This window comes from Thrips palmi, unplaced genomic scaffold, assembly GCF_012932325.1.
Source record: "Thrips palmi isolate BJ-2018 unplaced genomic scaffold, TpBJ-2018v1 HiC_scaffold_18, whole genome shotgun sequence".
NCBI lineage: Eukaryota > Metazoa > Arthropoda > Insecta > Thysanoptera > Thripidae > Thrips > Thrips palmi.
In genome coordinates, this window is record NW_023144627.1 from 8,486,033 (window position 1) to 8,553,668 (window position 67,636).

General features: G+C 54.0%; 7 protein-coding genes across 8 annotated transcripts; 5 read left to right on the top strand and 2 right to left on the bottom strand.

Annotated features, from left to right (window-relative positions):
• The first annotated feature begins 25,155 nt into the window (after window positions 1–25,155).
• LOC117644442 (zinc finger protein 665-like) lies at window positions 25,156–28,069 on the top strand. Its single transcript, XM_034383935.1, has 2 exons — window positions 25,156–25,313; window positions 26,307–28,069. Exon 2 carries the CDS (start codon window positions 26,311–26,313, stop codon window positions 27,484–27,486), a length of 1,176 nt encoding a protein of 391 aa, XP_034239826.1. The 5' UTR covers window positions 25,156–25,313; window positions 26,307–26,310; the 3' UTR covers window positions 27,487–28,069.
• LOC117644441 (voltage-dependent calcium channel subunit alpha-2/delta-2-like) lies at window positions 28,060–39,131 on the bottom strand. 2 transcript variants are annotated; one of them, XM_034383933.1, is made up of 22 exons: window positions 38,932–39,131; window positions 38,589–38,670; window positions 38,368–38,481; window positions 38,091–38,289; window positions 34,779–34,814; window positions 33,435–33,573; window positions 33,248–33,352; window positions 33,060–33,159; window positions 32,823–32,984; window positions 32,019–32,276; window positions 31,855–31,947; window positions 31,721–31,777; window positions 31,476–31,643; window positions 31,199–31,398; window positions 30,911–31,113; window positions 30,678–30,828; window positions 30,405–30,592; window positions 30,163–30,308; window positions 29,868–30,082; window positions 29,523–29,791; window positions 29,354–29,430; window positions 28,060–29,257 (listed from the first exon to the last, which is right to left on the bottom strand). In XM_034383933.1, the coding sequence occupies exons 1-22, from the start codon at window positions 39,024–39,026 to the stop codon at window positions 29,144–29,146; spliced, it is 3,171 nt and encodes a 1,056-aa protein (XP_034239824.1). In that variant the 5' UTR covers window positions 39,027–39,131; the 3' UTR covers window positions 28,060–29,143. The 2 variants fall into 2 exon arrangements, with proteins under 2 accessions (XP_034239824.1, XP_034239825.1); XM_034383934.1 differs by lacking the exon at window positions 34,779–34,814.
• A 954-nt stretch (window positions 39,132–40,085) lies between these two features.
• LOC117644679 (glycine-rich cell wall structural protein-like) lies at window positions 40,086–42,104 on the top strand (the record flags this gene model as incomplete). The annotated part of the gene is made up of 5 exons (XM_034384291.1): window positions 40,086–40,134; window positions 40,386–40,445; window positions 40,520–41,597; window positions 41,678–41,826; window positions 41,973–42,104. Coding segments are annotated over exons 1-5 (1,437 nt in total), but the record flags the coding sequence as incomplete, so codon positions are not given.
• LOC117644553 lies at window positions 42,077–43,132 on the top strand. Its single transcript, XM_034384109.1, has 3 exons — window positions 42,077–42,143; window positions 42,296–42,430; window positions 42,511–43,132. The coding sequence occupies exons 1-3, from the start codon at window positions 42,105–42,107 to the stop codon at window positions 43,045–43,047; spliced, it is 711 nt and encodes a 236-aa protein (XP_034240000.1). The 5' UTR covers window positions 42,077–42,104; the 3' UTR covers window positions 43,048–43,132.
• Window positions 43,133–45,925: 2,793 nt separating this feature from the next.
• LOC117644876 (protein ILRUN) lies at window positions 45,926–50,686 on the top strand. Its single transcript, XM_034384547.1, has 6 exons — window positions 45,926–46,296; window positions 46,968–47,087; window positions 47,167–47,268; window positions 47,344–47,471; window positions 47,666–47,823; window positions 47,907–50,686. The coding sequence occupies exons 1-6, from the start codon at window positions 46,127–46,129 to the stop codon at window positions 47,964–47,966; spliced, it is 738 nt and encodes a 245-aa protein (XP_034240438.1). The 5' UTR covers window positions 45,926–46,126; the 3' UTR covers window positions 47,967–50,686.
• A 137-nt stretch (window positions 50,687–50,823) lies between these two features.
• LOC117644508 (alpha- and gamma-adaptin-binding protein p34-like) lies at window positions 50,824–52,598 on the top strand. Its single transcript, XM_034384035.1, has 6 exons — window positions 50,824–51,001; window positions 51,235–51,425; window positions 51,498–51,621; window positions 51,728–51,886; window positions 51,980–52,201; window positions 52,303–52,598. Exons 1-6 carry the CDS (start codon window positions 50,935–50,937, stop codon window positions 52,494–52,496), a joined length of 957 nt encoding a protein of 318 aa, XP_034239926.1. The 5' UTR covers window positions 50,824–50,934; the 3' UTR covers window positions 52,497–52,598.
• Window positions 52,599–52,863: 265 nt separating this feature from the next.
• On the bottom strand, window positions 52,864–57,045 carry LOC117644879 (pro-resilin-like). The gene is made up of 5 exons (XM_034384549.1): window positions 56,962–57,045; window positions 54,653–54,800; window positions 54,100–54,511; window positions 53,708–53,843; window positions 52,864–53,405 (listed from the first exon to the last, which is right to left on the bottom strand). Exons 1-5 carry the CDS (start codon window positions 56,971–56,973, stop codon window positions 53,028–53,030), a joined length of 1,086 nt encoding a protein of 361 aa, XP_034240440.1. The 5' UTR covers window positions 56,974–57,045; the 3' UTR covers window positions 52,864–53,027.
• Window positions 57,046–67,636: the final 10,591 nt, after the last annotated feature.

The following is a 67,636-nucleotide window of genomic DNA, read 5'->3' on the forward strand; positions in this document are numbered from 1 at the left end:
CGCCGCGCCCCGCCGAGCCCCGCCCGGCCAGTACACCAACAAAGGGATACCAACGGAAAAGGACCGGGCCCTCTAGGCCCCTTCGGCCCTGGCCCTTCACAAACCACGCAACGGGCGGCCACGTTCTCACGCAGAAACGCACAGAAACACCGCCTTGCACAGTGGGCCAGAAGACCGGTGGAGGCGGCCGAAACTCCAGACGCGTTTTGAGCTCCAGAGTCGCTAAATGGGACTCGAACCGAACGTGTGACCCCACCAATGGATTGCTCTTCGAACGAGGAATCCATTGGTGGGGTCACACGCTCGGTTCCAGTCCGTACGTACCGGCCCATGCCGCTCAGTGCGAGTGCCCGCGGCATGGAGACTTGGATGCAACTCCTCGACCCAAACGTGTCCGTGTCAGAGTCCTCCGCGCGCCGAGCCTCCGTCGGCCACTGCCACACTGCAAGTCGTGCTCGTGCGCGATGCACTCGACGAAGGCGTCCGATACTCCGATACCGCACGGGGGTGGCGGTTTCTCTCTCTCTCTCTCTCTCCGCCGGCGAGAGCGAGAGAGACGGAGCGAGGCAGAGGGCAAGAGGCTCGCAGTGATAAGAAAACGAAAAGACTGCGACTTTCCGAGTACGGCGCGCGGTGCCGCGCGGTCAGCAAGGCAACTTGTTCGGAACGCGTTTCGCAAGCGAGCGCGTCAGCGGGTGCCAATTTTTACGAGGCTCAGTTGCAGATTCATTTTCACACTTATTCTTTTCCGTTGTTCTTGTTTTTTTGGCGTGCCGACAGTGGCACCCCTGCGCGGCGACAACCCACAGTGGGTCAGAAGACCGGTGGAGGCGGTCAAAATCCCGGACGCGTTTTGAGCTCCAGAATCGCTAAATGGGACTCGAACCGAACGTGAGACCCCACCAATGGATTGCTCTCCGAACGAGGAGTCCATTGGTGGGGTCACACGTTCGGTTCGAGTCCTGTTCAGCGACTCTGGAGCTCAAAACACGTCTAGAGTTTTGGCCGCCTCCACCGGTCTTCTGGCCCACTGTGCGACCCTCGCCATGAATGCCAGAGCGCGCGGCGATTCCGCGGCGTCTCTGTCTGTCTCTCTCGCACTCCCGAGCCACCCCATGAGTGCGACAGAGACAGAGCGACGCGACTGCGGATTCGGCCAGCAGGGGCGCCGAGGGGCTCGGCAGAGGGGATGATTTTGATAGAGTGCTTTAGGGAGGGAGGCCCCGCGGGGGTGGCGGAAGGGAGGGGAGGGGTCGGAATCTGCAAAGTGAAGGCCCGAATGGCGGCAATCACTATAGAGTACAGTGCGCTGCAGGGGGACCAACCCTCCGCCACCCACTGTATGAATTGCTATACACAGTCCTGCCCCGTCCGCGCGCAGCGAAAAACCCGCATCGCTTTCGAAATTACCGTCAAATTTCCAGTCTTGTACACTGGGTTGTCGTCTGTCTGTGACAGCGACAGTGTGGTGTCTCACTCGGAGGAAATTTGAAGCCACGCAGTTGTCCGCGTGATAGAGGGATCGCGAAGGAAGTCCAGAACCGTTTCCAGTGCACTGCCAAGTCGGCGGGCGGAGCGAGGTGGGAATTCAAAATTCATTCATTTGTTTGTGTTGTTGGACCGGCCTGTTTTCGTCTGGCTTTTCCACAGTGTGACAGTGACGGGGTGCGGCTGCGGGGCCATGGCGGGGCGCAGGACGGGCTGTGTGATGTGTGGGGGACGTAGGGTCGTGGGGCGCGGGGCCCCGCTGGGTCGGCAGGGCCGGGGCCGTGTAGGGCAGGGTAGGGTCCCCCTCCCCTCCCCTCCCCCGCCACGGCGTTGCCAGACTGCCCGACAGCGCGCCGAGCTGCTACGCTCCAGCCAGCCGAACGGGCCGAAGAACGTCCATGCAGCCACACCATCGGCCTGCCGCCCGCCCGGCGGCCCGCCTGGAGCCCAGCACCCTGAGGAAAGCCTGCGGAAAGCCTGCGGAAAGCCTCATGAGATCCCGAGGAAAGCCCTACGGAAAGCGTGTGACCCCTCCAGTGGATTCCTCGTTCGGAGAGCAATCCATTGGTGGGGTCACACGTTCGGTTCGAGTCCCATTTAGCGACTCTGGAGCTCAAAACGCGTCTAGAGTTTTGGCCGCCTCCATCGGTCTTCTGGCCCACTGGCGGGGCCTGCTCTGCAGTGCAGTGGCGGGGTGGCGGCCGGGCCTACACTACAATTTCCCCATTTCCTTTCCAACCCGACGTGTCATTACAGAAGGCCTAATTCGATTACTTACCGCCGTTTACCAAACTGGCGGTCATTTCGGGGCGGCCGCGACACGCACGGGTGCCAACGTGACCTCCCTCAAGACAAAAAACGGGGACCCATTAGTACAGGGGTACCACTACTACTTACACTGTATCGGCCAACCCCTCTCGATGGCACTGCAAATGGCTCAATGCAGGGGCCCTCACGGTCTCTGTCTCTCTCGCACTCATGGGGCGTACCGTATACGTGCGAGAGAGACAGAGCGACGACTCTCGGAATCAGCCTGGCGAAATGTCACGTCTGCATGTCGTAGCGGGAGGCTCACCCACACACTCCCACTCACTCACACAGACACTGACCCTTCGGAACTAAAGCGGGAACCAACGTACGGGGCATATTTCCGGTGTAAATTGGTTCACGCCCCTCTCCCCTCCCTCCCCCCGCCACGCCCGTAGTGTGCCAGGATTCCTTCTGCATACCTGCACCGCACCGTACCGGTGCCATTGTGAACCCCCTTCCCCCTTCCCGCCTCACCTGCCTGGAATCGCTCATGACGCCCCCCCCTTCCCTTCCCCTGAGCAGTAATTACTCAAAGATTCCACTCCACTGGAAAGCGCGGCGCACGGGGTGATACTTGTTGCACCTCGTTGCGGCTACACTGACAAATTTCGTTTCGAAAAACGGGGAAAATCGTTCTCAGCTGCGCTTTGATGTGCTGTCCTTCTCGCACTCACGGGGCGACCCGTGTAAGTGCGAGAGAGACAGAGCGACAAAAGCGACTCTCGGAATCGGTCTGCAGAGCACGGCACGGCTCCGCCCACACGTGGGACAGTTTTTTCCTCGTTGCGAAAGAGGACCCGCTGTCCATCAATAGGGCCTCGTTGGGCTGCCGCCTGCTCGGTCTGCCCGGGGCTCATTAGCCTGGCTGACGAGGGCGACACCACCCCGACGCACAGTGGGCCAGAAGACCGGTGGAGGCGGCTGAAACTCTAGACGCGTTTTGAGCTCCAGAGTCGCTAAACGGGACTCGAACCAAACGTGTGACCCCACCAATGGATTCCTCGTTCGGAGAGCAATCCATAGGTGAGGGTCACACGTTCGGTTCGAGTCCTGTTTAGCGACTCTGGAGCTCAAAACGCGTCTAGAGTTTTGGCCGCCTCCACCGGTCTTCTGGTGGCACACTGAGTATCGACAGACCTCTGGACTGTGGCCAGAATCACGTTTGAGATTCTCGTTTGTCGCCTCAGCAAAGCTAAGCCCTCCAGGACCTTCACCAGGACTTCCAGGACCACGCTCCCTCCTCTGCCAGGACAAACCAGCCTCCACACCACGCCGCAGGATTTTACACAGTGTGCCCCGGAAACGCGCGCTCGAAGGTGTCGCACCATGACTTACGAGCATATGGGGCGGGGGCGTCGCTAAGCAGCCTGCTTTGCCTGCTTTGACTGCCGACCGGGGCCCCTCTGCCCTCCTTCCAGTGTTGCCACACAAGAAGGCCAAAATACCCACGACGAACCAGTGTCGAAAGGGTTGCCAACCTCCGCCTGCCCTCCAGGCAACGTCTTGAAACCAAAGCCAAGGTATTGCCAGGGCCAGAAGACCGGGGAAGGCGGCCAAAACTGTGGACGCATTTTGAGCTCCAGAGTCGCTAAACAGGACGTGTGACCCCCACCAATGGATTCCTCGTTCAGAGAGCAATCCATTGGTGGGGTCACACGTTCGGTTCGAGTCCTGCTCAGAGACTCTGGAGCTCAAAACGCTTCCACAGTTTTGGCCGCCACCACCGGTCTTCTGGCCCACTGTGCGTGGTTCGAAAATGGCACGGCAGCGTCCCGCGCTTCCTTGTCCAGCACACTGGACTCGCTGGACTCCGGCGCGGGCAGAGGCAAGGCGCGGGGCAACCCCTGTCCCTGTTCTCCAGGCAGGCCTCCTTCCAGGCCTTCCAGGCCGCGATGGCTGCGGCCGGGTCTGCCAGGCCGGCCGGGCCGCGGCGTTGCCAAGTCTGGCACAACAAGCATGGCTGCACTGAGCCGGGCAGCGCGGCGGCAGCGGCGGCCCGCCCGACAGCCAGCCAAGCCCGGCCGAGCCCCCATACGCCGCCAGCCGGCAGCCAGCCAGCCAGCCAGATCCGATCAGAAAACTCCGGACCACAGATCCAGCATCCCAGGGGCGTTATTCCAGCAGACTCCAGCGAGCCGGTCGTCAGACTCCAGCGAGCCGGTCGTCAGACTCCAGCGAGGCGGTCGTCAGACTCCAGCGAGGCGGTCGTCAGACTCCAGCGAGACGGTCGTCAGACTCCAGCGAGCCGGTCGTCAGACTCCAGCGCGGCGGCCGTCAGACTCGACTCCAGCGAGGCGGTAGTAAACTCCACCAAGGCTGGATACTCAGATTCCAGGAGTCAATGGTCCTGGAGTTTTCCAGCGCAACAAGGCAGAAGCCACACTGGAGGCTGAAGCGACTGAAGCCCGCTGCACCACAAAGACGGGGCCCCCGCCGCGTCGGTGCACTGTCGGCCTGCCAGTGGCGTGGCAGTGGCGTGGCAGTGGCGTGGCAGTGGCGTGGCAAGCTCAAGAAGGGGGCTTCTTTGTGGAGGCTGGGCGGGGCGGGGCGGCGGGGCCGTGGGCCGGCAGCGGCCGGGCGTTGGGAGGATCACACCTGCACCGGCTTTGCAGCCTATTGAATCCCGCGGTCCGTACCGGCTGCACCGGCCACAGACGTTGCCATGTCTCCCTCTCTCTCTTTCTCTCACACACTCACGGTCCACCCAAATCTCGCTCCACATGAAGGGGTCGTGCGTGAGACACGTCCAAACCGCAGTCGTCGTGGAGGAGGCCGGGAAAACACAGCTTAGCCACACCTGTGGTCGCCGAGGCCGCGGCCTCGCTCTGTCTCTCTCGCACTCATTGGCCGTCCCGCAGGCCCCGACGGGGTGCGAGAGAGACGGAGAGAGACGGAGCGGTACGGGGCGAAGGGCGGCCGACGGCGGCACTGTCAGAAAGGGGGCGTTGTTTTCTGTTTTCACAGTCGGCCGTTTTGGATCTATTTCCGTTCCGTTATTCTCGTCCTGCAGGACGTCCTGCCATGCCGCCTCGCCTCGTCGCTCCGTCTCTGTCGCACTCACAGGGCGTCCCGTGGGGGTGCGAGAGAGACGGACGATCCCTCGGGAAGTTCCAGCGTGTGCGGACACTCCGATCAAACGTCCAGAAATAAAGTCACTCTGTCCATCTCCCACGAGATACGGACCGGGCCTGTTGCTGGATAACCACACGTCGGGTGCACCGCGCCCCGCCCCGCCCAGTGCAGGTGCCGCGGTCAGCTGTTCGGCCGGCCCGCCCCGGCCCGCGGTTTCGGCAGGTTTAGCCCGGACTGGCCGAGAGAAAGACAGAGAAAGAGAGAGACACGAACATGGCGGTGAAACTCGCGGGCTGCCCTAGTCCGGCCCGGCCGGTGCAGCTCGTCTAATGCATCCGCCGCCTCGCGAGGAGTCACTCAGTCACTCCGGGAGGCTGCTGCACAGTGGGCCAGAAGACCGGTGGAGGCGGCCAAGACTCCTGACGCGTTTTGAGCTCCAGAGTCGCTAAGCAGGACTCGAACCGAACGTGTGACCCCCCAAAGGATTCCTCGTTCGGAGAGCCCACTGTGAGCCGGTCACTCCCTGGAGTCACTCTCTCCGAGCGCTGCGAGCCTCGCCCTCGCCTGGCCGAGTCACTCTGCCGAGCGATTCATAAGAACGCTTTGTCGCTGCCTCTCTCGCACAGAGAGACTCTCCTGAGTCGCTCGCCAGGACTGCCAGGACACAATGCAGCCTCGCCCAGTGCAGTCACAAGGATCCAAACCCGCTCCGTCTTCGTCGCGCTCACGACGCTCCGCGTGGGTGCGAGAGAGACAGCGGCCGGCTGGAGTCAGTCTGGAGACACCCTGCAGGATATTGCTAAACAGCTTTGCCGCGCCGACACCGCCCCCTTCCCCCCAATATCCGGCGGGGCGGAGGCGTACCGGCGTGGCGGGGCGGGGCGGGGCGGGGCGGGGCTGCGGAGGCCGCCCCTGTTTACCCAATCACACCCTTAGGACCCTAATGAATTGCAAGCAGCCGGATGGGGAAGCGCTGGGACGGCCCCCTAGAGCGACACAGCGGCAGAGCGGCGGCCCGCCCCCGAGGCCACGGAGGACACCTGGCCGTCAATGGAGGGCCGGTCCGCACAGTGCCGCGGGGTGCCCGTCGTGGAGTCGGAAACCACGGTCCAGTTCCTGGAAGGCGGCGACGCCGTCTGTCTCTCTCGCACCCATAGGGCCATAGGGCACGCCGCGCGAGTGCGAGAGAGACAGAGCGACGACAACGACTCTCGGTCCGCAGAGGCACGCAGCGGGCGGCTCGCTTTCCGGGAACAGGCCCCCTCGCGGCCGGCCGCGGGCGCTTGGCGGGCGCGCGTTCGACTCCGGCCGAATCCGCTTTTTTCCTCGGCGTCGTTGCGCCGCGGCGAACGCAGGCGAACGTCGGCGAGGTGTGCGCGCGGCGGCAAGGTCGCTGAGCCGGGCGTGGCGGCGTGGTGGCGCGGCCACTGGAAAACCGGTTCATCTCGGGATTTGCGTTTTGCGTGCACGGCCGCCGCAGGGCACCGCAGGGCCTAGCCCGGGAGCCCTTTTCCACCACTGCTTTCGTCGCTCCGCCTCGCCGCACAGTAGGCCAGAAGACCGGTGGAGGCGGACTCAAATCTAGACGCGTTTTGAGCTCCAGAGTCGCTAAACGGGATTCGAACGGAACGTGTGACCCCACCAATGGATTGCTCTCCGGACGAGGAATCCATTGGTGGGGTCACACGTTCGGTTCGAGTCCCATTTAGCGACTCTGGAGCTCAAAACGCGTCTATAGTTTTTGCCGCCTCCGCCGGTCTTCTGGCCCACTGTGAGACGTCTTTCTCGCACTCATGACAGGCAGACGCAGCCCCGCGAGTGCGAGCGAGACAGAGCGACGAGCTGGAATGGCACACGCCACGCAACGCTACGCTACGCTACGCTGTCGGGGTCGAAGACTGCCTTCTTTGGGCGCGGGGCGTCGCGCGGCGTCGCGCGGTGCGCTCCAGTGTAGGCCCATACATAGCCGCCAACCTGGCGCGTTCACAGCGGACTGATTCCGAGAGTCGTTTTCGTCGCTCTGTCTCTCTCGCACCTGTACGAGACTCCCCATGAGTGCGAGAGAGACAGAGCGACGACTCTCGGGATCAGTCTGCTGGGAAAGCGGCTGGGCCGCCCGGCACCAGGCGAATGGCCAGTGTAGGCAAATTGGTAACGGAAGATGGCAATTGGCGGAGGAAAATGGGCGAGGGGCTTGTTCAGAAAACCTGCTTCGGAGCGTCTCCGCGCGGCTCGGCCTCAAATTGGAGAAAATCGGTGCGCGACGCCGCGGCCACGACGCCGAGGTGCTAAACCCGCCGGTTGGCGCCGGCCTGCGACCGGGCGCACAGTGGGCCAGAAGACCGGTGGAGGCGGAGAACTCTAGACGCATTTTGAGCTCCAGAGTAGCTAAATGGGACTCGAACCGAACGTGTGACCCCACCAATGGATTGCTCTCCGACCGAGGAATCCATTGGTGGGGTCACACGTTTGGTACGAGTCCCATTTAGCGACTCTGGAGCTCAAAACGCGTCTACAGTTTTGTCCGCCTCCACCGGTCTTCTGGCCCACTGGGGCCGCAGCGGCACAGCGGTGCGAGAGAGAGAGAGCCTTCGGGTGAATCAGGAGGTGGCCCTGCACGCCCTGCCGGACCAGGGTTGCCACGCTTTTGGAATTTCGGATTTCCCTGACATTTCCAGGTTTTTCAGAGACAATTTTTGTCATTTTCCCTGACATTTTGGGCAATTTTTCAAGGGAGTTGTCGCGCTTGGAAAGGATATCCCATCCGGCGGATGAGCACTTTTTGACTTTTTGGCTAGAAAGTTGAGATTTTGACCTGTCTTCCACAAATTTCCCTGACATTTCCAGGTTTTCCCGGTTCTCCCTGACATGGTTTCATTTTCCCTGACAATTCCAGGTTTTCCCTGTTTTCCAGGTGCGTGGCAACCCTGCGGACGCGGCGCACCCCTCCGTGTCGCTGTCTCTCTCGCGCACCCATGGGGCGCCCCGCGAGTGCGAGAGAGACAAATAGCACGGGCCGCCGTCCAGAGGCCAGCCAGAGGCCAGCCAGAGGCCAGCCAGCGTCTCAAATAGCCTTTGACTTATCAGCGCCGGTTATCGCTCAAAGAAGGGACACTACACGCGTAGACGCGCCAGCCAGCAGGCGTGCAAGAGTTGCAGACGACATAGACACCTCGCCGTTACAGCGCGCTGTCAGTCTGTCTTCCTGTCCTGTCAGCGCAGGAGCTGAGCGCGAGCTGACAAGTGCAAAGTCCCCTAAAGGTTGCCGGCTGTCTATTTGTGTCGCCGGGGGACGGAGGGACCGAGGCACAGTGGGCCAGAAGACCGGTGGAGGCGGCCAAGACTCTAGGCGCGTTTTGAGCTCCAGAGTCGCTAAATAGGACTCGAACTGAACGTGTGACCCCACCAATGGATTCCTCGTTCGAAGAGCAATCCAGTGGTGGGGTCACACGTTCGGTTCGATTCCTGTTTAGCGACTCTGGAGCTCAAAACGCGTCAGGAATTTTGGCCGCCTGCACCGATCTTCTGGCCCACTGTGCGAGGGCAGGCCGAGGCAGCGGAGCCGCAGGTGACACTACTACCTCGAGACGAGCCGAACACCGAACCAAACGCGCCAAGTCCAGCAGGAAGCAGCAAACCGAACCCGCCGCCACCGCCTTCCGCCCGACGGCGACGCGCCAAAATTCAAATTGGCAAAACGTGGACTGGCGGACGCGCGCCGCTCCGAGGTGCTCGCCGAACACGTCGCCTGGCCGCCCCGAGCCTCCTCTCCTGGCGACAGCTGCTTTGCAGGGAGACAGTCGGACTGGAAGAAAAAACCCGGGCGGCACGGCACGGCGCGCCGAGGCCGCGCTGCGCTGCCCAACTTTGCAAACAACACCAAATACTCACATCTCCTCCCGCGGGCGTCGAGGGCTGCGCCGAATGGTGACAGGAGAGTAATCCACTATGTGTCCTGCGGCTCGCACTCTACATGCTCGCACAGCACTCTCTTTCTCTCTCACACACTGGGTCGGGGCGATTGGGTGGTTCGGTTCGGATCGCGCGGCGCTCGCGGCGACGACACGTCTTGCTCGCTCGAGGGGCCAGGCCGTACTGACGGACGGGACGGGTGCTGCCGGGGGGGGGGGGGGTGGAGGAGTGCGGGGGCGCGGCGGGGCACTGCCAAGGCGGCGTGGAGGGGGGCGCGCATCGACCCAGGACGCGCGCGCCCCCTGGCGGCCGCACGGCCAAGCTAGGCCAAGCTCGCCAACGACGGGCGGGACTCTAGGCGGGCAGCTTCGAAAGCTTTGAAAGAGGAAGCGGTGGGCGTAGCACAGTGGTGCAGAAACCGGTGCGCTCAAAGTCCCGGATGCGTTTTGGGCTTCAGAGTCGCTAAATGGGGCTCGAACCGAACGTGTGACCCCACCAATGGATTGCTCTTCGAACGAGGAATCCATTGGTGGGGTCACAGGTTCGGTTCTAGTCCCATTTAGCGACTCTGGAGCTCAAAACGCGTCCAGGGTTTTGGCCGCCTCCGCCGGTCTTCCGGCCACTGTGCTTGTGGCTTTCAAAATTGGGGCTCGCCCAGTTCCGACGGGGAACGGAGGAATGCTGACGAAGCGTCAAATGCCGCAGCGAGCCGCGTGGACAAAATCGGACACGGAAGAAAAGAAGTTCGCCGAAGTGACTCACTATGAGACCGCGCTCGCGAAGCACGGAGGCGGCTAGGACTCCACGGGCATGGCTCGGCAGCGTCAGCGAGTCTGGCGGACGTCGCGGACGCACAGTGGGCCAGAAGCCGGTGAAGGCGGCCAAAAGTTTAGACGCGTTTTGAGCTCCAGAGTCGCTAAATGGGACTCGAACCGAACGTGTGACCCCACCAATGGATTCTTCATTCGAAGAGCAATCCATTGGTGGGGTCACACATTCGATTCGAGTCCCATTTCGCGACTCTGGCGCTCAAAACGCGTCTTTAGACTTTTGGCCGCCTCCAGGCCCACTGTGCACTGGCGTGATACAGCGCGTTTTGGGCTTATAAATGCAGAGGGACTCGGAGCGGACGCGAGCGAGACGTACGGACAGATCCCTCGTTCGTTTCCATTTTCTTTCCATCTCTTTCTGCATTTAATCTTTAATTCTCTTCTCATTTCTTTCCATCATGAATAAGGCAGGGGGAGGTACTCGAGGTGTGATGGGGGCCGCCGTGGAACGATCGGAGAGGAGGTGTGTGTGTGTGTGTGTGTCGTGTGTGTGAGAGAATAGTGTTGGTGTGTGTGCGCGCTCCGGCCGAACGCCCCACCTTCTCCACCTTTTGCGGTTTCTCTCTCTCTCTCTCTCTCTCTCTCTCTCTCTCTCTCTCTCTCTCTCTCTCTCTCTCTCTCTCTCTCTCTGTCTCTCTCTTTCTCTCTCTCTCTCTCTCTCTCTCTCTCTCTCTTGCTCGGTACGCCGACCGGTTCTGGCCGCCAACGCTTCCACGCCGCACACACTTGCAGGCTGATTCCGAACGGTGCTCTGTCTCTCTCGCACCCACACGCAACGCCCCGCGAGTGCGAGAGAGACAGAGCGACGGACGCGCCGTTCGGAATGCAGGACGCGATCGGAACGTGTTCAAGAAGGTGTCCGTCCGAAGGGCGGAGTGTTGCAGCAGTGCTCTGTCTCTCTCGCACCCGTAAGGGACGCCCCGTGAGTGCGAGAGAGACAGAGCGACGAAAACGGCTCTCAGTCTACAGGGGCTTCACACAACAGGCTGCCACCCGATCTGCCACACTACTACCCCCATAGCCCCACAGCCCCCGACCGACCGAGGTGTGAAACTCCGCGACGCCCTCCCTTTGCGAGCAGCCCTCCGCGACGCCCTCCCTTTGCGAGCAGCTCCGTCTCTCTCCCACCCATAGGGAACGCCCCATGAGTGCGAGAGAGACAGAGCGACGGAAACGACTGTCGAAACCAGTCTGCAGTGTCGTCGACCATTGTCAAACGCATTTCAAAACGCTCCGTCCGAGGGGGCAAAAACTCGCGCAATCATGTGTACACGGCCCCCGAAATCACACGCGAATCATTGAGAATCACGCGAAATCAAGCAATCCGAAATCAGCCAAAATCACTAAAATCGACCGAAATAAGGCAGAATCACACGAAACCAGGCCAAATCAGTCCGAAATCATTTCTTTCCGAACACAATCACACGCAATCACGCTCAACATCACGCTGGTGCGTCGCGAAATAAGGCAAAATCAGCCATGAAATCAATTAAAACCATGCGCAATCATTGCGTTTTCCGAATCATGTGTACACGAAAATCCCGAGTTTTTGCCCCCTCGGCTCCGTCCGCCATTCGAGACCATGCGAGACCCGCGCGCACCTCAAGACCGCCTGTACTTGCAGTGCGGTGTGCCCCAACGCGCGAACAGACAACAACAACAACATCCGAGACGGGCGAGCAGAAGAAGAAGAAGAAGAAGAAGAAGAAAATGATGCTGGGGACTCTATCGAGGCAGGCGATCGCAGGCGACTGCTTGCAGTGTGCTTTGCAGAGGCGGGTTAGTCCGTCCATGCCGAGGCGGACGCGGCGGCCGAGGTCCAGACGGTGCCGGGGTTGTTCTCGGTGCTCGTATTTCAGTTGTTTGTTCGTGTTGTGCAGGGCCTGGACGGCGGCCTGGACAGCCAGCGTGGCCCGCAGATACGGTCTCGTCGTCCGGGGGCGCGGCCGTGCGCTATGGACTGCAGCCGCTGCCTCGGCTGCTGCAGAACACCGAACGTCTAATGAGGTCCCCGAAGTCCCCAGCAGGTCCGCGATGACGCGCCTGAGCCAAGTGCTGTCTCATAAGTAGGGAGATGCACCATGCACCCAGTGTCGAAAGGGTTGCCAACCCCAGCCTGCCTACTAGGCAGGTTGGTAACCCTAGCCTGTGCTTCCTAGATAAGTTGCTTATTAGGCAAGCCGAGGTTGGCAACCCTGAGCTTTGCTTTCGAGATACGTAGGCAAGTAGGCGGGCTGAGGTTGGCAGCCCTGCACTGCTGCGTGGGCATTTGACCCTCGTCAAATGCCGCCAAATCTCCGGAGCGCACTGCACCGAAACAGACGTTGGTTGGCAGCACGTTGGCAGGCCTTGTGGCGAATTCCTTTGGCGGCCATTTAAACTCGAGATGCACGATACGCCCCGACGTGAGTTAGGGACGGCCACGGTCACGGCCTCACGGGCCGGGCCTCGGGCCGGGCACAGCCTGCACGGCTCGGACGCGATCGGGTGATAGCAGCATCGCAGTGACAAGGTGTAAGGAGAGAAAGGAAAGGAAAGGAAGGGGAAAAAAGAAAAACAAAAAGAAAAAGAAAAAGAAAAAGAAAAAGAAAAAGAAAGAAAAAGAAAAAGAAAAAGAAAAAGAAAAAGAAAAAGAAAAAGAAAAAGAAAAAGAAACAGAATAAGAAACAGAAAAGGAAAAAGAAAAAGAAACAGAAAAAGAAACAGAAAAAGAAACAGAAAAAGAAACAGAAAAAGAAAAAGAAACAGAAAAGGAAAAAGAAAAGGAAAAAGAGAAACAGAAAAAGAAACGGAAACGGAAAAAGAAAACGAAACAGAAAAAGAAAAAGAGAAAGAAAAAGAGAAAGAGAAGAGGAGAGAGAAGCAAATTTTGGACCAAAGTTGCGCACTGTCCCGGCCCGGCGTCCACCCGGGGCAGGTAGTAACAGTAGGGCAAAACGAGCTGTTTATCCCGGGCGGCTACTACTTGGCACTGCTGCCGCGTGTTGCCGCCCTTTGCCACTTTCGCGAGGCGTAATGACCGCCCCGCTGCCGGAAAATGGCAGGGTGCAAGTGCCAACCGAACAAAAACAAATATGCAATTTCAGGCGCCCGTGGCTCGAAAACGGTGAGTGTTCCCGGCGATATGCACGACATCAACACATTCAGGAATGGCATCTGAAAATAAAGTCATACGTACTCGTGTTAACCTGGGTTCAAAAACCTGGCGTTTTAATATTTTTTTTGTAAGTTGGCAATTCCCGCCAGTTTCCGCGCCATTTCCCAGTGCACCGATCCGCATCTGACTAGAATCTAGAATCTAGTATGACGATATAGTTATATTTGCTCAGTTGATCAAAACACCTGACGAGTACTGTTCCCTGACATCACAGCTGCGTCACTGCAGACTTCCCTACTGTGCACACTGTAAAGCACCCGCACACAGACACTGCACAGTGGGCCAGAGGACGGTGCAGGCGGCCACACATCTGATTGGCGTCCCCTTTCTTTTGCTTTTGGCCTTTTGGCCTTTTGGCAGTGCTGCAGTCCAGCAGGCTGGGAGTTGATTTCGTCACTCTGTCTCTCTCGCACTCATTGGGCGTTCCGTGCAGGAGCGAGAGAGACAGAGCGACGAGGACGACTCTCGGTCTGCACTGCAGTGCGATGCGAGGTGCTGCACGACGGCTGCGGGAAATCTCTCATCTCGCCCTGCGCTCCGGCCGGCCCCCACAGTGGGCCAGAGGACCGGTCGAAGCGGCCAAAGCTCCAGGCGCGTTTTGAGCTCCAGAGTCGCTAAATGGGACTAACCGAACGTGTGACCCCACCAATGGATTGATCTCCGGACGAGGAGTCCATTGGTGGGGTCACACGTTCGGTTCGAGTCCCATTTAGTGACTCTGGAGCTCAAAACGCGTCTAGAGTTTCGGCCGCCTCCACCGGTCTTCTGGCCCACTGTGCGGCGCGGCCTGCACGGCCAAGCCATGGGCAGCGTGCCATGGCACCATGGGCACCACGGGCCAGAATGAGAAATTGCTGATGACGCGATTGCAGCGAATCCACTGCCTTGGGCACCACCAGGGTAACCCCAGGGCCCGCATGTCGTGCTTCCGGCTCGACAGTGTTGCCAAAGTCCCGCGATGCTCCAGTGTCGAAAGGGTTGCCAACCTCGGCCAGGCACACTGGCGGGACTTTTCGGCCGCTTTCGTATGGCTACACTGGGCTACACCGACTGAGGGCGATGCACGCCAAATCTCCAAATTTGGACGCTGGAGACGGCCGTCCGCGTCGCCTCCTTTGAGCGCGGCGGCGTGCCAGTGGCGTGCCGGCAGGCCGCTGGGCAGTTTTACGATCTCCGGGGCGGTCCAGGACGGTCCAGGACGACTCGCTGGAGTCGCTGCGAACAGAACACGCGGTGACAACTCGTCCTCGCCAAACCGTGGCGAATTTCGCCCCCTTCGGCCCCTTCTCTCCCTCTCTCTCTCTCTCTCTCTCTCTCTCTCTCTCTCTCTCTCTCTCTCTCTCTCTCTCTCTCTCTCTCTCTCCCTCTCTCTCTCACTCACTCTCTCTGCGCGACCACAGGGGAGCGAGAGAGACAGTTGTTCGGAATTAATCCCCTGCTCGGCCGTCCAGCCAATAAGTCTGGCGGACAGCAAGGAACGCACACTGGAGAGGATTCAGAGAGGGGAAGGGGGGGGGGACTTCGTATGAGGCCGCCCCAGCGCGTCGCGCCGCTCCGTTCACCCACACCTTCTTTTACCTTTTCTGCTGCCGGCGGCCTGTTGCTCCCTTTGGTCTGTCTGCCCTCACACACACACACATGCTCTCGCTCACGGGGGCAGAGCCTCACACCCGACACCACACGGCCAGGCACAGCCGGAGCGACGTCCAAGGAAGAAAATAAGAAAGAGACTCAACCGAGAATGTAATACAAAGGCGGAGAAGGGGGGGGGGGTAAGATTTACGGGTTGGCAGGTACGGCCGTACCGGGTAGGGCGGGCAGGGCCCAGGCCGCTCAGGCCCACGCTGTGCGTCCTATACGCCCCTGGTCCGGCCCCCTCCGTCGCTCTGTCTCTCTCGCACCCACACGAGGCGCCCATGAGTGCGATAGAGACAGGGCGACGAAAACGACTCTCGGAATCCCGAAGCGTTGAGCCCCTTCCAGCGGGCCTTCCAGGCTTCCAGTGTACCCGACGTACTCGCGGCGTGTTCGAGTGTTCCAGTGTGCGAGCAGGGGCAGCTCTCCCCGTGCACTCCCTGACTCGCCCAGACGCCTCCGGACTGCGCGGAAAGCGCCAGGACGCCGTCGACAGCCTGTAGGACTGTAGGACTCTAACGCTTGGGGGAAGTTCATGCACCAAACGAGTGACCCCACCAATGGATTGCACTCCGAACGAGGAATCCATTCGTGGGGTCACACGTTCGGTTCAAGCCCCATTTGGCGACTCTGGAGCTCAAAACGCGTGTGGAGTTTCGGCCGCCTCCGCCGGTCTTCTGGCCCACTGTGCGTCGGCCTCTGTGCCCCCGACAGCGTGCACGAGATCCCCGCCAAATCTGGAACTCCCCGAAAGGACTGAGCAGGTCTGATTCAAAACCGAACAGACCGTGTCGTCGCTCTGTCTCTCTCGCACCCACGAGGCGCAGGGCATGAGAGCGAGGGAGACAGAGGCAGGCGGTCGGTCCCATCCTCGGTCCCATCCCACCCGGCCTACCTTATCATTACGACATTAGCGGACATGCAAGTCGGCGCTACCTGAAGCCGAGGGGGCCGAAGCACGCCGAAGCACAGCGAAGCGCCGAGGCGGCCGGGCGGGCGCCCCACGCACTCACGGCACGCGCCGCCGCCCCGCTGCTGCTGTTGTTTTTATTTTGCAATTAAACGACTTCAATTCTGATTACACAAAGGCGCGTTTTAAAACCAACGCTCTCACGCAGGTGCGAGATGTGGGAGACTTGAACGGGCGTGGCCCACAGTGGGCCAGAAGACCGGTCATCATCATCAGCGCTGTTGGAGGCGGCCAAAATCCCGGACGTGTTGTGAGCTCCAGAGTCGCTAAATGGGACTCGAACCGAACGTGTGACCCCACCAATGGATGGCTCTCCGAACGAGGAATCCATTGGTGGGGTCACACGTGGGTTCGAGTCCCATTAGCGACTCTGGCTGGAGCTCAAAACGCGTCCGAGATTTTGACTGCCTCCGCTGCCCACTGACTCGCCCTGTCACCTGCAGAGTCCTAGACTTCAGTCCTAGACTCTAGGCCCGTCTAGGACGCTGGACTGTCTCTGAGACTCTAGGCACTCCAGATGGTGCAGTGGCGTGACTCCTCCGTCGGCGTGCTCAAGGCGCACAAGCTGCTCCTCCTTTTGCCCCGTTGGCCGCACGGCCGCACGGCGAGCGAAATGAAATTTCATCCCCGAAGCCAGTTTTTGCAGGCGAGCTGCTGCGCACCGCTCCGGCGTGTGACCGCGCCGCCGAGCCGCGCCGAAACGGTGTAAAAAGCAGCGCGACACGCACGCCGTGCCGCCGTCGGCGTCCTCGTCCGCCCGTCGACGGCGTCCTCGTATCTGCGGCGAGGGCGGCCCGGGCGGCCGCAGCGGCGCGCAGTTGCGCGGTTGTGTGCGTGCGGGGCGAGCGGGGCGAGCAGTGAGGTGTGAAGTGGCACGTCGGCTACCTGGCCGGCCTGGCCGCCGCGGCCTGGCCAGCGAGGTGTCACCGGCCAGCCGCCCCAGCCGCTGTGGTGCTTCATTCTCATTTTTCTTCTTCTTCCCTCCAATTGTCCCCCCGGCCGGGTGGGTGGGCGGGCCGGTGGCTGCTGCTGTCTCTCTCGCACCCACGGGGCGTGCCCTGGGGGCGCGAGGGAGACACAGGCACTGCTCGGACTCGGCTGTGAGTTCCGCTCTTTGTCGCCTCAAACGCAGCGACTGATGCCGAGAGTCGTTTTAGTCGCCCCGTCTCTCGCTCGCACTCATGCGCCGTCCCGTTTGGGTGCGAGAGAGACAGGGCGACGAAATCGACTTTCGGAACCAGTCTGCAGCCTCATGCCTTTCATGGCCGTCTCAATGGGCAGCGCGGAACGCCCCGGCCTGCCTGCCTGGCTGCCTGCCTGGCTGCCTGCCTGCCTGCCTGCCTGCCTGCCTGGCTGCCTGGCTGCCTGGCTGCCTGCCTGCCTGGCTGCCTGCCTGCCTGCCTGCCTGCCTGCCTGCCTGCCTGCCTGCCTGCCTGCCTGCCTGGCTGCCTGCCTGCCTGCCTGCCTGCCTGCCTGCCTGACTGACTGACTGACTGACTGACTGACTGACTGACTGCCTGACTGCCTGACTGCCTGACTGCCTGCCTGCCTGACTGACTGCCTGACTGACTGACTGACTGACTGACTGCCTGACTGACTGACTGACTGCCTGCCTGCCTGCCTGCCTGCCTGCCTGCCTGCCTGCCTGCCTGACTGACTGACTGACTGAATGACTGACTGCCTGCCTGCCTGGCTGCCTGCCTGCCTGCCTGCCTGCCTGCCTGCCTGGCCGCCCCGCGACACCGAGCTGTGAAATCCTTCTTTATGGTTCTGCACGGCGATCGGGCGATCAGGCGACCGCAGTCCGGCCGGGAGATTCATACGGGCCGAGCATCCGGTCCATTGTCACACGCTGCCGACTCGCCGAGAGGGGTCACACGTTCGGTTCGAGTCCTGTTCGGCGACTCTGGAGCTCAAAACTAGACATGTGCGCCGACCGCATTTTCATCGGCGGCGGCGTTTGGCCGAAATTTAGCCGGCGGCGGCGGCGACGCCGGCGTCTGCGCCGATGTCTTGATCGGCGGCGGCGGCGGCGGCGCGGGCGGCGTGGTTGACTTAAATTTGGTCTATTTTCTCAATTTAAAAACATGCCCATGAAAAGAAAACACAATTTGATGGACTAGTTCTTTAGGGTGGACTAGTTTCGTTACAAAGGTAAAAATTAAGCAATTTATACACTCCAATAAGATTTTGTTCTCGCGGCGGAGAACGTGCTCGTCGGGTTGCCTATCCCTGGGCGCTCGCTGCTGATGGAAATGCAAATATTTTGGGCATAAGGTCGCGACGCCGACGCCGCCGCCGGTAAAATCATCGGCGGCGGCGCGGCGGCGCGCCGCAAATTTTTGGTCAGCGGCGGCGGCGTGGTAAAATTTGTCGGCGGCGGCGCAGCGGCGGCGCGGCGCACATGTCTACTCAAAACGCGTCTAGAGTTTTGACCGCCTCCACCGGTCTTCTGGCCCACTGTGCGCCTGCAGTGCAGGGCGTGGGCAGCCAGGCCAGCCCTCGGCAGCCCTACGCGGTGAATGGGGTCGGACAGTCATCCCCGCACAAAGTAGGGTCGGAACAGATGATCTCCCGGCCCTTCAAAATGGAGGACTGTCACTAGTTTTGAAAAGCGGTTTTGAAAAGCGTCTGGAAACGCGCTGGCTCAGGGTGCTTAGGGTGTGTGTGGCGGTCCTTCGCGTCTTGTCCTTTGAGCCCAGATGGCTTGCCTGCCCAGCCGTTTGGAATATGAATGGCCATCGCCACGCGAATAGAGAGAGAGAGAGAGAGAGAGAGAGAGAGAGAGAGAGAGAGAGAGAGAGAGAGAGAGAGAGACGCGTCTAGAGTTTTGGCTGCCGACGCCGGTCGTCGCTCACACCAATACCCACGATGCACCGGTGTCGAAAGGGTTGCCCACCTCAGCCTGACCACCAGGCAGTACCTCAGCTTTGCTGAGGTTGGCAACCCCTCTGACTCTGGTGCATCGTGGGAATTTTCGCCACAGAGCCCCACGTCGTCCTGCTTGTCCTGCTTGTCCTCCTCGGCGGCAGCAGCAGCGTTGGCCGGGCACATCAACAAACGGCATCAGCGAGGAGGAGAACAGACGGCAATGAAACTTGGCGTCATCTCGCATTCATACCGAGAACCCGCCGCCGTCGGGGCTGGTCCTGCTGGTACGATTCCCGGACTCTAACCCATTCTTCATGCCCGCAGTAATGAAACAGGAAAGAGCCCTGTCAGGCGGGGCATACTGGACGGGGCACAGTCAGTGGGCCAGAAGACCGGTGGAGGCGGACAAAACTCTAGACGCGTTTTGATCTCCAGAGTCGCTAAATGGGACTTGAATCGAGCGTGTGACCCCACCAATGGATTCCTCGTTCGGAGAGCAATCCATTGGTGGGGTCAAACGTTTGGTTCGAGTCCCATTTAGCGACTCTGGAGATCAAAACGCGTCTAGAGTTTTTTCCCGCCTCCACCGGTCTTCTGGCCCACTGTGCGGGGCTTCGGAGTCTTGGAGGCGCCGCGGTAATCCGGCGCGCCACCCTGAACACTGATTCAGTGATTCCTCGTTATTTCGAGGAACGAGTCGTTAGCATTCCGCCAATCAAAAAGGCGCCGGAACGGCGTGCAACCAATCAGAGCCCGGCTTGACGCGTTGGAAACTTCGGGGATGACGTCACTCGGATGCGCAATTTCCGACCTGGTCTGAATTCCCCACACTGCTTGTCAGACGATGCGCCAGTGTCGAAAGGGTTGCCAACCACTGCCAGCCTACTAGGCAATGCCTGGGCTTTGCTCCTGTGGGCAGGCTGAGGTTGGCATGGCAACCCTTATTTCGACACTGGTGCGTCGTGTGGCAACACTGGCCTAACCTAACCTCACTTTCTAGCCTCGGTGTTATACGCAGTTTGTGCACGGCCCCTGCTGGCCTGCTGGTGCAGGAGCGCCTACACTGAGACTGTCACCCAGCGGGAGGACGTCCAAGCCCGAGGTAGCAGTAATAGAGAGATGACCCCTGGGCCGGACGACCCGGCAGAGATAAACTTTTATTAATTCCTGCGGGACGTCGAGGCGCTGTCTCTCTCGCACCCGTGGGGCACTCCGTAGGGGTGCGAGAGAGACAGAGCGACGCAGCGCGAGCGCAGGGCCAAGGCGGGCGTTGTTGTCCACCGTGACGACCGCCATGGCCAAGGCACGGCCATAACGCCGCGCTGAATTACGACTTACGACGCCGGGGACGACGAGGGTCTCGGACGCGGCGGACACCTCCACGACGACGCCACGGCAACGGCCTCCGCCACGGCACTGCCAAGGGCACTGCCGCCCAGCGGGGGCAAAAGCCATCGGCCGGGGACTTTGACGGCGGGGACGCCGTACTTCATAGGGGATGCCGCGTTCAAGCCGTTCACGGTGGGAGCGGCCACGCCAAGGGCACTCCAAGGGCACGCTGCACAGTGGGCCAGAGGACCGGTGGAGGCGTCCAGAACTCCGGACGCATTTTGAGCTCCAGAGTCGCTAAACAGGGCTCGAACCGAACTTGTGACCCCACCAATGGATTCCTCGTTCGGAGAGCAATCCATTGGTGGGGTCACACGTTCGGTTCGAGTCCCATTTAGCGACTCTGGAGCTGAAAACGTGTCTACAGTTTTGGCCGCCTCCACCGGTCTTCTGGCCCACTGTGCGCTAAGGGCACGACGAGGGAGAAAGGGCGGAGGGAGTAGGGAAAGAGTAAAGTCGATATTTTTATTGTCGAAGACTCATACGCTACCCGCGGCACTGTCCGTTTTTCTGGCGTGAGGACGCTGGCCGCCCTGGCCGCCTTGGATCGGAGAAATGCCAATCAGATTGGATACGATACGCCCCGTGGGCTGGCTGCATTCCGAAGGAAGAAGAGAAAGAGAGAGAGAGAGGGAGAGACGGACAATGCGCATCACCTAGGCCGTGGTACAGTGCACCGCACGTACACCTCAGCGTTCCTACACCGCGTCGGCACAAAGGACCAACCTGGAGGGCAAAGCTCCAACGCAGCAGCACAGTGGGCCAGAAGACGGCGTTTTGAGCTCTAGAGTCACTAAAATGGGACTCGAACCGAACGTGTGACCCCACCAATGGATTCCTCGTTCGGAGAGCAATCCATTGGTGGGGTCACACGCTCGGTTCGAGTCCCATTCAGCGACCCTGGAGCTCAAAACGCGTCTAGAGTTTTGGCCGCCTCCCCGCCTCCGCCCTGAGTGCACCCTCAGGCCGAAGGGGTGACGACTCCGTTCCATTTAACATTTCCTCCATTTCGACTTAGTTTCAAACCTGGACGCTCCGAGCCACACGGAGAAAAAAAATTTGGAATGGGGGCCTTATCATTTTTCATAGCTGGAAGATGCCGCCTCCAGATTGTGAGTGATGCTCCATGGTGTAGTGGTGCCGGTGACCCCCCGGGGGGCACACTGCCGTCCCTCTTGTGCCCTCGGGGACCCGGAGGGGTACAATGGGGGGCCGGGAGGTGCCCTAGAGGGGGCGTGGGAGGGGGAGGGGGGGAGGGGAGGGGGGAGGCGATTGGATGCGGGATTACATCGAGGCTCCGTGACTGGGACGCAAATATATCGCGCGTCATGTATTGTGCGGCGCGGGATTAGTCAGCCCGACACCTTCCACCTCAATAAAAATTTATACTGTTGTTGTTGTTTTTTTTTTTTGTTTTCGGTGGTGGTGGTGGTGGCTGGAGTTGTTGTTGTTGTTCGTGTTATTATTCGTTTAAGGGTCCGTGACGGGTGAGAGGTGTCTGTGTGCGGCTAAACGCTCGCGGCCATCGCGCTCGCACACACTCACTCACTCACTCACTCTCTCTCTCTCTCTCTCTCTCTCTCTCTCTCTCTCTCTCTCTCTCTCACACACATACACACACACACACACACCCTCACTCGGCGGGCGCGCTTACACACACACACACACCAACAACAATAACAACAACAACAAGGCGAATCGCTGCGCGAAATAACGCGATTATAGGCGGGAACGATTCCAAGAGGGAAGGACCGACTTCCCTTGACGGCACTGCCACGGCACTGCGAAAAAGCCGGCGAAGGGGGGAGGGGGGAGGGGAGGGGGAAGGGGTAGCAGGTCGCAGTAAATCAGAGTTCCTGCAGGCTGCCTCCGCCGGGGCTCCGCACTGTCTGTCTCTGTCTTTCTCACGCACGCCCGTGCGCGAGGCCCCATGAGAGCGAGAGAGACGGAGAGAGATGGCGATTGCGGCGGCGGCGTCGCGGCCCACGGAGAGCACGGAGTCGACGGCGAGGTGTTGCGCCGCCGCTCTTTACGACTTGTTCGTTTTGCTCGTGTTTGCCGGTGTGCCTCACGGTGTGCACAGTGTGCCGGCCGATGCACGCGCCTCGACGCGCCGCCATGCCGACCATGGTGGCCGAACTCGAACACACTCGAACCGAGCGTGTGACCCCACCAATGGACTCCTCGTTCGGAGATCAATCCATTGGTGGGGTCACACGTTCGGTTCGAGTCCCATTTAGCGGCTCTGGAGCTCAAAACGCGTTTAGGCCGCAGAGCGGTGGTGCAGCCGCAAATAACCAAGTGTGACCGTGAGCCCAGGTGTCGTGGTCACCTGCAACTGCACTGTAACCGGGCTTCCCCGCAAATCGATATAGATCGTCGATCGATGGCCGAAAGCGAGCATCCGGTTCGCAGTGTGGTGGGGCATTGGGCTTTACGGCCGGTCCCCATCAGGCAGGCAGGCACGGCGCGCCCAAGCCGCCACCCCTTCACCTGCCCATCCCCCTCCCCCTCCCCCGCACCAATCCGGCTGTAATATTTCCATATAAATCATTCCGACGCGGTGCGGCGCAGCGTGCGCAGCGCCTCGCACTCGCAGCGCCCCGCGGTGGTCTGACAAAGGACTTACACGAATGCCCCTACACTCGCCTCGCTGGGGCACGCTGGGGCACCCACAGTGGGCCAGAAGACCGGTGGAGGCGGTCAAAATCCCTGACGCGTTCGGAGCTCCACAGTCGCTAAATGGGACTCGAACCGAACGTGTGACCCCACCAATGGATTGCTCTCCGAACGAGGAATCCATTGGTGGGGTCACATGGTCAGTTCGAGTCCCGATATGCGACTCTGGAGCTTAAAACGCGTCTTGCATTTTGGTCGCCGGCGCCGGCCTTCTGGCCCACTGTGGCACCGGGGCAGCGCCTCGTCTCTCTCGCTCGCACTCAAGGGGTGCGCCGCGGAGGTGCGAGAGAGACAGAGCCACCGAGCTCTCGCCTCCGAGTCACGCCTCGGAATGCCACCTGGATTGGGATTGGGGGAATTGAACGCACGGGACGTGCCTCATGCAGTGTAGGCACACAAGGCCCACCGCCGCCAGCGGCACCGCCACTGGAAAAACAAGTTTCGGACTCATAGTTTTCGGGAGGACCACGATTTGAACCTACAGAAGAAGGTCCATCCTTCTCCATTTACGTAGCTCGTCTGGCACTGGTGGCGGTGGCCACTCGTACCAGAAGCTAGTGTTCGGCTTCGATCACTTCGTGGCATTTATCAGGGGCCTTTCTTTCCCGGTGCGATACTGCGATCCGAAAACGACGTCCAACACACGCGGGCTGCGAGTCTGCTTCCGAAAGCACAGCATATGGGCGCCGGCACTGCAGGCAACCCTTCCGCCACAGTGTAGCGCCCGCGAGGTAGGCAACCCTTCCGACGCGACGGAGTGCCGACGAGATAGGCAACCCATCCGGCACGGTGACGCGCCCGCGAGGTAGGCAACACATCAGACGTTGCCTGCCGCCAGTGACTTAGGCAACCCATTCTGCTTCCTTCCCTTGAAGAGGGAGGAAAAAGAAGAGGGCCAGAAATCGAAGCCAATGTAGATCCAGGCCTGCACAGTTCGCCTGATGACCGACGCAGGCGACCAAAACTCTTATTTGAGCTCCGGACTCCAGAGTCGCTAAAAGGAACTCGAACCGAGCGTGCGACCCCACAAAGGGGCAAGGGGCGAGAGTTTGCCGCCTCCTCACCGGTTCAACACGAGTTCGGCCGTTCGGCGCGGAGAAGCAGTCCCACTGCCGCGAGGCCGCGAGTCCGTCCGCGGATCCGCCACTGAGCGGGGTACAGTAGGCCAGGACCGGTGGAGGCGGTCAAAATTCTAGACGCGTTTTGAGGTCCAGCGTCGCTAAATGAGACTCGAACCGAACGTGTGACCCCACCAATGGACTGCTCTCCGAACGAGGAATTTATTGGTGGGGTCACACGCTCGGTTCGAGTCCTATTTATAGCGACTGTGGAGCTCAAAACGCGTCTGGAGTTTTGGCCGCCTCCACCGGTCTTCTGGCCCACTGTGCGGAGCGTGGCGGCGTGGCGGCGCCGTGTCCGAGGGTCCGAGATGGCCGGGATGTCCAGGCGGCGCCGCGGCCACATGGCTGCATTGTGTCGCCAGCAAGTGCGTCAGCGCACTGCCACGGTGCACCGGCCATCGGCGAATATTTCTGTGAAAGGGCACCCGACCCAACATCTGGTGCCGGACCCGGCCGGCCGTCCTGGCCCTGGCCGTCCTGGCACCGGCGGCGGCGTCCACCCCGAATGGACTTTGTCGCCAAGGTCCCCGGGTTTATGGCTGTTTTCCTGTTTTGGTTTTGGCTTGCTCGTGCTTGCTCGCCCTCGCGCGGTGCGGACCGCTCAGCTGACTGACAGCTGAGACGGTGGAGGCGGACCGACATTGTAGCGGCGCGCCTTCGCGGAACTTCTGTCTCTCTCGCACCTGACGGCTGGTGCCGCCCGCCGCACCGAGTGCGGTACCCACAGAAGCCACCCTGCTACGGTGTCGGACTGCGCCCCTACAGTGTGGGTGATGCAGTGGCGCCAAGATTTTGTATAAAACTGAGCTCTCTGAGGGGAGCGCCGCGCATTGGGCCAGAAGACCGGCGGAGGCGGCCAAAACTCTTGACGCGTTTTGAGCTCCAGAGTCGCTAAGCAGGCCTCGAATCGCACGTGTGACCCCGCCAATGGATTGCTCTCCGAACGAGGAATCCATTGGTGGGGTCACACGCTTCGAAGAGCCGTTCAAACGACGAGATGTTTCCGCCCCCAGCGGTTCTCATACTCACCCCGAGGGACCCGAAGGACGGCGTCCGCCTCCCGAGCGCCCGAAGTGCCGCCGAAGTGCAGAAATGTCCTTCCCCGCGTCGAGCCGAACGCTGCCGAACGCCGCGAACCTCGCCGAACTAGAGCCGAAGCGCGCCGAACCGCCCTCCCCCCCCCCACCCCTCGGGCGCTACCCGCTACCGCCGCCGCACCGCCCTCCCCGCTTTTGTTTCACTTGTCGTCATTCGGTCTCCGTCCGTCACTGACAACACACTCTTGGTGTCGCCGCGCCGCCGAAGTTCCCGCCAAGTGGAGCCGGCTCCATTTTTAGCCAATTTCTGGACTGTCTTGGACCAATTTCAACAAACATCAGGTAAGAGAGTGCCCTGGAAGTGTGCCCCTGTCGCCGCGCTGGAAAATCGTGTGCGTTTCCTCGTTAGGACGCGAAAACCGCAGGCCGTCGGTTGCTGACCTCTGCCATGGCAGTGTCCTGGCTTTGTTGAAATCAGTGCTTTGTTGCAAACCGAGCGTCGTTGCTCTAGTGAACTGGTTAACTGCCCCCCTGAATTTTCACTCGGCTGTGCTCGTTTCAAGCAGTGATTGACGACTGCTTTTGGTGCGACCAGTGACCGGGCGTTCACTGTGTGGTTAGAGCGTCACCGTCGGCAAGCTTTCCCGGCTCGCCGTTGGCGTTTCCGACCGCGAACCGACCCGTCCAAGTGCTCAACGCCAAGTCCGAACACCGAGTGCCAATTTTCGTCGCGTCCCTTCGCGGTGAAGCCGAGCGAGTGCCGCGTTCCGGTTTGTTTTGGTTTTGCCGGTGGCGAGGAGTCGACCGGGGGCTCCCGGGGGGTTGTTTTGGTGTTCGCTTGCTTTCCCCGGGCCTGCCTGTGGTGGTCACGTCGCGATTTCGCTTGAGATTTCTAGTTGCCTCTGCTGAATCTCGGCCCCGGCAACAGGTTAGGTCCTGTTCACTGTTCACCCCCCGCGTCCCCCTCCCCTCCTTCCCCTCTCGCGGCGGGGTGGTGTTCCCGCCAACGGCGCGCGGGCCGCTGCAGCCGGGCCTATAATAGGCCGGGCTGTTGTCGCTGGGGACGCCGCGCCGCGCCGCCGCGTCCGTCTGTCTTCCGTCTCGCGCCGTGCATTCCCTCTCTCTCTCTCTCTCTCCCCGAGACGACAATCTGAGTGTGATTTCTGTTTGAAGCGTCTATGAATGTGACTTGAGCAGAATGAAGCCGAGAGTCGTTTTCGTCGCTCTGCCTCTCTCGCACTCATGGGGCGCCCCGCGGAGATGCGAGAGAGACAGAGCGACGAAGAGGACTCCCAGCGCGCCTCCTTGCTAACGGCCCCGTTCCACCTGTTGCAGCACCATGTCTCGCCGCGACGAGTCCCTGTCGAGCGACGACGGCTCCGGCCACTCCGACTACGAGAGCGCCGAGAGCGCCCTGGCGACGCCGCTGTCGCCGCGGCTGGACTCCGAGGACGACATGCAGCCCCTGGTCCTGGCCAACCCCAACGCGCCCGCGCCCGTGCACCCCGGCCAGACCCTGATGCACCGCCTGGCGCTGCGCGTGCAGGTCGCCGCCGCTGGAGGGCCCCAGGACGCCGGCGGCCCCAACTCCCCGCAGCTCGACCCCGTGCGCCAGCAGCAGGTGGAACTGCTGCAGCAGCGCCAGCAAGCCCAGCAAGGCCAGCAAGTTGCACCGGGGCAGCTGCAGGTGCAGGCCCAGCGCATGCAGCAGTTGCAGCAGCAGATCCTGCAGCAGCAGCAAGCCCAGCAGAGGCAGCAGCTGCAGCAGCACGTCCACCAGCAGATCCAGCAGCAGCTGCAGCAGCGGGCTCAGCAGATGCAGCAGCTGCACCGGCAGGCCCAGGAAGAGCAGCAGCAGGACCTGCAGCAGCCCCAGGAGGCGGGCGGCGCGGAAGGCAACGCGTACAGGTTCGCCTGCAAGCAGTGCCCCCAGCGGTTCACCCACGTGAACCTCCTGACGAGGCACTCCAACGAGGAGCACCCCGTGACCAAGCCCTACGTGTGTCCGGACTGCGGCCGCGGCTACGTCATCCGGGAGACGATGGAGGCCCACTACTTGATGGTGCACCGCAACGAGCGGCCCTACCCCTGCGACCAGTGCGAGAAGGTGTTCGCCCGGCGCGAGTACCTGGTGACGCACAGCCGCGTGCACACTGGCTTCAAGCCCTACCAGTGCGGCGACTGCGGGCGGCGCTTCGCCTGGAAGGGCTGCATTGACGTCCACAGGCGCACGCACACTGGAGAGCGCCCCTACCTCTGCATCACCTGCTCCAGGGACTTCGCCACCTTGAGCACGCTCAAGATGCACGAGATGATCCACACCAACTCGTTCCCCCACCCCTGCACCCTGCCCGGCTGCGACCGCAAGTTCCGACGCGGCTACGACCTCCGGATGCACTCCGCGTTCCACGAGAGGGAAGGCCAGGAGGAAGATGGAGACGGGGAGGCCGACGACAGCAGGACGGAAGACGAGGTGGCGGTGGCAGTCCTCAACGATCTGCAGCAGGCGCTGTAGACTGTCCTCCTAGCAACGTGCATGCCTGTGATACCTTCGGACTGTTCTGGTGTGTCGTATCAGTTACTTGCTGACGAGTTCACTCTCAGTGTGGGTTTCGCTATGCTCTTATGTGTTTTATTATTATTGACAGATTGCTTCAAACTTTCTCTATTTTTAGTTCAGAACCACAATCCACGTATTAGTCATTTTATGATGTACGCTGAATTTGTTATTGTGTTGTGATTCGCTTATGGAAGCATTTTAAGAGGGGGACCTGTTAATGTTATTTTCTCTGATGATTTTCTGATTGATGATTTAATTCTTACGTGTGACTTTGTCGAGACTTTGGGATGACACGTGTTCGAGAGACCAAGTCTTCAAGATGGTATTTCTCATGGTGAAATGTCATTCAATGATGGTGATCTCTTATTTATATGTGTTTACTTATTTAATTTTGAACTCATGTTCCCCCTCATATTTATTTTAATGAAGTTTTTAGTTTTGTACTAGTCCCAAGTTTCGAAAGTACAAATAGTTATACCCAGTTGTACTCTTTCTAGTGTACACGCTTTTAAATGCAATAAACTGATGTTTCTTGTAACTTTTTTTTATTGTTTTTGTACAAAAATCCTCCTACTTATTCAGTCTACTCAGATTTCTTTTGTGCTTTTTCCATGACAACTAGCAAGTGTGATTATAAAGTAATCCAATTTAAATGCATACATGTAGAGGAAATAATACTGCTAGTAAGACAGGGTTATACACCACACAGAAGAGAAGATAGATGGTAAATGACAGTTGGCCTAATGAACTAGAAAATTTTCACACTTGATAACGATGCTATGAAACCCTGGCTAGACATGATCACATTTTAAAAAAACTATACAAACTCAGCCATTTGCAACCAGTATCACATGAGCTAACAGCAATGATATTTCTCCGACATTTCTGAGCTGAGGAGGATTCTCAAGTTGATGTTTCAGTTAATATCCACAAAACACGTTATCACAATATTCTAGGCATGGTTTGAATTCAAACAGCCCAAATTTATGAAAGCTCTTAAAATTAGGATAACAAATTCAATTTATAACAAGTGTCTTTCCAATTCATCACATTAACAAGACTTCAATTTCATAGTCTACTATTACTTTGAGCACAAGCAGCAGTAGTGAGCACCAATGCAAGCTCCTAAATAAGAGGCAACAGATAACAAAGCAGTTTCTTTCATTCTATAAAAGATAAGGACTTGAATCATTAGTAAATTTGACTAAACAAGATAGAAAACTAAACTACATCAAACAACAAAGATTTAAAGTTGGTAAAATAACTTTTCAATTAGCATTAACAGTTAAAAATCTTTGGACCCTGTATCTGTAGACTACATCATACTTAAAACTAACATCTCAGTGCATCAATCTCATACCTCAACTACATTAGAAAACTGGTGAGTTAGTTGAGAGGTCCATTAATTCAGCAAAACACTACAGTCTAGAGATTCAAGTGTTTCAACGACCAAACATAGAAGTCTTTGGAGCTCTGATTTTAATTCCCTAATTAGCTGCGAGTGAGCATGAAATTTGATCAGAGAATGAAACAAATAAAATCCATCAGTATTTTTTAACAAGGAAGATTCAATTGTGTTATGGAAGGACCGAATCATTAGTACAAGTTGAATTTAGGAGAAAGCTTTCAGGAAACAAATCATAGTCCAAAGAAGGACCCAGGAAATTCTTGGTGCAGAAACTCCGTCTTTGGGAAAATCGCCTGGGTAACAGGTAGTTCCGTTTTCCTTGAAGAAAACAAAAAAGGAAAATGTTTTCAGATCAAGATACAATTTTAGGGTAAACCATGGTGGCCCACCAAGCAGACCAAGATCAATACCTACATTTTTGGTATAGCTGTAACACCTGTGCTTGCGTTCTCTTACAACTTTCTGACGGCTGCAGTAGTCTGGACCAGCATCTGAAAGAAAAACAAACAATATAATTTATGTATCAACCTTATCTTTGGATAAAAGTTTCAAACAAGTAAAATCCTTCAGGAAAGAAATGTACCTTCTTGGGGAAAAAAGGAAATGGGGAAAGCTGGTTCAGCACAATCACACGGAGGTTCAGAGACGACTAGCACTGCGCTAAGCAAGTTCATGGGATTGGCATAAATGATTCGAGAACAATCTCCACATCTGAAATGGTGGTCCATGGGTCGGGACAGGCTGTTGCTCATAACAAGCCACGATGCCTTTGTAATGCAGCTGTAGTTACGCCGTATCAGCTCCCATCCATAGAATGACTCCACTGGCGCTGGCCTTGTCCATGAAATGATACTAAAGCAAACAAAGAGAGATTGTTACTAAAAAAAAATTGTATGTTTTTAAAAAATGGGCAGCAAGAGATACATACCTGTGAATGATGACATGGAAACTGGACAGAGCACTCCAAATGTTTTTAATAAGAAATAAGAAAGGAGTAGTTAATCTAGAAGCAGACTGAGTAGGTTCACTTGCACCTCGCAAGCACCAAGCCTGAAGATTGAACCGCTCTTGGTGTCGATAAAATCCACCATCAATCAAACTACCAGCCAGTTGGGGGTCCACTTGACCAATAAAATCACCAGCCTATTTGGAAGAAGTCATTGCTTGAGAACCATCAAAACACAAGAGTGTACAAGGTTTAGATCCTGAAACCAGCGATTTACCTGAATTCTTGGTAGATTTGATGAGACAATGAAGCCATTATCATCAAGCATGTAGCAATGAAGAGTTTCATTATCAGCACAATAAAACTGCAAGATTCTGTTAAATTCAGTCTGAGCCATTGATTGATCCAGTTCCACTCCAGCAACTATCATCAAACAAAAACCAACAATAAATTGAATTATTAAGCAATGTTACTAACAAAAAAAAAAATGTAATTAACACTGAGCCATATTAAACATACCCCCAACTTTTATAACACTGTTTCCTTTTTGAAACTGAACAGGACATGCGATGGATAGCAAATTAATTTGAGTGTTGTCTTCTCCATCCCGTTGGCTTGGAGTGAACACACAGTGATCACGAGCCAAAGCTCTTAAATACTGATGGTTCTTATGGGGGTTCCGATTTCCTTCATAATCTGCTAAGCGGCTGCACAAGGTAAAATGAAACTTTAGCAAGAGGAGTGGACACATTTAAAAGTTAAGAAAGGACAACAATTTTCAGTTTTTCCTACCTAACAGGATGAACAACAGTAAGACCACCCTCGGTACTGAAAAAACGGCTTCGAATATTCTGGACTTCAGGGCTAGTCTTCTCCCATTCAGAGATTAAGGCCCGAGTCTTGTCCATGTCCATTAGTAAGTGTCGCAGCATGCCAACATTACCTGCATTAGCAAGGCATATTACACATAGCACTCCAAGGATATTTTCATGATTGGGAATAAAATATGCAATAAAACCACCTACATTTATGCTGTTTTTCCGTGAGGGACATAAGCAACACCTCAATAAGTTCCTGAGAGTCTAGGCTATTTTCAATTTCACTGCAGAACTTCCAAGGGGCCAGCAAAGAACCTGGGAGGTTGCGTAGGCCGGCAAGGTGATCTACTTTTAGAGGCACATTTTGAACATTTATGGTAGCATGACCAAGAGGTAAAGCCAGACCCATTCTAGAACAGTAACAAACCATACGAGTAATAATTTTATCAGGCTAAAGAAAATAAACACCAGGAAATTACTAGCTTGAACTATTACCTAAAATTGGAAGTTTTTAATGCACCATAAAAGTGGTTCATAGACACAAGTACAGCACGTCCCTGCCCTACTGGAATGATAGCTTTCTCATGAGTTGCATGACCAGAATGTCCCCGTACCATGGCTTCTCGCATTGCTTCCAAGATCACCCAATCAGATCCCTCTGCTTCAGTCAAGTCAATATTAGGTGGATCTTCTCCCTGTCACAGAAAATAGTGAGAATCACATCGAGAACAAAGCACAGAAAAAGCAATAGAGCAGAACATCCAAATTGTACCTGCAGATAAGACATGTGATGATGCAATTGAGGGTGGAAAACGATAAAACCATTGTTGTTAATAGCATAAGGATATCCAAATGCTCCCAATAAGTTTTTGGGATAGAGGTCCTCCAGATCACTGGTGGGTATGTCAGTACCAACTACACCTAGGAGCAGTGGATCACGCTGGAAGAAACGAGACATCCTTTGTAAAGCACGCATATGGATTTAGGCTAAAACCATCACTTTATGGAGACACTCACCACATCATATGATGTACTTCCGACTGGCAGAGTTACAGTGACAACAGGTCCTAGACCCTGAGATACAAAATATACACATTAAAAATAGGAACCACAAAGAAAGACCAAGTGAAATGGTTCTAGAAGAAACTCACTCCTTTGTCAATGTATACATTGTGCCAGTGAAACAAATCTTTGGTTCCTTCATCAGATAAAACCAATGGACGTCCTAAGACTCTGACATAATCCTGTCAATTTAAAATTTAATTTAAAATTTGCTATAACAACAGAATGTTCTGCTTAAAATTCTTTTTACTACCTGAATCCGATTTTGAATAGCACCCAAAGCCGTAATACTGCTGAAATATCCTCGTGTTTTGCAGGCCATGCTCTTGAGGATCACTGTAGGAATGGGGTGAGGCCCACAGCCAAAAGTGAACACCCTGACGCAATCTTCAGTCGATTCATTGCACAGATGAGCACTGAGCTCGTGCGGCCACTCTGTTCCACCGTCGCTGAAGAACATTATTGCCTTATGGCAGTTGGCTCCCTCCCAAGGTTCTCGGCTTTCAGAAAACTGCACAAAATAAAATGATTAAGCACTGAGAAAGTAAAAGGCTTCTATTACAAGGGAACCAAACAATATTTTTTAAGTTTAACAAATGCCATACCTTATTTTGGCGGTGAGGACCAATAACAGCAAGTAAATGTGCACCATCTGATACATTCATGCACTAGGCCCTGGCTAGAGTGAGGACTCGATGCTATTTGACATGCACACGACACAGAATCTAAAGCAACATAAACGAAAAAAAAAAAAAGGAATTGAAATGGTAAAATAAAGTGAATTATATAAGCTAGCTACAGTGCTACAAACATGCAAGACAAAACTAAAGATTGCCAGTAATTGAATAGGTTTCATTGCAGAACCAAATAAAAGTAAAACAACCAAGTCTCACAAATATGCAAAAAGAAATCTGTTATCATTATGAAAAGGAACATTTAGGTGCAATGCTCTATTGCAGTGCTTAACAGTCCTTGTCTAGAACCAAAACTCCAATGCCCATGCTGGAGCTGGAATATTTAAGGACAAACATCAGCAAAACAAACAGCAAATACTGACCCTCTGAAATGCGTCATAAGCAAACTCAAGAGCAGTTTCATAACTAGTAAGATTGCTCTCATGGAGGCGGTCCACTGCATCCAACAAAACCCGTTTGTTTTGACTAGTGGCAGGAACAAGGCTGTCCAAGCACGGGACAACCCAGTTTACTTCATTGTTGAACTGAAAACGAGGTATCGGTGATGTCCCAAAAGAAACAATATATTTACTTATTCTAGCAATTTAACAGGCACCTACCCATGCCACATTAACATAATCATCTTCAGAAAGGGTCTTAATCAGAGCCTTTACAGCTATCTTCATAATATCAATTGTTTGTCCATGAACACTCCCACTTCTGCAATAACACAAAAATAGATATTTCTTCAAAAATATTAAAAAGAAAAAAATTACATTTAACTGTCAGCTATTTGTTGATGCATTACTTGTCAATGAGGATTATGATATCTTTGGGTGATGAAATACTGTGAATGTACCATGGTCTTCTGCGAACATCATACAAATCTGGTGGGTTTAGATTTTCAGGCCACCTGAAATTTTATACGAATGTTAGAAGGTCTTATGTAGAGAATAAGAAGCTATTATGACTTTGGTGCATGAAAAGGGACACACCGAAGGGCAGGATAGATACGCATGAAGCCCCGTGCACTGCCAAAATACTGCCAGCGTAGCGTAGGATCTTCCTCAAAGTTTTTAGTAAAAACTCTGTCTAAGGCTGCACTCCACCGCAATCCATTGAGGATTTCTGGATCTGAAAGCAGGATAAAAAACCAAGTGATCCATCTTGAAAAGTTTTGAAAATAGCTTCCTTAATCAAATCTACAATTTTTGTTATTATTAAATTATTTTTAATTAAAAAATTTATGTTTGGAGAAATGATGTTTAACTGTTGAGATGCAACCACATGAGTGTGATAAGCATCTTGGATTAGGATTGGATTTATGGTTGGTATCACCTTTCAAAAGAAACTTTAAGACAGAAGGAATGCGATGATGTACCCATGAAAAATTATATCCATACATACCTCAGTTACCATATAAAGGTAATGATCTTATGATAAAGTAACTTCTGAAAAATACAACAGCCACTTTTTAAACAAAAGCAAAATTTCAACAAATGATTTGTTTAAGATTGGTCTACAATAAATGCAACACGTGCATCTCTAGCAAGCAAGGGGGTGAGACATCAGAACTATCCATGATGTTTGGGCAAAGAGGGGAGGGGGAGGGGGGATCTTTAATAAATCTTGAGTGGGAAAATCAAAGTGTGTAATCAACCTGCCATCTTATCCAATTATGTATTCCTTGTTTCTCCACATAAGTGGCTTTGTTTAGTCACTAAGCTCATTAACTATCATAACATAAAAATCTCATTGTTTAAAACCCATGGGGATTAATATGTGAATCATTACTTTAAGGTTCACTTGAAAACAGGGGTTTACATAAGCAAGATAAGAAACGCCCCACCCTACATAATAAGTTAAAATAACTCCGTCACAAGACACTTTCTTTTCAGAAAATGACTGTGGTCCTTGGTTTGCAAAGTGTGCAATAGAAAATATTACGTACAAATAAGCAATGAGTGCAAATGTACTAGACTAACTACAGTGTATGAATTTTACTGAAGAATTTTATCTTGCTGTTATAATTCTTGTGTAGCTTTGTGGAAAATTATGAGAAAGCCATAGAAGTGATCTAGATACTTCAAACAAATAGGAAAAGAAGAACTTCACAAGATTTGCTGGGACTTGGCCCTGAAAGATAATGCTCAACTCTGGTAGTATAATGGAAGCCCTAAAAGCTCAGCAAGAGGCACTCATTCTTTTTTCTTTAGTGATGATGAATGAAAGAAAACCTACACAATCTGTACAATTGAGCTGTGCATGCCAAGCAATGCCAAGCCAAGGCATTGCAATTCGAGGCAGATCTGAATGAATTAACACTTTGATTCACATACCATGACCCCAAACCAGTTTGAAGAGAGATCCCATCCCTAAAACAAAAAATTGGTCAGATATTGTGCTTGGAGACCGTCAAGTTGTAGCATCGTGCCATTTTGAGACTGCTCCCCTCTCCAAGATAGTAAAGAAACATGGGGGTAAACTATGGCTGTGCATCACAACTAATTTTTTACTGTAGTCACTGACTCTGAGACTCTGTGAAAACACAATCAGAACAAGGACAAAAAAAAAACAAAGAGAAAAAAAGGTGTGTGGAGTCGATTGCAGCATGAAAGAGTTTGTGAAAACAAACTATGGCACCAGAGGTGATTTTTAAAAAATGGAAACTTGGATTGAGATAGTCTTGAAAGTTCTTTTCAATTGAAGTTGAGATGCTTTTTCTTGACTACAAGTAGAATTTAAATAATGTCAGATGTGTGCCTAGCTCAAAGTGCCACATCTATGTACATACTTCCAAAGAATTTTAATGTCACTGAGACATTCCACACTCAGATGAAATAAATCCTGCCAACAAGGAATGAAGGAGATGGACGCATGCCATGTTGCATGTCACACTCTGGTTCAAAACCACAGCAAGCAAACATTCACTTCAAAGTCTGGCTTTAAACACTTGCTTTCCAATATCAGAACTGCTTTCCAAATTCTTAATAGAGCGCAAATTTAAAGAAAAGCAAAAGCCTGGAAATCTTAGATTAACTAAGAATTTTGACAGTATTCTACTGGAATAGCAACTTTCAAAGCCTATGACCAAAACACACCAAACAAAAGTGCTCTACACAAACAAGACAACACCACTCTAAGTGAAGTACTGTAACCAGTAAACCACAGAAACACAATGAAAAATAGTTCAACAATCGCACACAGCAAAGAGAAAACACAATTTTAACTCCTACAAATGCAAAGATGACATTTCCTTCTTCAGATTACCTCTATGATGAATGAAAGCAAAGGTAAAGATGGCAGAAAAAGAGAGAAAATATCATCTTATGAGGACATTAAGCCAGCACAACACACAAACACTTAAGAACTACAGTACCTAAAAATTTGAAAAAAGAATGCAAAACAAACTGAGAGCTGTCCAAACTTGCAAGGATGCTGCAAGTCAAACAAATTCACACCTCAGTGAATCCTACGCTATAAAAACGGGCTATTTGTAGAAGAGAATCACACCACTTTTCTCACTTTCCTGCTTTCAATTTGAAAGTCATTTGGTGTGTCCTGAGAAGGCTCTTAGGCTGAGAGAGTAAATAATTTTTAGAAAATGGGCTTTATACAATTCCTGTCCTTTAATCCTTCTTCCCCAGCTTTGCTGCTTTTATAAAGAAAATTTTCACAAAAAGCAAAAGCAATCTGATTCTCAATGCTAAGGGAGCTCACGGAGCGAACTTATGCTGATTTCACACACTCTAACACAAAATTTATACACATTGGTACCTGCTTTATACATTATCAATTAATTTAATTTATAGTGCATAAATCAGATCAACACTTAATTATGCTGACTTTTACATTGAAGCAGCACTTTATCTGCTGCAGTCTCAGAAATTTTGAAGATTTTCAGCAACATATAGTAAAATGAATGAAACCCCAGTTTCTGTCACCTCTGGACTGTCAAATTTTTAATCAAGTGAATAATATACTTGGAATCTGAACTGTATTAACATTCTCTCCTATCATAATAATGCAAATGCAAAGTACTTGAAGAAAAAACATAACATGCTGAAATGGCATCCACCCATTCTCATCCATCTACCATCTACGTACTTGATCATGATCTATGAAGATGCAGTTCAAGAACTCCAGACCCACAATTTCTTTGGTCAGTCTCTTCTGGTGTTTCTATTCTCTAGAGATGACACACACAGTAAAAGGAAAGGGAAGCTAGGAGTCATGTTTGCTATAACAAATAACAATGCAAGGTCAGAAAGTTTTCTTGGTCTTCTATGGCCATGCATGCCCTGGCCCTAACACACACAAAAACGCCAGGTTTGGTTTGCTTTCAGAGCTGCCAAGTGATCACCCAGGATCCAAACAAGGACCAGTGAAAAAATCAAAGCAGGTGGCCGCTAACACATTGAATATTTAACTACAAAGCTAGAATGGGAGTGAGTCAGAACTGGAAAGAGACAGACAACTCTGAAGCCAAACCAAACACTGCTCCTCGAAATGTAGAAGTCAGCACTAGTCAATCAGTTGGAACAGGCACCGAATGTGGTCAAACAGTTTGCATCATGCTGGTGTTCCCTACGTACGCCGGCCCTTCCGTGAGATGCTAGGAGCGGGAGTAAAGGACGGAGCCCGCTTTGGGCAGCCGTCTCCCTTAGGCAGCTCGGCGCCTCCCTTCCCCGCGGCGCGCGCTATGCTGGTGGCTATGCACCGGGCATGGTTGTGTCCTAAAAAACACCCCACTCACATCGTCATTCCTGTGCCACCGCCTCGTGTCTTGAGCTGTGATTAAGGGAGATCTTTATGCCTGTGGGACAACACATGCACAAGACTGGCAGACTTTCCAAGTTTCAACATTCAGTATGGTGAGGTGTGCCGATAAGATTAAGCAAGACGAATAATGCTCGGGCAAAACATCTTGTTTCAACGGATCGATTCATAAGACAATACGTGAATAGGACACAAATTGTCATTTCATTCGGCATGCAAAGTGCCATAAAATATTTAAGAAAGTGGAGTTTTGATAGATACAGTAAGAACTGTGCTCCTACACAATGAGAACAATTAAATTGAGAATGAAACACATAACAGCATCAAATATTCTTATATTTTTAAAGTGCTCTGGATTAAATATTAGCTCTAAAGAGTCTTATTAAATTTTAAATGCACTTTAAACAACAGACTATTTGATCTGGGAACAATATAGTAGACCAAACAAGTATATCTGTAAATAGAAATTGAATTTTCCTTGACCATAAATTTAGTTTTTGTGAAATGTTTCACAGTATGGCATAAGAGCTTCTCAAATATATGAACATAAATAAAATTATAAGTCTGCTACAGTGGCCCAAAACACAAATGCAGCTTCAGTTTCTGCTTATATACAGAATAACAAATGTCTGACATGCACCACAAAGCAAAAGAAGATACACATTGTAAAATTGTGAAATGAGCAAGCAAAACCCAGACCCAATATGAAAATGAAATAGATGCATCTTTTTGTTACTGAATCTTTGCATAGGTACTAAATTTGAAATTTAAAACAAATGGCAACAAGAAAATGTCACGATATGATTTCAAGAAATTGGAATGATGTTGTGAGAAGAAGAAAAAACATCTATAAATAACTTCTGTTTACTTACATCCTTCAAAGATTTCGAGAGGAATGTGCACTCCAGAGCTATTCAAGGAAACATTCTGCCCAAATGTTGGAGCGTAGATCAAAGCTCCATCCTCTTCTGCTTCAGTTCCTTTCACATTGAAAAATTGTACCCGACGGAGTGTCAACGTCAAATCTTCTTCATAACTTTCTTCGGCATCTTTGGCTGCATCATACAAGCGCTACATAACATAGAAGTTAATAGAAATCAGAAACAGAAAAACAAGGAAAATTTGATAGAAAACTGTGCAATTGCTTACCTGCAGTGCCTGTTCTTTCTTCCCAAGAAATTCATTTGCTTTGGAAATTACTTCATCTATAACTTTGGTCCCATTAACTGATACCAAGTCCATGTTTCGGGCACTTGAGTAAGCCTGTGTAACAAAAGGATACCAGGACATCAGCAAGGATGAGAATAGTGACAAACAAAGTTCAGACTAGAGCCTTGCAAAACTGACGGGAGAAAAAGTACACGACATACCTCCACAGCAGTACTTGTTTTCAAGATGTGAGAGAGGGAGGCCATCAAATTTTTCTCCAAATTGGAAGAAAGCTGTGATAACCTGTCAATTAAGCAATCAGACCATTGATGTCAACAAGGAGCGAGTGGAAACGGTCTGCTAGCCAAGTTCATAACTGGCAAAGCACACGATTATATAACCTCAATAATGTCACATGACCCGGAGGCCTTGAACAGCAAGCAGTAAATCAAGTCGATTGACACCAAAGCAAAAGTAACAAACAATGCCATTCAAAGTGTTAAGTTACGATTTTAAGAACCACCTTAATGTCACCGACACACCTGAGCCTGCCCGCATACTTACGTCTCCAAGTCGGGCAGCGGATTATCACATGACACATACTTAGAGCCGATGATTATCAGACAAGTGACCACATTCCACATCTCATTTGGACCCATTTGTTAAAAATCAAACTAGATTGGTGTCTCTGACACCAAATCTAGCAGACAATTTTCAGAGCCTGTGTTATTGATTTCCGTTTCGCGCACATGGGACGGAGGGGGAGGGGGCAGGGGGCGGGGAAGGGGAAGGGAAGGCCGGACCTGAGAGAGGCTAGCCCTAGGCGTATGAGAAATAGAGCGGGCAGGAAAACCGAGCTGAAAATTGATGGAACAGGTTCTTGTCCTCTACGAGAACTGGGGGATGGCACACGACACAGGGAATCAGGAAATTCTTCGTGGCCCACTGGGAACCTCTCTGTCGCTCGACCGGATTCGAACTGTCGCGCCAAACCGACCTCTGAGAGGAACAGGGAACTCCCGGGCGGCGCGGGCGGACTGCCTATCGAAAAGCTTTTTCATTCCACCTACGTTCCACAGAGTCACGTGCGAGTGTGTGCGTCTGTGCGAGTGAACGTGTGTCTGTGTGCGTCCGTGTGGGTGCACGTGCTTGTATGTGTGTGTGATATCGGGGCAGTAAAGCGGCGCGGGCCGAGCGAGCCCCCGGCCGCGCAGCCGCGAAGCCTTTCGCGCGGGCCGCCTGCCTGCCCCGCCAGGCCCCTCATCAAATCTCAACGAGGTAAGCCAACACGAACCTGTAATTTCAGAAAACGATGCAGTGCTGCGACACAAGTAGGCAAAAAGGCCCACGACCCTCCAATGTCGAGATGGTTGTCAACCTCAGCCTGCCTGCTAGGCAACTTCTCTGGAGCAAAGCTCAGTTACTGGCTGGTAGGCAGGCTGAGGTGGCAACCCTACCGACACATGTGCGAAGTGGCAACTCTAGCGGGCACACGCTTGGTCCCCGCAGATGGCGGGCCGCGGTGTGGCGGCGCTGGCGCTGGCCGTGCTGGCCTCGCTGGCCACGCTGACGGCGAGCACCGCGGGCAACCGCGTGGTGCTGGTGCTGAAGCACGACAGCCAGGCCAAGGCGGCGCCCAGCGACTCGACCCAGGTCCAGCCCGCCCCCAGCGCCCGGAAGAAGCCCTCCCCGCCCCCCGCCCCGCCCCCACCGCCCGCCCGCCCCCCGCTCTCGGGGCCCTCCGCCCGGATGGACCAACAGAAACAGGCGAGTGTTGGCTTTTCCAGATTTCAGGCAGCATGCGCCAACTTTTCAGTGTTGCCGCTTGAGTAGGCAAAGGTCACCCCGATGCTTCCAGAGTCGAAAGGGTTGTCAACTTCCGCCTGCCTACTAGGCAGCTTCTCGCAGGAAGGTAGGCAACCCTTTCGACACGGCGGCCTCCCTGCAACTTTTGCGTAGTACTTGCGTGGCAAACACTGATCATCCTTTGTAACTTTCTTGTCTATTCCTGTGTGCAGCCACAGGACTCGCACCGCCACCTCGTCATCACCATCCACCAGAGCGACAAGGTCGACAAGGTACAGCTTCTCGCGGGGCTCGGAGGCCGCTGCGCGACGACCCCGTTGCAACCCTCGTGTGCTTGTGTGCGCAGGGCGAGGCCGGGGAGGAGGCTGGCCACCACAAGCACCGGGCCGGCGAACCCAACTCGGAGGCGAATGCCCACAGTGGTGGCCGGGGAGCGAACCAAGAGGACGGAGGTCTTCAAGGTGGTGCCCGTCTTCACGGAGGCGGCGGCAGCCTTCAAGTAGGCGGAGGTCTTCAAGGCAGCGCCGGTCTTCAAGTGGGCGGCGGACTTCAAGGAGGCGGAGGTCTTCAAGGCGGCGCCGGTCTTCAAGTGGGCGGCGGAATTCAAGGAGGCGGTGGTATTCAAGGAGGCGGAGGTCTTCAGGGAGGAGGCGGTCTTCAAGTGGGTGGTGGTCTTCAAGGAGGCGGTGGTCTTCAAGGAGGTGGAGGTCTTCAAGGAGGTGGAGGTCTTCAGGGAGGCGGTGGTCTTCAAGGAGGCAGCGGTCCCGAAGGAGGCACGAAATACCAACCTCAGGGAGGGGGCGGTCTTCAGGCGGGTGGAGGCTTTCAAGCAAGTGGGTCTGTCCAAGCTGGCGGGGTCGGCCTTCAAGCCGGGGGCGGCCTGCAGGGCAGCGCGGGCATCAACGCAGGCGGGGGCGGCATCAGAGCGAATGCCGGTGGCGGCGTCCAGGGCAGCGCGGGTCTCCTGGGTGGGCCAGGCCTTCATGCCGGCGCCAGTCTTCATGGCGGCATCGGCCTCCAGGCCGGGGCCGGGGCTGGGGCGCAGGGCGACGCGGAGGGTGGCGGTAAACTTCAAGGCGGGCTGAACGCAGGCATTGGTCTTCAAGGCGGGCTGAACGCAGGCGCGGGTGGTGGCGGGCTGAACAAAGGTGGCAGTCTTCAAGGCGGGCTGAACGCAGGCGTTGGTCTTCAAGGCGGGCTGAGCAAAGGCGGCGGCGTTCAAGGCGGTCTGAACGCAGGCGTCGGTCTGCAAGGCGGGCTGAACGCAGGCGCTGGCGGTGGTGGGATCAGCTTAGGGGCTGGACTGGGTGTCCAGGCAGGGGCCGGCCTCCAGGCGGGCGGAGATGCACGAGGCAGCGCCCAAGGACAAGTAGGCCTTCAAGGAGGCCGGCAGAGCGCGCTGAGCGTCGGCCAGGCGGGCGCGGGTAAGTACAGGTAAGAACGGCGGGGTAACTCTGACAGCAGCCAGCGGTCGGCAGACTAATGTAGAGCGAGATGGCGGTAGGCTTGAGCCAGATCAGCCAGATGCCGGCGGAGCAGGTGGACCTCGGCGCGCTGTGCGTCCTGGCGTCCATGCAGCGCAACCTGCCCTCGCCGCCGGAGTCGTTCGGCTCCATCATGAATAGCCTCAACTTCCAGAACCTCGGCCGATCGGTGCGTCCCTCGCTCTGCCTCTCTCGCACCTCACAGCCATGAGTGCGAGAGAGACAAGACGACTCTCGAAAATCAGTGTGCTGCAATGACGGTAAAATAACTGGAAAGCCGGTACTTGAACCCGCGTCCTTGACTCCGGCGTGCAGTCCCGGCCCGCGGCGCAGTCGTTCGTGGCGCGGCTGCTGCAGGGCACGCGCAGCGCGCTGGGCGGCTCGGCGCCGGGCGCCTTGACGGGGCCCAACGTGTTCCAGCCGCCACCCGGGGGCCGCCTGCTCGAGATGTGGGACACGGCCTCCATCGTGCTGCTCGCCACGCAGGTGCGCCACGACGCCATCAAGGCGGTCAACATCCCGGACGGACTTAGAGCTCCAGGGTCGCTAAATGGGACTCGAACCGAACGGGTGACCCCACCAATGGATTGCTCTCCGAACGAGGAATCCACTCCGTTCCGTTCCGATTCTTGGTCCAGGGTGACCTGGGCAGTCTGCGCGGCCCGCCGCGGCCGTCCGCGATGACCGTGCTGCAGACCTTCGGCACCATGAGCCTGCTCGCGCCCGAGCAGGAGCAGAGCCTGCTGCTCGTCACCGGGGACCAGCTCATCGAGGTATGGAGGCAGGAACAGGTGGAGTGCCATGCCGTGCCACGCACACTGTTCGGCGTCGTGACAGGCCGTTGGCTGCGCAGGTGGTGTCCAAGTCCACCCTGGGCCTGGAGGACTCGGTGAAGCACCCGGCCCTGGCGTCGTCGTCCAACCTGGTGGACTTCGTGCTGGCGGTGTGCGGGCTGCACCTGCCGGGGGCGCCGGCGGCGGCGCGCACCAGCCTGGCCGTGCTGGCGCTCACGCTGTACGAGTGCGTGGCCGAGAACGACCGCCGGCCGGCGTCCAAGGGCAAGGTGGAGATGGTGAACCGGCTGCTGGTGCAGAAGTTCCAGTCGGCACACACGGTCACCATGACGGAGCGCGTGACCAACGCCGAGCTGCTGGCCAGGGTGATGCAGCTCGTCCCCGAGGCCGCGGCCGGCCGCATCGGGGACGCCGTCAGCAGCGTGTCGCCCAACTCGCCCAACCCCGCCGCCATCCACAACCGCAAGATGCGCGAGTGGCGCTCCATGGACCTGTGCGCCGGCGTGGTGCTCAAGATGGCCGGCATGCACCGCAAGGACCGCGAGCCCTTCCGCCTCAAGCAGGTCCTGCCCGTCCTGCCCGTCCTGTCGTCGTGAGTGGCGCTCCAGTTCGTACAGTGCCAACACTTTCGCTATTTTGAACCCCACGTAGAACCCCGACAAATTAAAGATTTTCCCGGAACATTATATGAGTTCCCAACCCCCTTCCGCACAGTGGACCAGAAGACCGGCGGAGGCGGCGAAAACTCAAGACGAGTTTTGAGCTCCAGCTCCAGAGTCGCTAAATGGGACTCGAACCGAACGTGTGACCCCACCAATGGATTCCTCTCCGAACGAGGAATCCATTGGTGGGGTCACACGTCCGGTTCGAGTCCCATTCAGCGACTCTGGATCTCAAAACGCGTCCGGAGTTTTGACCGCGCCCACTGCGTTCCGCCTTTCCGACCTTCGCGAACTTGTACTTGTCCGCCTTCTAGCGGTGGACTCGCGGCTCTAGCGGCGACGCGGCTACGCCACTGGAGGCGCGCGCCGTCCGCCCGTCCTCCGTCTGTACCGTCAGTGTGGTGGCGATAAGCCGAGGAACGCAACAATACGACTCTCTAGAAGGCGGGGGAGGGGGAGGGGATGGCGCCACTAGTCGGAACACAAAGAAAGAACGCTGCGCGGGGTCCGTTTTCAGTGGTTCGTTCAGTGGTCAGCCGTCGGCGCGTGGAGGAGGTGGGCTCAGAGACTTAGTACACGCTTGCCGCTGTCAGACGCTGTTGCGAGAGTGAATTCGAAGTTCAGCAGTGCGCGTCATTGAGACGAACTCTCGCAGTGAACGTGTCGTGGCGTGGTGTCATCTTCGTCGAAGTGCGACATCGTCCTAATCTCGTTTCATCCGAGTGAGTAGCTTAAGTATTTTTTGACGGACGATGTGGAATATGAGCCTGCTTGGGCGAAGGGTGTTAGCCAGCAGCGGCAGAACATTGCAAACCGTCACTAACTAAGGTGAGCTAACTATGGAGCTAACTCGGCGCCGTCTCCTGAAATGTGTTCCAGTTTCTCTGGACGCCATGGAGGCCGAGGAACCGGCCGAGGCCGCGGAGGGCGCTTTCGGTCTGAACGCGCTCCCCGACGAGCTGGTGATGCAAGTCTTCAGCAAGGCGGACTGCGTGACGCTGCTGGACACACTGCCACTGGTGTGCAAGCGGTGGCACCGACTGGCCCGCGACCCGGACGCCTGGGCGGGCCAGCGGTTCCGGTTTAGATTCTACGACCACAAACCTCTCAAACAGTGAGTCAAGGGGAAGTAACTCCAGCCAAATTCGTACACCAAAATTCATCAAAACATGAGAAATTCATCAAAATTCGACTAAAATTCATCGAAATTTATCGAAATTTAGTGGTGGTTTCTTCGCCCCCGCAGCCCCATCGTGGACAAGGCCAAGTTCGCCCGCGTGCTGCTGCACGCCCCGGCCGCCGCGTCGCTGGTGCTGCGCGTGGACAAGCGGCCCTGGCGGCCCTCCCCCCGTCTGTTCTCCGCACTGCGCTGCAGCCGCGCCCTGGTCCGCAAGGTGGACTGCCAGTTCCAGCGGTAGGTGGACGCATTTTGAGCTCCAGAGTCGCTAAATGGGACTCGAACCGAACGTGTGGCCCTCCCTTTGCGTTGCTCTCCGAACGAGGAGTCCATTGGTGGGGTCACACGTTCGGTTCGAGTCCCTTTTAGCGACTCTGGAGCTCAAAACGCGAGTAAAATTTTGGCCGCTTCACCGGTCTTCTGGCCCACTGTGCCACGGCGAGTCCCGCTGAAGTCGCCCTCGCCTCCTCCTTGTTCCAGCGAGGAGGCCAATCTCTTCTGGCCGCCCCTGCTGGCCTTCCTGCAGCGGCAGCGGGAGCTGCGAGAGCTGCGGCTGGTGCTGCGGCTGGAACGGACCCGCCGGACCGCCCCGGTGGCGCTGCCGCCGCCGCCGGCGCAGCTGGCGCAGCTCATGTTCGGGGGCCTGCAGGTCAACTGGGCCGCCCTGCACGGCCTGCACCGCCACCAGGACTGGCCGTTCCCGGCCTTCGTCCGCCTGCCGTACGACGGCGAGCTCGCGGCCCGCCTGCCGGCGCTGCGCGTGCTGCGCCTTGAAGCGGACGACACGACCCGCTTCCCGGAGGGCTTCGTCGCCGACCTGGTGCGCGGCGCGACGCAGCTCCGGGCGCTGGTGGTGGACATGCCGCCGCGCGGCCCCGTCTGGGACGCGTGCGCCGCGCTGCCGTGCCTGCAGCACGTCGAGCTGGTGCTCAAGCAGGGCGCCGGCTTCCCCGGGGGACTGGGCCAAGTCCTCCGCGACGCCAGCGAGCTCTGCGTCGCCCTGAGGACGTCCCTCCGCACCGCCACCTTCAGGCTGCGCGGCCACGACCTCGAGCACGACAAGGACGCCATGGCGGCGCTGCGGAAGCTCGTGTCTTGCCCAGCGTTCCGAGCCCAGCTGCCCAACGTGGACCTCGTGGCCGTGGAGTCGTCCGACGCTTGAGCCGAGGCTCGTCCAGGAACCAGCGTCCACCGGGGCGGGGCTCTTCAACATCGTCGGGGTCTGCTGGCGGTGGCGAAGTCCGCCCAGCAGACTGATTCCCAACTCTGCTTGACACTTTTTCTCTCTCGCTCGCACTCTTGTGGGACGCGGCGAGTGCGAAAGAGACAGCGACGAAAACAGGGCTCCGAATCAGTCTGCTGGGGGCAGGAGGACTGGCCAAATTCTTAGGGGAGGCAACTTTAAGTGATAGATATATTAATTAGTTTTGAATAAGTCCATGTTCTGTTTCAATTTTGAATAAACGCAGAATTACGAACCCCTTTCCTTCATTTGTAATCCCTTGAACCATCTTCGCACCGTCCTTCCCCGACTGAAAACACGCAGGTTCGATTTCTCATCCAAGCAGCTGCTTCTAGTCTCCCACGAAGCCGCTTCTTCTGCGAACACATTCACACTCACATTCACATTCACATTGGGATGAGAGGCACAAGGGCGTTTGTGACCTGCCACAAGGCCTTAGTGTGCAAACAGTTTCAATAGTAACAAAACAAGGCTGAAAATTGTTCCAGTGAAAATGCAAGTTCTCCCCTAAATTCCCGTTGATGGTTCGGACATTGCGGGACCGGAGCGTGCCTAGAGCGCACCGCTGATTCCTTTTGGCGTCTGACTGGCGAATGACTTTGTTGAACATGGAGGTAGACAACGAACTGGACCAGACTCTGCTGCAGCAGTTCAGTTGCATGGGCACCACAGACAAAGATGACTTAGTGAGGCAACTGCAGAAACTTGTTGGCCACCATTTGAACTCCACGACGGCTGCGTTTTTCCTTGATATGAACAACTGGTAAGTTGACACCCGGTTCTGTTGGTGGTGCACCTTTGTCTGGAGGTGCCACTTGCAGGTTGGGTGCCTCTGCTAGGCAACTCTTATCACTAAATCGCCTCTGTTGTCCTCAGAACTACACTGTCATGCACCTTTGGACCGTTGGCTCTATTTTAATTATCTCCTACCCTCCTTACCAATTGAATGTTTACTCTGTCAGTTAAATTTCTCCATGATGTGATGCAACCAAACATATCGTCAGAGCTCTAATTAAGATGACTAATCGCAGTTGCTTTATCTTCCGTTTAACTTCTGAACTGACTTGTTTTTGTGATGAGTCTCTGATACTGTCCCAATTGTTGTTGTCCAAATTCCTCTTTAAAATGTATTTTTCGATCATGGCCCAGTTGCGTGGGCATTCTACTTAATTCTGCTGAATTGTTGTCACGCAAAGACGCATACTGTACAGTACACAGTGGTGTCTCTTATCTGTGTATTGAATTCAGGTTCCTTTATCAACTCTGGGGCTGTCTCAACAATACTTTGAAAACTACAATAATACTTCTGAATTTTGAATTTCTTCCAATACTTGTGTTTGCAAATTTACCTTTAGAATCATCTCAATTTTTATATCTATATTGATAACCATTAGGTGGTGTACTAGTTGTTAACTTTAGAAATGTGTTGCGCAGGAATCTACAAGCTGCAATCTGTTCCTATTTCGATTGCCAATCCCCAACAGACCTGCCGTCCATGGTCCTTGTGAAGGATGTGACGATAGGTGAGGGAGAAAGTGTCCCACCAGCGACCCAGTGAGTATCATGGATATTCTGATAAAGTACACTGCAAGATGGATGTGGACCAACTCAAGAGATAACATTTGCCTTTCAGATTCACCAAAACATGGAGAGTTCAGAACAATGGTGATGATGAGTGGCCAGATGGCTGCTGTCTACAATTTACTGGCGGAGTTCAACTCTCAGAATGTGAAAGGTTGTTTCTTTTACTTAAAATTTTCATTTATGTTTTTGTTTTTGTGAAATTATAACTTTTTTTTTTCCTTTCAAGGGTACCTGTACAGCCTGTACGGGCAGGTGCCGTTACAGACATCAGTGTGGAAATGAGAAGTCCTTTAACACCAGGAATCTACCAGAGCAAGTGGAGAATGGTCACACCTGCTGGGTCATATTTTGGAGGTAAAGTTTTTTTTTTTGTTTTTTTTTTTAAAATGTGTTTGAACCAAAATTAGCTGTACATTCTCACAAAGTTTGAAGAGAAGTTCAGAAACTCTGAGATAAGGTCTTTGTTGCTAGCTTTGAGCTGTATCTCGGAACTCGCTGACTGCAAATCAATCTGTGCTCTACACTTTTGTACATTTCTTTTTTTCCAGATGTCATCTGGGTTATTCTTACGGTAGCAGAGGGGGGTACCATGGCATTGACGCAGCAGCTTTCACATCTCAGTGATTTGGGGGCAAGTCCTCCGCCACATGCTCCTCACATGCTCAATCCCTTCACCAGACTCCTTTCTAGTCATAATGTCTTTCAGGTATGGGCAATGCCATCTTCTGAAATTTTTATCTGCAGAATTGTATAAAAGTCGACTAATGCTTCTTTTGTATGTTGTCACAGGGCCAAGCTGAAGGTGGGGACGTAGCTATGGATTTGAGACCTAACGAAGGACCTGAATGATTATAAGGTTCGGAGCAATGCACTGTTGTGTCAAGAATTGGGGGCTTAGGGCACAACTCATGACTGAAGATTTTTTAATTTTAGTTAAGTTTCTTTGTAAACAGAACCTGTGAAAACCCTTCAACTCAAAATCTGCGTCTTTTATATGTAGTTTTGATAAACATAATACCGTTATTCTGGATCTACTGCCAGCCAAGAGGTACCTGGAACTGCGCTCCCCCTAAAACCCTTAAATGCCTCTTGTTCACATACATTCTAAACTTTGCTCCAAATGAGATGTGGGTGATTTGCATGTTGTAAGATTTACCACATCTAAAATTTAAATTATAAATTCTCTCTTAATTTAAGATATCAGTTGTATTATATAACTTAACTAACCTTATGTCTCAAACGAATTTCTCTTGTAGCAACCTTCTTTTTATTTTCCGTGATTAAGTGGTTCATCCAAAGAAGTCTATGCAAAACTTATTCTGTATCTGTCTTATGTTTTTGTACAAAAATTTCATAGTTTGTTTGCTTGTTATCTTTGTTTGTCATTTGTTTAATACTGAGAGGATTGAAGTCACTCTCATCTCAGTTTCCAGAGATATTTATCTAAAAAAGAAGTACATGTTCTTTAAACTTCATTCTGCAATTCTTCAAGATGTTAAAAAAGTAAAATTAAATTGGAACAGTTGGGTGACTGTTAAGTAAACCGAAATATTTTCTATGCTAATGACCTGAGGGTTCGCCTGAATCTATAGGTCCTTTTTGCCTTCCAAGAGACATTCCCAATTCCAATTTTCTTAACAATACAATTCCAAAGAACACTTACAAAGGAAATTTATTGGACCATTTAATCACCCTCTGTTTTTAATACTTGAGGCAGCTGTGGCTGCTGTTAAATGATCACATTTTGTACAATTTAAGATAGGGATGTGTATTGTGTTAAAATTTCTTCCAATGGTGAAAGAGTAGATTCAGAAATGGTTACTTATTAATCAGTTTGTAGTTTTGGCCTGAAATATGTGAGTATGTTCCAGCCTAACAGATTTTTCTCACTTATTCAGAAGTTGTTATGTAACCTACTTTTTATAGATGTAATTTGTCCAGCTGAACACAATACTTTGTTTACATTGCTCTGAAAATAACTATTAGGAGCTTAACATATATGCCCCCTGCTGCTAGAGGAACAATTTTCTTTCTTAGAATTTGTGCTACTAAAGCTCTGTTGCAATAAGCAAATTTAACTTTTTGAAAAGGATGGATAAGGACAAGGCTGTGATGTCTCTTCTCTTCTCTTCTCTTTATTTTGGCAGAGCAGAATGTGAAAGGCAAGTGTCTACTGCTTCCACAGTTCTTCCCATCAACGGTGTTGTGTCTTATGTATTGTATGTTTGTTACTTTGTGGTGTGAGTTAGTGGAACAGTGTGTACAGAGTGAATGTGGCTGGGACTGCCCTCCTGTATTGTATTTTTGTATGCGTGAGTGTCTTATTGTAATGTATTGTGAGGGGTAGGTACGATGACAACTGGGCAGTTTTATGAAATTGATATCTCCACAAAGTGTGCATAACTTCTTTTGTCTGTAAAGTTTGTTCCTACAATTTTATTTTGGGCTTAACAAGTAATAATGCAGCTTGGCAGATTCTTCCATTTTTACCCTCGAAGACTCCGCACTTTAAAGCAATTTAAATTTAATTCTCGTTTTACCTGTGTAACGACTACTGCCAGCTAAATGATCGTCTTTCTACATCTGTAAGTTGATGCCTGTGGATTGTCAGTTGGATGGGTTTATTATTTACAAATTTACATATTCTCTATGCGCAGCTACCTTACTTTCAATTTTGTGTTTTGTTGTCAGCTAGAAAAAATCAAGCATTTTGTAGATTTTGAATTTTATTAATATGTACTCTTGTTTCATTTGTATAAAAGAAAAGATTGTACATAATTAAAGTATCCATTATAAATTTAAAAAATGTTTGTTTCAAAACTTTATTATAAGGTTTTGTTAATAAATGACATCATCACTGTTTGACTCGTGTACTTCTGTGGGAATATTTGCTGGGTGGGACTCTTGTCTGATGTGTCATTTATCAACATTTCCTAATGTTATGTGTTAGTTTGTGGAAATGTCTTTTGTACTTCTACCAGGAGCCAATATTTCTCTTCTTTAAGGTAGGACTTAGTCTCCAATGTTCAGCGAATCAATTGTGGAGGAAGCATCCTAAAGTATCTCGATGCAATCATGAATCTAGTGATAGTTGATTCTGACACTGATAGCTATGCGATTTGTTATTTTTGTGCAAAACTGTAGTCTGTTCTTTGTGACAACCTGGAAGGATTTTATATAGGCTCAGACTTTTGTGCTGTACACGTGTCAAATTATCCTTTTGGCCTGTTTGTAGCACATTTGGGATGCTTCTGCCTGAAGTACATGGCAAATTCCAGCCTTTTGGTTAAAAATTGAATAATACCTATAAGTAATTGTAGAATTCAAGGTTGTGGATTGTCCACATTTACACATGTGTGCGGAGCTAAAGAAATTATTTAAAGCTCTATTTTATTAATTAAAATCATGGTTGGTTGATTGATTTAAAATTTTAAAGCATTGATTCGTTGTTGGCTTAAGGAACTACTTGAAAACAAGCGAGAAATCATTTCAAATCTCGTTGACATGTGTTGTTCAGCTAAGACTTTTCTTGGTTTTTATTTACTGGAATAAATTGTTAAGAAATGAAACTGAGAGTTTTTTTTTCTTGGTGTACCAAATACAATTTCAACCCTTCCAGCCTTCCACCTTAAAAGATCTTCGCCGAGGGAGGGTGAGGGGGGCGGTAGCGGTAGGGGGCGGGAAGAGATTCGCGCTGCTACACAAATTTCTCATACTCGTGTTTGGGGAGCGATTTGACAGGTCGTCTTGTCTGTGCCACTGCTGTCACGACTTTCACGGTGTGCTCCGTTCATTTCGAACGATTTTTTGTGAGACAATGGCAAGGAAATCGTGCGCTGTCGCGCTCAGCAACCCGTCAACTCCTGCCAGTGATATCGTCAAATGTGAGTGACATTATCTGCTTTCGTGGTCCTAACCCTTTCAATGTTCTGGTTAGCTAACAAATAAATACATTTTTTATTGAACTTTGTTGCGTTTGGCGAGTGAAATAAAATTTGACTTAACATGACGTTATTCACTGACTTGGCTTAAGTTGGTTGGGATACTGTGTATCATCAAATCACTTGTCGTGATATCCAAGCACTTCCATTGATACTAGCTTTAATTTTTGTTGCAGTGATTGTGAATGAAGACGAGTTTCAGCAATCAGTAATCCTTGAAGAAGGAATCATTGCTTACCCATGGCATATAGATACCAAGTATTACACAGCTGACATACACGTCTGTGCTCTGCAAGAAAAAACACTTGGTTCTCCAGACTTTGCTAACTCAGTCCAGGCAGTTATTGTTTATTTTGACAGTTCAAAGGTACAAAAACACCTCTTTTTTTGAGTCTGGATGTTACTTGAAACCGTCTCAACATTTTGGCTCATGTTGCAGAATGGGGGACTCTCGGATGCAGACCAGTGGGAGCCTTTCGTTAAAGAGTATGACCCTGACATTCGCATTTTGCTATGTGACAACTGTGAAGAAAATCCGTCAAAAGGAGTCAGCAAACTAGCCGGTAATGTTCTCTAACTTGCTCATGATGGACACACAATTGTTTTGTCCAGAATTAGACATCTTTTATTCACCTTCATCTGCTTTTATCTTTTTGTTTCTCTTTTCAGCTCAAGAGTGGTGCATTGCACGAGGCTATGAATTAGTCGAGATCAACCCAGAAAAGGATGAGGAGTGGGAAGAAGAACAAGATTTTCTTGAAACTACAGGAATTCCTAGAATTGTACAAGCTCTGCATGCTCATGTGTGGCCTGATTTATGCATGAAAGGTATTATAATTTCCTAATGAAAATTTCAATCACCACTTTCTTGTTGCTCATTTATCCTTTTAACTTCATTTAATTTTTGTCTTGTGAATTTAGGAGAAACGAGTGACTGCTCCCGTGCTGTTCAGTCAATGCTCCTTAATTCTAGTGTTGCTGCTAATCTTATGGAATCTAGTGGTGTTGATATGGACGAGTTGCTTTCAAGTAACAGAGATGGGGATGAGGGTCTCGGTGAAGAGTTACGAAACCTGCGTCTGCATGAAGAAGCCCTTAAAAATGACAATTCATTTGATCCGCATATTTTGGATGACCCACCAGGTTAGAGGCTAACACTTAACAAATTTCTTTCCTGTCTGTCTTCATTCAAAAAATGAATTATTCAGTTACCTGAAATAACTGTTTGTTTTGTTCCATTTCAGATGCTCTTGGGTCAGGGGGTAGCACTGATGACTTCTTTAAATTGTTTCAAAATTTAGCAGAAATGAAGGAAAGAGTATCCGGAATGACTACAGATGATCGAAAAGCTTGTGCTGAGCAAGTAGTGAAAGCTTTTTGGCAAGTTATGGGTGGTGATAGTGACGAATTAAGTGATGAAAGTGGTGAAGAAAATTAAACTAATTTTAGGTGAAAAGTGGACGACAACCTTATTATGTTTGTTTGAACTGTTAGCTTATAAATTTATTACAAATAAAAGACTAATTGCAGAAATTTCTTTTTTGTTGTCACAATTCTATTTCTTTTCCTAGGCACTCCTAGCCATTCCAGACTCCCCTGCAATCTTGGTATTGACTTCTACCCATAAGAACACATGGAAAAGAACTGAGCTCTTCTGCCAGAGTAAATGTTGGATTCAAAATCCAGAAAGAAAACAGGATCTTTTGGAAGTCATTTGGTTGTTGGATGCTGGTCATTAAATTCTCAAATTCTCAACTCTATTGAACGAGTTTATTTTTCAAAACAAACATAATTTACATGCCTAGTCTAGTTACACAATCAACACACTCAATATTTATGTACAAATGACGTAGCGATGCCAAAGAGCAAAATCTTCGGCATGGGGTTAATAATCAACAAAAGTAACGTTACTTTCATAAATTATCATTAATCACAAAATGGGGGCAGTGGGGACTCGCCGGAGGGTCGTTCAGTAGGGACCGCCTTGTTTCTGCCCATGGTGGCCACCGTTGCCGCCCTGGTAGCCGCCGGAGCCGCCCTGGTAGCCGCCGTTGCCGCCCTGGTAGCCGCCGTTGCCGCCCTGGTAGCCGCCGGAGCCGCCCTGGTAGCCGCCACTGCCGCCAGAACCCCCGTTGCCCCCGTTGGCGTCGCCGCCCTGGTAGGACACGGTGGGCCGGTAGCCGCCGGCGTCCGCCACGTACTCGACGGTCTGCAGGCGGCCGTCGGGCAGCACCACGTGGTAGGAGCCCTGCGTGAGGTCGCCGTCGCGGCTCTCGCGGTGTCCGAACTGGGTGCCGTAGTCGGGGGCGTCCACCTCGTAGGAGAACTCGTACCGCGCGGGCTCGTTCTGATTCAAAAAGAGGGTTCAGCGGGAGTCGAACCCCGCCTCGCAAAGCGCCAGTAGACGGACGCACAGTGGGCCAGAAGACCGGTGGAGGCGGTCAAAATCCCGGACGCGTTTTGGGCTTCAGAGTCTCTAAATGGGACTCGAATCGACCCCACCAATGGATTGCTCTCCGAACGAGGAATCCATTGGTGGGGTCACACGCTCGGTTCGTGTCCAGTTTAGCGACTCGGGAGCTCAGAACGCGTCTAGAGTTTTGGCCGCCTCCACCGGTCTTCTGGCCCACTGTGGGACGCCGCCCTTACAGACTCGTCGTCGTCGCCGTTGTGACCGCCGCCGTATCCGCCGGCGCCGCCCGAGTGTCCTCCGTTTCCGGAGTACCCGCCGCTGCCGGAGTACCCGCCTGCTCCGCCTGGTGCACCGTAAGACGTGGACAGCGACCTGGGCAGGGAAGACGCGGGAAGTGATGCCAGTGTTGCCACATAACAAGGCCAAAATCCTCACGATGCGGTGATGCACCAGTGTGGAAAGGGTTGCCAACCTCAGCCTGCCTGCAAGACAACTTCTCGACAGCAAAGCTCCGGTTTTGCCTGGTGGTCAGGCTGAAGTTGGCGACGCAGTTAACTCTGGAATTTTCTCATTCTTGTGTGGCGACACTGGGCCATGCCGCCCGAACGCGTTGCTCTTGGATGCTCACCTTCTCGGGGCTCCGTAGCTCGACGAGGGCTTCGTCTTGCGGGCCGACGGCGCTCCGTACGAGGACGAGGGGCGTCCGCCGTTGGGGGCGCCGTAGCTGGACGACGGGGCACCGTAGCTGGAGGACGGGGCTCCTCCGTGACCTCCCGACGACGGGGCGCCGTAGCTCGACGATGGGGCGCCATAGCTTGATGACGGGGCACCGTAGCTAGATGAGGGCGCACCGTAGCTAGATGACGGGGATCCTTGGCCGCCGGACGACGGGGCACCGTAGCTAGACGACGGGGCGCCATAGCTGGACGACGGGGCACCGTAGCTGGACGAAGGTGCGCTGCCGCCGAACCCGCCAAAGCCTCCGCCTCCCTGGCCGCCGCCGAACCCGCCGAAACTACCACCCTGGCCGCCGCCGAAACCTGCGGCGATGAAAAAGAGCATCTCAAAGCTGCCGAACAACCAGTCCTCTGATTCCAAAAAGGGCTTTCGTCGCTCCGTCTCTCTCGCACTCATGGGGCGTGCCGTGGGGGTGCGAGAGAGACAGCAAGGCCCTCGCTTACCGCCGGACGGGGCGCCGTAGGAGGAGGACGGTTGCCGGGGCGCGCCGTAGCTGGAGCTGGGCCTGGAGCCCCTGGAGGGCGCCCCGTACGACGAGCTGGGAGGCTCGGCCACGCTCACGGCCAGCACCGCCACCAGCAGCGCGATCTCCTGCGAGGACAGACGACTTCCAGTGAAGTGCGAAACGCAACGCCTCCAAGGTCCAAGGCTGCGGTGCGTAGATCCGTATCGCAGTGTGGGTGACGTCGGCGACGTCCCCTCAGACGGCCGGGCTCCCAGGTGTGCTTTGTGGCCGCCAGCACCGCCGGCACACTGATTCCGAGAGTCGTTTTCTTCGCTGCTGTCTCTCTCGCGCCAATACGGGACGGCCCATGAGTGCGAGAGAGACAGAGCGACGGGAACGACTCTCGGAATCAGTCTGCAGGACGCGAATGCGCGCCTCCGGCAGTTCCAGTGGGCAGTTCTCTTCGGTCCTTCGGTCAAAAGGACAGCCCCGGAGAATCAGAAAATGGGCAATGGGCACTGAAAGGACGCCCTGCCTCGCCCTCATGCCTCGCCCGCGCCGCCGCAGAGTCCAGCAGACCCCCCCAGAGCACAGCAGACTTCAGCAGAGTACAGCAGACTCCAGCAGAATACAGGAAACTCCAGTAGACTCCACCAGACTCCAGCAGAATACAGTACGACTGCCTCAGGCTTGCTCCAGTCAGTTGGCTGACACCCGCAACAGGCTCCAAGAAGCCAAGGCAAGCCAAAGCAAGCCAAAGCCACCCGGCAGACTCCTTTCTCGCATGTCCCAGGACTTGTCCCAGGATGCCTCCCCCGGTTTGCATCGCAGTCGCGCAGTTCCGCTCCACCAGATCCGGAAACTGAAATCCGAACCGTCTCCTTGTTTCCTCGACCCCAAACTCGCTCACCGGAGCGGGCGGCCCGGGACCGAAGGGTATACCCTTTTCCAAGCGACGAGAGGCACAATATTCCCTAAAAGACTTTTGGCGATGTAGTAGCTGGACCTGGACGCGTGGCGTTGCGGTAACACTGCACAACGGCGTTGTCCGCGTTTTCGTTTTCGTCGCGTCATGTTGGCGAGGGCCGAGGGGGTTACGGGATGCATGGGCCGCGGACAAAATGCCTTTCTTTACCAAGGCGAAGCCGCCAAGCCGCGAAGCGCGTTTTTAAGCGATGCACACTGACCCGTTGTTGGCTGGCAAGCCCGGGCAAGCCCTGCCGTGACTCTTTGGTCCGAAACTCGGACGTGTTGAAAGCCTCATTCAATTCACCACTTGAGGTAAACACACTACATTGGACACCCGATGTTTTAAGCGACTTGTTTGGTGTTGTTGTTCAATATGGTGATGTTGGTCAATGTTGGTGTTGATCAATGTTGATGTTGATCAATGTTGATGTTGATCAGGCTGGGACTGGCCGCCAAAAGGCCCCGGCGGATAAGACCGCAAAAGCCCCCGATCATCATTGTTTTTACCCTTCATGACCAACTTTTTGAGGCTACCGCTCCCAAACTAGTTGCGGTCAATAACCTTCCCGTACAGGACATGAAAGAGTAGGGTCTTAAGAATACTAGGGCGTCGAGGAAGGCCTTTTAATGCAACTAGATTGGACGCAGTGGCCGCCCAAAGTCAGCAAAATCAGCAAATTTCCAAAATTCGACCACGTTTTGACCAACTGGGTCGGAAAATCGTTGCGGTCAAAGGCAAAATCGTTGTGGTCAACGTCTTCCCGATGCACGGCATGAAAGAGTAGGGTCTTGAGAATACTAGGGCGTCGAGGGAGGCCGTTGGCCGCACTAGATCGCACGCAGTGGCCGCTCAAATTCAGCGAAAACGGCTACTTTTGGAGACTCAATCACTTTTTGACCAACTTTGTGACGTTACTGCACTGAGAAAACAAACGCGGCCAATTCCGCACGTGTGGTGCGGACTGGGACTTTGACCACGTTTGGTGACGCGGCCGAGGTCAGTCTCGTCGCCGCATCACCAAACGCGGAATCCGCCACGTTTGCGCCATGTTAAAGGATAGGGCCTCGATAAGCTTGACCACGTTTGCGCTCCGAATTGCGATGACCGCATCACGAAACGTGGTCAAATCTTAACAAAATTTGACCACACCACCTCGTGCGGAATTGGCCACGTTTGTTTTCTCAGTGTGGTCCCAAACCCGAAGGCCCCGGCAGATTTTTCTGCCTGTCTGTCCTGGCCAGTCCGAGCCTGATGTTGATCAATGTTGGTGTTGATCAATGTTGATCAATGTTGATGTTGATCAGTGTTGATGTTGTTTTTGTTAAGTTGTACTGTACCTTGAGCGTCATGGCGTGCTGGAGCTGGCGACGTTCGATGGCGTTGGAAGCTGCGTGGTGAGACTAGAGAGACCCGTAATGCTGCTGCTGCAGCGACTGATGTCCAGCCGACATTCGGGGGAGCATTTATACTGCAGGCCGCTGGGTTCGGCGGGGCCTTCCCTCGACGCACTCCCACGCACTCGCTCCGTACCTGGACCTCTCCCTCCCTCCCTATCTCTGCCTCTCTCACCCTCTCCCCCGTTCTGGCGTTCCTGGGTCCCTCACATCGCCTCCAGAAGACAACTCTAACACACTGCAGACCTGTCTTCTTGGTACACACTTACAAATGCATACGTTGGCAGGTACACACTTACAAATTCCTATGCTTAGCGTGGAGTTTTACGGAGCCAAGCATGCGTTTGTAAATGTGTACTTGCCAAGCAAGCATTTGTAAGCGTGTAGGTACTACGTAGACAGTTAGGCTTGTAGTGCACATGACGTAAAATCTGCAGGGATATTCATCGAGACAAAATAATCGTCTGTTTTGAAGATTCACAAGTACATCTCACTTTTAGTTATTTAATGAATGACGACAAGGGGTGACAGACGTAGTCTCTTTCCACCACCACCCCATCCTCGTGCTTGTGTCCGGCGAGTGTGTCAGCAGACTGATTCCGAGAGTCATTTTGGTCGCTCTGTCTGTCTCGCGCTCATGGGGCGTCCCCTATAGGTGCGGGAGAGACAGAGCGACCGCAGCGAGTCTTCTTTTTAGGCATGTTTTTAGGAGTGGTTGGGCCGTGCTCGCTCGCGGTGCATGCTGGATGGCGGGAGTGCTGTTGGGAAAAGATGCCAATGAAAGACCATTAGGGAACATGCGATACCATTTCCGCAGTTTCCCCATATCTATATTTTTTTTTTCGAGGGTTGTCTCTGCTAACAAACCGTTCGGGTCGGATTCCGCGAGAGAGACAGAGCGACGGAGAGCAGTGCCGGGCATCGGCCTGCCGAGAGCCACCATGCATGCCGGGCAACAAGCGCCTGAGCGTGCCTCCCTTGTCCTACACTGCAAAAATGGGATTTTTCGGATTCGACTGAGTATCTTGTTCTGAAAATAGTTCCAAATAGAATAATGAAAAAAATCTGAATTATCAGCGTTTTACAATTTACTCCGAATATTTGGCTCTCTGGGCGACCTCTAAACGACCTGCCAATCGACATCAGAAAAGGAACGTTCCCGTTCCCGTTTACGCCTCATGAGCGCGAGGGAGACAGAGCGACGAAAGCGACTCTCGGAATCAGTCCACTGCCCCAATGCCAATGGCAATGTGGATGCGGCTAAGTGTGAAATAAAGAGGCATCAATGGACTGCCACGCATCTGCCGTCATCCGCGATGATGCGACGGTGGTCAGGCGCCTGTCTGCGGACTGGTCCAGTTACCGTCATGCCCCCCCCCCCTCCTCTTTCTTACAGTGGCGGCGCGGGGGCCTCGCCGCCGTCCTCTCGCTGCCAGGCAGCACACTGATTCCGAGAGTCTCGCTCTGTCTCTCTCGCACCCGTACGGGACGCCCCATGAGTGCGAGAGAGACAGAGCGAGGAGCGCGCTGCCCGGCAGGTGCCGCGGCGCCACCTACTCGCAGTGTAGGCACAGTCTCTTCGTTTGCACACGTTCGGCCCTCGTTTTTTGCAGTGGGCCTCCCTTTTCTCGGTACACGACCGTCTACTTATCTTTCTTGCCCTTTAGCGCTAACACCATTCGAAACCCATCCCATGACAACCGAGCATTTTAACAAGAACATGACGTTTATTTTTTTCTGTGACAGTCGACCGAGTGCGCTGCTAAATTAGTCCAAGCTTTCGTTCGATCGGTCGTGGGAGGGCGCGGCGCCGCGTGCCGGCGGCAGTGGCGTGCCTGCAGACTGATTCCGAGAGTCGCTCTGTCTCTCTCGCACTCACGGGGCGTCCCGTACGGGTGCGAGAGAGACAGAGCGACGACTCTCGGAATCAGTGTGCTGCCGCCCGATTCCGCCGTCGCGTCGTCCCCCAGCCCCAGGCCTCCGCGTCGGCCGGTACTTGAACTCGACCTTGGCGGCGACGGGGCGGTCCCGGGGCGCCGCGCCTATGACAGGGCGGGGCGGGGCGGGGCGGGGCGGGGCGGGGCGGGGCGGGGCGGGGCGCCCGTTAGACGTCCGTTTAACGGCCCATTACCGCCCCGGAGACGGACTCCGAACAGACGTCGCGCTGTCACTCTCACACCCCTCCGCCGCGCCCCGTGGGTGCGAGAGAGACAGAGCGACTGGGCGTGTCGACCGAGGAATCAGTTGGCGGCGTTTACCGCGCATCAACCTCCTCGTCGCCTCGGCGCCGCGTCCGCCTGGACGGCCACGACGGCGTCCTGGCGGCCCGAACGACGGCGTCCTCGCCGCCAACGACGCGGCGGATGGCCGGTGCGGGTCAGTGTCAGTGCGGCCGGGACGATCGTTTCGCCGCTCTGTCTCTCTCGCACTCATGGGGCGTCCCGTATAGGTGCGAGAGAGACAGAGCGACACGAAACGACCCCTCGAAATCGCTTGACCGAAACCAGCAGTGCAGACGAAAACAAGTTCAAATCGCTCACTTTTGGCGTCAATTTTATCTCCGAGTTTTTATTTTTGACCTTATTCCGCGCGCTTGAAAAAAAAATTTGCAGTGCGCCTTTTGTTGTTGTTTTTGTTTTTTTTCCCCCGCCTTTTTGGCGCGTCTGATTTACAGTGTCGTTGCTTGCTTCTTGCGTCGCCCTGCGGTCCTCCGCGGCGAAAGGAGATCGGCCGGTCGGCATGACGTCTCAGGGATGCACATCACGCCGAGCCTCTTCCAGTGGCACAGCGGCACTTGCGCGTCGCCACGCGCCGCCTGCACTGCAAAAAAAGGGCCGGAAGACCGGTGGAGGCGGCCCAAACTCTAGACGCGTTGTGAGCTCCAGAGTCGCTTGAAGGGACTCGAACCGAACGTGTGACCCCACCAATGGATTCCTCGTTCGGAGAGCAATCCCATTGGTGGGGTCACACGTTCGGTTCGAGTCCCATTTAGCGACTCTGGAGCACCAAAACGCGTCTAGAGTTTTGGCCGCCTGCGCCGGTCTTCTGGCCCACTGTGCACAGTCAGTTTCCAGCGGCGGGGCGGGCCCGAAAGGCAGACGATCACTTGTGGTCCAGCCGTTAATCGCAATCGCAATCGCAGTGCGCGAGCGAACGCCGGGGAGGTAGGCCGCGGTGAGACACCGCTGCACTGCGAGGCGGCGGTGGCCTACCCTCCAGGCGCTCGTCGGTGTCACCACCACACCATAAGAAGCTGTCGGGAAAAGAAAAAAAATTCCAATGCTAATCGCATTGCAAGGTGTTCCCATTTTCACATTTGGTTATTTTGAAATAGCCATGTATTGGACCGTGCCAGTGCCCGACTATGAGAAAATCCAAAAATTTCAAAGTGCGCATGCGCTAAATTTAAACTAACCAATAGAAAAGAGTTCTGGTCAAACCTGATTCAGTTAACACCATGACCACCTCACTCCATCTCGCGACTTGCAGTGCTCATGTTCGCCAAACGAAAGTCACCCGCGTTCCGAAATCACCCCTCCCGAGTTTATAAAGTTTGTCAAACCAACCATCGTGCTGTTTTTACGTTGAGAGTAAGAACTGTTCTACAGAATTGACGAAAACATGACAAGACAACCGCAGCCTTTAAAAGCATGCCAAACAATCCAACCTCAGCAACAATGGAGGGGCAGTTTCAATGCGCGCCTACTCGTGTTTTCAGCCTCGCGATTTTCGAAAGGGCGCAGACGGCAAGAGAATCGGTGCCAACCCACGAAAATTAATTTGATGCGTCGTATCTGCTACGAACTTTTTAGTAGTGACAGACTTTAAAGATGTTCCAACGTCGGGACACCGTGCAATGCGTCACCATTAGCATTTTCGAATTTCACGGCGTTTTGATTTCTCTTATCGGCGACTTTAAATTTTGACGGGTGGTACGATGGGACCATGCCGTTGCCATGGTGATTTTTTTTCATGTTTTAATCATTTGCTCAGTACACAGATGATTTCTTGTTACTTTGATGAGCCAGGAGGTTTAGTTTTGAGGAGTGCCACATTTTTTATTTGAACTATTTTTTCATATCATGAACGGTTCTCGTTTTCGATTGTTGCAAATTTATGTTTTTCGCGTTTACGGAAAATTTCCACGATGAATTTTCGAAAAAAATTGGAATTTTCGTTTTTTTCATGGTCGAAATAGTTTAGAGTTGTTTATTTGAAAATCGAAGAGGGGGGGGGGGAAGAATCCACGGACCTCGGACAATAGGGGTTCTTGGGAACCCCTAAAAAATTAGCTCGCGTACGAGACCGGTCTGTCCTTTCTGTTGTCTGCTGGCTTCGCCGCGGGTTCTTCGCCCTTTCTGTTTTTGGCGGGGAAAAGGTGGCAGGACTGGGCTGGGGCCGCGGCGGCGGCAGCGGCGGCGGCGATGTGAATTTTACAGTGTCGGCTTTGCGGTCTGGTCCCGCGTGTGCCCTGTGTAGCATCACCTGCGTCGAGTGCCCTCGTCCGTTGTCGCGCGCACGCACACACACGCAACACACAGACATGAACACACACACAAACACACACACACACACACACACACACACACACTGAAAGTGTGAATGGCATAGGGCCGGCGACTGACTGACAGCGGACGGGAGGTGCCTAAAGACGCCCCGGTGCCGCTGCTGCACTGCACAGTGGGCCAGAAGACCGGTGGAGGCGGCCAAAACTCTAGACGCGTTTTGAGCTCCAGAGTCGCTGAATGGGCCTCGAACCGAACGTGTGACCCCACCAATAGATTGCTCTCCGAACGAGGAATCCATTGATGGGGTCACACGTTAAGTTCGAGTCCCATTTAGCGACTCTGGAGCTCAAAACGCGTCTAGAGTTTTGGCCGCCTCCACCGGTCTTCTGGCCCACTGTGCTGCGCTGTACTGCGACTCGGCCGGCGTCACAGTGTACTGTATCGAAATATCGAGCCGATATCGCAACTTCGGTTGCGTGTTCGCTCACCTGTCCTTCCTCGCCTCCAAGGCTGCGCCGGTTTTCTTATTCTCGATTTTACTTTGCTGTGTGTGTCGCGGAAGGGAGGAGGGAGGCATGGAAAGTTTCCGAGTAGGGACATTTCGCCATTCGCGTTGTCCAGTCGGACACAAATCCGTTCGAGTACCCACTTGGTTCTCTCTGACGGACGGCCTGAAAGGACTCGCAGAAGGTTTGGTGCAACTTGCTGTGGAACCACCCGAGCAACGCACGCAGACAGAGAGTCGCGTGTAGCATCACACTGTAAAAGTCAATTGAGAAATTTAACCAAATTGAACGACGTGTCAGCTGAAAATACGGTTTTTCCACATTAGTCACCGTTTTGACCGACTTTGGGCCTAGGTTGGCAGCCCCGTGCTGCGACAGACCACGCGCTCGTCCATTTTGCAGCGCAGGCTCCTCCACTACACCATAAAGCGGCCACTTCTTGTCGCGCCAATTTTTTTTAGCAGTGTAGTCCACTCTGTCCGGCCCGGCCTTTTGGATCCCTAAGAGCGCGTTTCACTTTGTGCGGGGCAGACGAGCGATTCCGGAAACACGTGTCGTCGCTCTGTCTCTCTCGCACTCACGGGGCTCCCCGTAAGGGTGCGAGGGAGACAGAGCGACCGGCCGACAGTGTAGTGGGTGTAGAAGAAGTTGCCTACCTGGCCGCGTGCCCGGGCGCCGCGCCAGAAGGGGAAAGGGGGAGGGGTGTCGGATTAGACAGAAATAAAAACACAAGTGTAAATTAAGGAGTGATTAGTCCGACGCGGCAAAGCGGAAAAAAGGCGTCCAGTAAAAATAGAGCAAGTTTGTGCATTTGGAAAACTGCCACCGCCACTGGAAGTGGCTGCGATGTGGAGGGTCCGGCTCGGGCCGAGGCTGTATTATGGATACTTTCACACCCAGCGGGCTCAGTGGGCCAGAAGGCGGCGCAGGCGGCCAACACTCTAGGCGCGTTTTGAGCTCCAGAGTCGCTGAATGGGACTCGAACCGAACGTGTGACCCCACCAATGGATTCCTCGTTCGGAGAGCAATCCATTGGTGGGGTCACACGTTCGGTTCGAGTCCTGCTTAGCGACTCTGGAGCTCAAAACGCGTCTAGAGTTTTGGCCGCCGCGCTGGTCTTCTGGCCCACCGTGTGACCTCCACACTGCGAAATCCTATCGTCACCTTTCCCGCAGTGTACCCGCCCCGCGCCGCTCCGCTTCTCGAACTTGCGGGCCGTCTTAGACAATCGTCGGCCATTATATTTGAATTACAGGAAGTGACGGCGGCTTATGCACACCAAGTTCGCAGGTGGTGCGCCGTCACTCTGTCTCTCTCGCTCTCGCAGGGCAACAGGCGTGTGTGCGAGGGAGACAGGAACAGGGGCTAATCAGGGGCGTAATAATCCTAGCAGGGCTATCACCTGCAGGGTGCGGCGTGGGCATGATCCCTGAGTCTCCCCCCCCCTCTCTCTCTCCAACCCCTCGAGATAATCCGGCCCGGCGTAGGCCGCGTCCGGTTTCAAACTTGCCACGATAGAAAGTTCCTGCAGTATCATGCACTCATTTGCATTTTTCCCGTTATCTCTGCCCTTTCTTCTCCGTTTTCTCTTTTCCGTTCGCGGAACCCAAAAGACAAAACAAACCGCGCCCGTTTTCTTCTGTTGCGTAGAATCCTGGGGAAATAGCCCGTGCTGTCCTGTCGCACAGTGGACCGGGAGACTGGTGGAGGCGCCCAAGGCACGCGGGGAGGCGGATGGGTGCGAGAGAGACAGAGCGCCGTTCGGAACCGCTCTTCTGCCTGGGTGGCGTTCAAAAAACGGCGGCCTTGCCGGGGCCTTGCGAAGGGCGCCGCACAGTGGCCCAGAAGACCGGTGGAGGCGGCCAAAACTCTAGACGCGTTTTGAGCTCCAGAGTCGCTAAATGGGACTCGAACCGAACGTGTGACCCCACCAATGGATTCCTCGTTCGGAGAGCAATCCATTGGTGGGGTCACACGTTGGGTGCGAGTCCCATTCAGCGACTCTGGAGCTCAAAACGCGTGCGGGATTTTCGCCGCCTCCGCCGGTCTGCTGGCCCACTGCACCCGCCCGGCGGGTAGGCAACCCTTCGCGCCCCATTCGCGCTCCTTGCCTGGATGACCCCCGTCTTCCATTCAAATTGACGTTTGATTGCCCGCTGCGCTGGCTCCGTGGCGCGCGAAGGGTTGCCTGCCTGCCGGGCGTACGTCCCGAAGAGGTCGCATGACACTCGTGCGAGAGAGACAGAGCGGCGAAAACGACTCTCGGAATGAGTCCGCAGGGCCGGCAACGTGACGGACGCCGCCCGACGGCAACAGTGCGGCTGATCGCCGGGCTGGCCAACCTCGCCTCGCGTCGCAGCGCGAAGAGCCGCCAGAATGATCTCCCGCTATTTTTCCGAGCGTGAAATAAGGCTGTTGTGGCGGCAGTGGCGCAGCAGCCGTGCCAGTGTCCATGCTCATGCAGTGCGGCCAAGTTTTTGACAGCCGCCGTCTCTCTCTCTCTCTCTCTCTCTCTCCTCTCTCTCTCTCTCTCTCTCTCCCTCTCTTCCTCTCTCCCTCTCTCCCTCCTCTCTCTCTCTCTCTCCCCTCCTCTCTCTCTCTCTCTCTCTCTCCTCTCTCTCCTCCCTCCCCTTCCTCTCTCTCCCTCTCTTCACTCTCTCCCTCTCTCTCCCTCTCTCTCCCTCTCTCTCTCTCTCTCTCTCTCTCTCTCTCTCTCTCTCCTCTCTCTCTCTCCCCCTCTCTTCCTCTCTCCCTCCCTCTCTCCCTCTCTCCCTCTCTCTCTCTCTCTCTCTCTCTCTCTCTCTCTCTCTCTCTCTCTCTCTCCCTCTCTTCCTCTCTCCCTCTCTCCCTCTCTCTCTCTCTCTCTCTCTCTCTCTCTCTCTCTCTCTCTCTCTCTCTCTCCCTCTCTCTCGTAATGCGCCAAACTTTTGGTGCTCGCGGCCCGCCCGTCTTTATCTGTAAAGTTGGCACGCTTGGCCCGCTAGCCGGCGAGCCGGCCCTGCCCAGGCCTGCCCGGCAGGCTGACAGAAGAATCGCATACATCATCTTTGAATAGCCACCCAGGCTCATTCCTTTCGTCGCTCTGTCTCGCTCGCACCCCCTGCGGGACGCCCCGCGAGTGCGAGAGAGACAGAGCGTAGGCCGGACAGCAGCGGGCACCTGTTGTGTGTTGAGGGCGGGTGCCGCCATGCATGGTGTCACACCGCACCGCTCTCTTCGCGCGGTTTCTTTTCGACACGGAAAATATCGACCTTTTTTTCGGCAAGAATGTTGCCGCACTATGAGCAATCGGGGGTAAGAGGAAGTGTCCGAGGTCGTTCGCAGAAAAAAAAAGAAAAAAATGGAAGCAGGACAAGTTGAATGGGCGCACAGGTGACTTGGGCAGGCGTGCCGCATGATATTTTCCTCGTATTTTCCTCGTTCCTACAAAATAATTACATTATGCAGTCGGCCGAACAAACGTGTTGCCTGTCCAGCCTGTCCGTACTCTCACCAGTTGTGTTTTTTACTCTTTCCCGCGTAATGCAAAAATAGACTCTTCTTCTTCTTCAAAAAAAAAAAAAAAAGAAAACAATTTTTTAAAATGTAAAAATTTATTGGAATCTTTAAAATATTTTTCAATGCAAACTGATTCTGATTTTATGAAAAATATTAAAATGTGTTTTTTTAATCAAATGAATCCTCCTGATGTTTGAAATTTGAAAGCTGTTTTGCTGTCGAGAATCGCAGTGCATTTATGCGGCGTCCTAGGGGCTCGGGCCGGGGAGGGGGGGGGGAGGACGGGGCAGGACGGGGCACTGTTTGGCGGTGACGGCACTCCAGGGTGGCGGGACCAGAGGGGGGGGGGTGAGTTGGTAAAGGGGGAAGCTACAGATAAGGAGGCCGTGCCTCTCGGACTGGCTGGCGCGGGCTGGTGTCTGCCGGGCCGGCCGGCCGAGACGGAGCTCTGCTGTAGCTTCTGCTGCAGTCCTTGTCTCGGTCGGTGCAGCAGGCCGCGCAGCATCAAGCTGTCGAGTGGAAGGCCGCGGGGGCCGAGGCCGGTTTAAATCATGCCGGGCCTAACAGCTCTGGTGATGGTGATGATGACTTTTTTATGATGATGACGATGGTGATGGTGGTGAAGGTGATGGCGATGATGGTGATGGTGATGTTGATGGTGATGATGATGACGATGGTGATGACGATGATCATATGATTCGTGGAGGCCGCTTGAATGGGAAAACGTGCAACTCTATGGTTAAGTTTCAAAAAAAAGGAAAAAAAAAACAAACTAAAACTTGATTTTCCATTGGAAACGCAAACCTTCTCTTTCCGATTCTTCTCCTTCTTCTTAAATCCCTCCCTGTTCTCATTCCGGCTGCTCGAGACAGACAGCCCCGCGAATTATACGGCTCGTTGTTGTCGTCCTTCTCGCTCCCCCGGCGTCCCCGGCGCCGTCTCCCTCCCACCGGAAGGGCTCGGGGTGATCCGGACGCTCTAGCCCGCTCCAGCCGCCGGCCGGACTCGGAAAGCCCCGTGGGCCTCTCTCTCTCTCTCTCTCTCTCTCTCTCTCTCTCTCTCTCTCTCTCTCTCAGACAGACTGGCCGGGGCTCCAGTGAGGCAGTAATGACTGCTGGCCGCCATCCGGCCCACGAGGACCACTTGTAAGAAAACAAAAACAACTAAAACAAAATTTAGTAAAGGGCGATTAAAAGCTGGCGCTACCTTTGTCCCGGAAGGGTCGCCTTGGAAAGGATGCACTGAGCTCGGCCGTGCTTGGCTGTGATTAGACGGGAACGTTCTGCCGTAGGGGAGAGTGTCAGAAAAAACAACATTGTTTTACTAAAAATGGCAATTTTTTAAGTAAAAATTAGTGCAGTTGAACTATTGCTGCGGGATGGCTGTGTAGACCCAGCATGGGGAATGAGTGGGAAAAAGGGGGAAGTGGGGGGAAGTGGGAGGAGGGAAGGATAAGGTTAAAACGGCGTACCCAACGCGCCACCACTGCAATCTCTCGACAAAAAAAAAGCGAAGAAAAAAACCCTTCTTTGCAAAAAGATGCAACCAAGACGTGGCGGAAGGGCCGCTTCGTCGCTACCCAGCGATGCAGCTCATCTACCGCCATTCAGCGAGTCAGACGGACGGACGGACGGACAGACAGGAAGACAGACAGACAGACAGACATCCCTCGCGCGCGGCGTATTGGCGGCAGGCTTGGTGGCACGCGGCTTCTTTTTTCCTCTCTCTCTCTCTCTCTCTCTCTCTCTCTCTCTCTCTCTCTCTCTCTCTCTCTCTCTCTCTCTCTCCACCGGGGCCGCCCCGCCGCACAGTGGGCCAGAAGACCGGTGCAGGCGGACAAAACTCTAGACGCGTTTTTGGCCCCATAGTCGCTATACAGGACTCGAACCGCACGTGTGACCCCCACCAATGGATTCCTCGTTCGGAGAGCAATCCATTGGTGGGGTCACACGTTCGGTTCGAGTCCCATTTAGCGACTCTAGTACTCAAAACGCGTCCGGGATTTTGGCCGCCTCCACCGGTCTTCTGGCCCACTGTGCGCCGTTCCGTGATGGCGGCGTATTCATTGCCACCACAATGCGCGTGACTCTGTACTAACAATGGCCG

Coding starts and splice junctions, on each gene's coding strand:
- LOC117644508 (XM_034384035.1), top strand. CDS start 50,935: ATGGCAAGGAAATCGTGCGCTGTCGCGCTCAGCAACCCGTCAACTCCT. Junction 51,002..51,234: donor TGCCAGTGATATCGTCAAAT/GTGAGTGACATT, acceptor TTTTTGTTGCAG/TGATTGTGAATGAAGACGAG. Junction 51,622..51,727: donor AGGAGTCAGCAAACTAGCCG/GTAATGTTCTCT, acceptor TTCTCTTTTCAG/CTCAAGAGTGGTGCATTGCA.
- LOC117644442 (XM_034383935.1), top strand. CDS start 26,311: ATGTCTCGCCGCGACGAGTCCCTGTCGAGCGACGACGGCTCCGGCCAC.
- LOC117644553 (XM_034384109.1), top strand. CDS start 42,105: ATGTGGGACACGGCCTCCATCGTGCTGCTCGCCACGCAG. Junction 42,144..42,295: donor TCGTGCTGCTCGCCACGCAG/GTGCGCCACGAC, acceptor TTCTTGGTCCAG/GGTGACCTGGGCAGTCTGCG. Junction 42,431..42,510: donor CCGGGGACCAGCTCATCGAG/GTATGGAGGCAG, acceptor TTGGCTGCGCAG/GTGGTGTCCAAGTCCACCCT.
- LOC117644441 (XM_034383933.1), bottom strand. CDS start 39,026: ATGGGTCCAAATGAGATGTGGAATGTGGTCACTTGTCTGATAATCATC. Junction 31,948..32,018: donor CTATTCAAAATCGGATTCAG/GTAGTAAAAAGA, acceptor TTAAATTGACAG/GATTATGTCAGAGTCTTAGG. Junction 30,083..30,162: donor CAAATCTACCAAGAATTCAG/GTAAATCGCTGG, acceptor TCTTCCAAATAG/GCTGGTGATTTTATTGGTCA.
- LOC117644879 (XM_034384549.1), bottom strand. Junction 54,512..54,652: donor CTACGGCGCCCCGTCCGGCG/GTAAGCGAGGGC, acceptor TCATCGCCGCAG/GTTTCGGCGGCGGCCAGGGT. Junction 53,844..54,099: donor AGCTACGGAGCCCCGAGAAG/GTGAGCATCCAA, acceptor TTCCCTGCCCAG/GTCGCTGTCCACGTCTTACG.
- LOC117644876 (XM_034384547.1), top strand. CDS start 46,127: ATGACTTTGTTGAACATGGAGGTAGACAACGAACTGGACCAGACTCTG. Junction 47,088..47,166: donor AGTGTCCCACCAGCGACCCA/GTGAGTATCATG, acceptor TTTGCCTTTCAG/ATTCACCAAAACATGGAGAG. Junction 47,824..47,906: donor CTAGTCATAATGTCTTTCAG/GTATGGGCAATG, acceptor ATGTTGTCACAG/GGCCAAGCTGAAGGTGGGGA.